At 40.0% G+C, this 72,089-nt stretch overlaps 2 protein-coding genes and 1 non-coding gene across 3 annotated transcripts; 2 read left to right on the forward strand and 1 right to left on the reverse strand.

Moving 5' to 3' along the window:
* The first annotated feature begins 5,767 nt into the window (after nucleotides 1-5,767).
* On the forward strand, nucleotides 5,768-52,108 carry Kiaa1210 (KIAA1210 ortholog). Its single transcript, XM_078033924.1, has 14 exons — nucleotides 5,768-5,817; nucleotides 6,678-6,793; nucleotides 7,799-7,869; nucleotides 13,996-14,164; nucleotides 21,442-21,568; nucleotides 21,881-22,026; nucleotides 22,372-22,402; nucleotides 26,445-26,600; nucleotides 34,674-34,868; nucleotides 37,648-37,756; nucleotides 39,888-44,192; nucleotides 45,161-45,324; nucleotides 48,239-48,344; nucleotides 49,812-52,108. The coding sequence occupies exons 1-14, from the start codon at nucleotides 5,770-5,772 to the stop codon at nucleotides 50,003-50,005; spliced, it is 5,937 nt and encodes a 1,978-aa protein (XP_077890050.1). The 5' UTR covers nucleotides 5,768-5,769; the 3' UTR covers nucleotides 50,006-52,108.
* On the forward strand, nucleotides 8,972-9,103 carry LOC120891098 (small nucleolar RNA SNORA61). Its single transcript, XR_005735527.1, has one exon. It is a non-coding gene; the product is annotated as a small nucleolar RNA SNORA61 (small nucleolar RNA).
* A 3,287-nt stretch (nucleotides 52,109-55,395) lies between the features above and the next one.
* On the reverse strand, nucleotides 55,396-59,229 carry Ct47c1 (cancer/testis antigen family 47 member C1). The gene is made up of 3 exons (XM_005319512.3): nucleotides 58,234-59,229; nucleotides 57,243-57,402; nucleotides 55,396-56,232 (listed from the first exon to the last, which is right to left on the reverse strand). Exons 1-3 carry the CDS (start codon nucleotides 58,946-58,948, stop codon nucleotides 56,220-56,222), a joined length of 888 nt encoding a protein of 295 aa, XP_005319569.3. The 5' UTR covers nucleotides 58,949-59,229; the 3' UTR covers nucleotides 55,396-56,219.
* Nucleotides 59,230-72,089: the final 12,860 nt, after the last annotated feature.

Raw genomic sequence — 72,089 nt, forward strand, 5'->3', positions numbered from 1 at the left:
CTTATTAAATACCCATTTGCTTGCACTATATAGAGGTCTAACTTTATTCTTAATTTTTTTAGTTGTATATGGACACAATATCTTTGTTTATTTGTTTTTATGTGGTGCAGAGGATCGAACTCAGTGCCTCGCACTTAGTAGGCGAGCCTACCACTGAGCTACAACCATAGCCCCTATAGATGGGAGCTCACCTCCTGAAATGAGACAAGACTATTTCTCTGAACTGATATATTCTCAGGACTAAGAGACTGATTCAATAAGATATGAGATACTGTGCTCCAATTTGCTGTTTTCTGCTTATTACAATCTATGTTTCTTCTGCCTTTGCCAACCTGTTATAAAATTCCTAACTCAAACATCTCCATAGCTATGGATCCTACTTTAACATATGAAAGTTTCAGAAAATAAAGTTTCAATGGAAAGGACTATGGGAGACCAGAATATGATCATCAAATATGAAGGCTTTGTGTGATGAAGATAATAAAAAGAAGCAGAGCCAGGATTGTGATGAATTCCTGTAATCCCAGCAGCCCTGGGAAGTTGAGGCAGTAGGATCACGAGTTCAAAGCCAGGTTCAGCAACTTAGTGAGGCCCTAAGCAACTCAGTGAGAACCTATCTCTAAATAAAATCCAAAAAAGGGCTGGGGATGTGGCTCAGTGGTTAAGCACCCCTGGGTTCAATTCCTAGTACCAAAACAAACACACAAAAGGCAGATCAGGAAAGTTCTCTGCCCTCTTTCTACTTGCCTAAAAGCAGGACTTAGATTTACAAAGAGAAATGGTATCCCATCTCTCCTTCAACCAGGAGAACATAGGTTAATCACCGAAGACAGCCTTAGACCCTCATCAACTTGAGATGAGACCAGATGAATTTATTCTAACAAGCTTTGCTAACTTTTATCTGCCATTTATTTGACCCACCCCCCTCAAGTTACTGCCCTAGAGACCTATACTCTTTGAGATCACTCACAACTGCTTTCAGGGACATAATCAAACAGAAACTGAAAGCTAACTACTTGGCCTTGAGCCTACTGAGAGGGCTGCTGTTCTTGGTCCCTGCTGAGAAAATGCCGATCATGACTACTCCCTCACAAAGCCTTGATTTTTGCATGGAAATAGTTGTATCTTGAATGGAACTTGATATGAAAACCCTACCCAACCAAATGAACTCTGTAAAACAGTGGGGTCACTGTTCACAATGGAGCCATCCTGGTTATTGGTGGGTTCCTGGAGTGGAACTTCTAGAGCTCATTGTGTGCTCTGAAGAACAGCTCTCCTTGTTATAGAGTCCAAAGGCTGCATTTCAAGGTCTGGCTGAACCTCTGGTGCCCTCCTGCCAACCTCATGCAAGGAAAAGAGGAAAGAGGTATGATCATAGACTCCTCTCCACTAGAGGTTAGCTGAGTCAACAATTAGTGGTTATATAAGCCCTCTTTTGGTATTTTCATTCCAGGAGGATCCCAGATTCCTCAATAAATTGGTGTCCTGACATCAGACCCTTCCTGTAGAGCTAGCTGAGTAGTTTCAAGGAAAAAGATAATTGTCTCCACTTATTATCAACTCCAGGGCTCTTCATCTGCTGCTTGGCAGATGCACCCCTTGTTAAAGGCATGGAGTATAATCATAGTTTGAAATGGATTTAAGACATTCTTTTGAGGGCAGGAAAATCTATCTCAGACAAGGTGAGCCTTTTCAGGGCTTTTCACATGTTCTAACTTGGTGGCAGGGTCTCATCTGTCCAGCTGACAACTCACCGAAAAGTATGGCAACATATATTCTTCATAAAGAAGTGTTTGTAGTAGCTCAGGAGGCTGAGGCAGGAGGATCCCTAATTCAAAGCCAGCCTAAGAAATTTAGAAAAAATCCCTAAGCATTTTAGAGGGACCCTGTTTCAACATAAAAACGGGGAGTTCGGAGGTGGCTTCTTGGTTAAGCGTTCCTGGGTTCAATCCCTGGTACCCTGCATCAAAAAAGAATTTTGTAATAGGGTAAAAATGACCCATCATGGAGTACACAGTTCCATATTGCAGCTTACATAACTCCAAAGCTACCCCACTTTTGGCTTCTTTCTTAATTACAGCTGGGACTTGTAGGACTCTCAGTTTTCTCTTGCTGTATAACAAGTGATAAAGGATTTAGTTTCTTGCAATAACACAAATTTATTATCTCAGCTTCCACCAGTCAAGAGTCTAGGTGTGATTTAACTGGGTCCTCTGCTCAGGGTCTCATCAGACTGCAGTCAGTATGTCAGCCAGGGCTGAAGTCTTATCTGAGGTTCAAGGTCATCTTCCAAACTAGTTATTGGCAGAATTCCTTCTTTTCAAAATTAGACCGAAGCACCAAGGTCCTTGGTTTCTTGGTGGCAGTTCAACTGATGGTTACTCTCAGATACTAGTGGCTGCCTGCCAGGTGGCTCTCCACAACCTGACAGTTTGTCCCTTCAAGGCCAACAAGACAGCTTGGGCTTCAGGGTTAAATCTCTTTGACCCATAGATCCCTTTTAAAGGGCTCACTTGATTAGGTTAGGTCCACCCACATTCATGCCTACTGGGGGTGAAAATCTTGGAGGCTAACCTAAAATTCCATATACCACCAACTGTATGAAAATCGTTTCATTCTATTAGATTGTTTAAAAAAAAAACACAAGGACAGCTGCTTTCTATTAGTACTCTCCATTCTAGGAAGGCAGCAGAGCTGTCAAGCACAGTCTTCTGAATCCTTTAACCTAAACCAGGTTGTGGTTAAACAATTTCAATAACCTTGGAAGACTTGGAAGACAGGCCGGTCCCCCCCCCCCCCGTTTTTAAAAACTTCTAGAGCTTTTGTCCAGTTTTCAAGTGAGACAGCTAAAAAGGAAAGAGCAACTTTGGAACCTGAGCATTTGGGGTTGGCCTAGATAAGCATTTAAATTTTTTTTTAGTTGTAGATGGACACAAAGCATTTATTTGGTGATTTATTTTTATGTAGTGCTGAAGGTTGATCCCAGTGTCTTACACATGCGAGGTAAGAGCTCTACCACTGAGCCACAACCCCAGCCCTAGAGAAGCATTATTTTAAAAATATTTTTTAGTTATTAATGGGCCTTTATTTTATAAATTTATTTATTTATATGCAGCGCTGAGGATTGAACCCAGTGCTTCACACATGCTAGGCAAGCGCTCTACCACTGAGCCACAACCTCAGGCTAAGAAGCAGTTTAATTGTGACTTGATATGCAATTTATGTCTCTGCTGGGACAGCCTTCCTGATTATCATTATTACATGACTGCTTATGCTCCTTGGAAGTGGCTCTGAAGGTCTCTCATCATGTACTGAAGGAAGAAAAAACTTGTATATCTTCTTTCCTTACTTGTCTAACCAGCTTTTTCATAGGATTTCATGCAAAGAAGCCTTTTACTTAAAGTGTGTCCCCATATGTTCAAACAAGGGGATCACTTTTTTCCCTGCCTCCTATTTGCTACACTAATACTCTTCCCTACTTGCTCCTGTATTCATCCTTTCACTAATACATGCAATGAGCACTTTCTATGTGCTTAGTATCATGCTAGGTACTGGAGATACTCAGATAAGCAAAATGTGGTCCCTGTCCTCAAGGTGACATCAGTTATGGCAAAAGTATGGGCAGAATGACAATTGTCAAGAATACAAGTAATGATAAATGTTGTCAAGGATGTGGGGAAAGGGGAAACTCATACATTTGCTGGTGGGACTGCAAATTGGTGCAACCACTATGGAAAGAAGTATGAAGATTCCTCAGAAAACTTGGAATGGAACCACCATTTAACCCAGCTATCCCACTGCTTGTTTATACTTGAAGGACTTAAAATCAGCAGTCTACAGTGACACACCCACATCCATGTTTATAGCAGTTCAATTTACAATAACTAAGCTATGGAACCAACCTAGGTACTCTTCAGCAGATGACTGGATAGAGAAAATGTGGATATATACACAATGGAATAATACTCAGCCTTAAAGAAGAATGAAATTATGGCATTTGCCAGTAAATAGATGGAACTGGAGACTATCATGCTAAGTGAAATAAGCCAATCCCAAAAGAACAAAAGCTGAATGTTCTCCCTGACACAACAAGGGAGGCTAGGGAGGGGAAGTATAGAAGTTCATTGGATTGACAAAGGAGAATGAAGGGAATGGAGGGGATGGGAATTCAAAAGACAGTAGAGAATCAGACATAACCTTCCTATGTTCATATGTGAATACATGACCAGTATAACTCCATGTCATATTCAACCACAAGAATAGAATCTTAATTAGGATGAGTTATACTCTGTGTATGTATAATATGTCAAAATACACTCTACTGTCATGTATATCTAAAAAGAATGAAAAGATTACACACAAAAAAAAGAAAAAAGAAAAAAAAAACCTCATAAGACAAGAAGCATAGTATCAACAATAAAAGAACCCACAAGAAAGGAAAAAAAAAAGCCTGGAGCAGAAGTGGCAACATTTGATCCGGGTCTTAAAGAATGTGTATGACTACAAGGATGTTGGATTAAAAGGATGGTGTTCCAGGCTAAGTGGACAGCCTGTATAGATCACGGAGAAAGAAGAACGTGCTATGTTTACGAATGACCGATGATTCTGATTTTGGGTGACCAGACCATGACAATGTGAGTGAAGGTGGGCTGCTAGGAGACCAGAGGGCTTCAGGGAACACCAGATTATAGCGGGCCTAAAGTTTTTGCTGGATATCATAAATAGAAATATAGATGAGTCAGGCCCAAGGCCATAATTAATGAGTACTGGTATAATTAAGGAGCAATTTTGTTTTAAATTCATGTTAGCCACAATGAGAATCATAAGAGAAATATAGGCCTTTATGAGGAAGTACTTGGGAAGTGTGTTAGCTTTGTGTTACTGTTACAATATACCGGAGAAAGATCAACTTAAGGGAGGAAAGATTTATTTTGGCTCACAGTTTCAGAGGTTTCAGTCTGTGGTCATTTGGTCTGGTTACTTTTAGGCCTGTGTTGAGGTAGCACATCATGGTTGAAGCATATACTAGAGGAAAGCTGCTGAATTCATGGTGAACAGGAAGCAAAGAGAAAATTCGCTTTTATAACAAAGCCCTTTCCCATCAAACCCACTGAGCTATGAATCCATCAATGGATCAGTCTACGATGAGATCAGAGCCTGAATGATACAATCACCTTCCAAAGACTCTACTGCTGGATATAACTGCATTGGGGACCAAACCTTAAGCACATATGACTTTGGAGGACTGTCTAGTTCCAAACCATATCAGGAAGCAAGGTTCTATTTAGTAAGGTCAGCCTGAGAACAAAAAGAAAGAACTTCTGTCAGGGATGGTGGCTGTTAAGTAGGAAGAGAAACCCCTTTCTCTTCTGTGAGTGTCCTGGCCTAGTCCAACTGAATGAAGATCCACACCCAGGGTTCATATGGCTGGGACTCTTGGGAATATGCTTTACGCATCAAGGATTAGAAGGACCCAAGAATGTTCTGCACAGGCAAATCACCCAGGGAAGGGTGAGGCCCACCTGGATGGAGAAGAGGGCAGGTTCTGCTAAATTGAGAGCAAGAGAGTTTCTCCACCAGAATGAGTCCTTCTCTGTCTCCACTAGCATGCCTCTATTTCTATTGCTGACTACAGAAGCAGCTCTTAGATTACTTCTCTTTCTTTTATTGAATTTATGCACTCATCCAACAAATATTTATAGAGTCTGCTATTCCCCTCACATTGTATGTCAAATCCTCCAGTAAATCCTGTGACTTCCATTCTAGGTGATGGAAGAATCAGTGGTGAATGGAATAGACAAAACTCCTGACTTCATGGTGTGTATATTCTAGTAATATAAACAGATGAGAAACTAGCAAATAAGTTATTATATGGGATATAATTACGCTGGGGTTGTAGCTCAAGTGGTAGAATGCTCACCTAGCATGTGTGAGGCACTGGGTTCAATCCTCAGCACCATATAAAAATAAAATAAAGATATTGTATCCACCTAAAACTAAAAAATAAATATTTAAAAAATGTGGGATATAATTTCAGGTAGTGAGAAGTGCTGTGAAGATATTGATAAAGGACAATGGGATGGAGAAATGGGGGTGCTCTAACTAGGATGATGATGGAAGTGCTCACCAAGGGGAGTAATACTGAATGTGTGAATGTTACATATACCTGTCTTGGGAAAGAGCCCTCCAGGCAAGGGAGCAGCTAATGTAAAGATCCTGATATTTATAACTCAAAGAACAAATTAAAAAAAACTAGATCCTGAGATTGAAAGAGTCTTGGTATATTGGAGCCCAGGGACAAGGTAGGAGAGTAGCAGGCTTGGTGGGTCAGTGGGGAAATGGACATAGAGCCAGATCACATAAGACCCATGGTAAGAGGCTGGGATTTTACTCTGAGCTTAATGACAAGTCACTGACTGGGAAAGGAAGAGTTTGAGTAAGGGGTTCATGCAAATGATGTGGCAGCTTAGTATGAAAAGAAGGATTTAGAATACATCATTAATGTAGAAATAACATATTGGTTATATTGGACTAAATAAAATATATTATTAAATGTGATCCCACCTGATTATTATTAACATTACTTTTAAAAATGTGGTCACTAGAAAATTTAAAATTACATATATGGCTTGTAATTATGCTAATGTTGACATTGCTATTTAATGTGACTGGTCTAGGAAATGATTGTAAATGACAGAGAAGGCCAAGGACAGAGCCTTGATGATACAACATTTCAAACTCAGGGAGAGGCTCAAGATTCAGAAAAGGAGACTGAGAAGGAACAACCAATAAGGTAAGCAGAAAATTGGGGGAGTATGATGTTCCAAAAGGCAAGTGATAAAATTATTCAAAAAAGGAGGAGTGCCCAAAAGAAAAGTCAGAAGCTTCCAGAAGGTGAGGCAACTGCTGAATTTAACAAGAGCAGTTTTAGTGGTGGGTTTTGGAAGCGGTTGGCTTTGGAAGCCTGGTTGGATGGAGAGTTATCAAGAGCATAGAAAGTAAGGACCTAATACAGTGAGTATGGATAACTCTTTTGTTGAGTTTTGCTTTAAAAAGAAGCAGACAGTTGTTGTGGTAATAGGAAGAGAGATTGAAATCACAGGGAGGTTGGTGTGTTTTGTTGGGGGGAGACAGTTCCATATGTCCCAGCTGAGGGGATGATGGTGGTGTTATCCTTAGGGCCTTTAGGATTTGGTTGGGGAAATAAGGCAAGCATGCCAGAAAGAATTTCAGACTATCTAAACTCTTAGTGCTCTAGGGGTTTGGATGCTGTCACAATGCCCTCTTTGTTTTGCCTTTTGTCTTCCAGAGTTTTCTCTTTAATGGTTATTTTCTTTTCTTCTAACACCAAACATGGTGGGTTAAGAGCAAGGTCAGCCTAGTATGACCTGGTGTTTGGGTTACAGGCTCCTTTTCTATGGGCTTCCATAAAACTCAGAGATAGTTTATTTTCCCAACATCTAAAAAGTCTTCTTTAGTGACAGGAAGTAGGGATGCTGCCATGTTTATTACAATGGCTAGGAAAATCGTAGGGATTTTTAATCTGTCACCCCCAAAAGCCCCATCACCCTAACCCTAAATAAGACATTTCCTATGTCTATGCATTTGTCAATTCTGGACATTTCATATTAACAGAATCATTGAGTTTTTAAGAGTCCAATTCTCCCTAATGGTGATTCTACTTGTACATTTTTTGAATAGTTTCAGAATCTAACTGAAGCATAAGGGCTAGGGTGAAACAACAGCAGATCCTGGATATCAAACAATGATCTTTCTCTTGCTCTGTATTTTCTTTTAGTGATCCTAGTATGGCTGAGTCACTAACTGATGTTCCTAGCTGTACAGAAATTGTGGAGACCAGTGATGAGGGTAAGTCACTCAATAAAATCATGATAACTAAAACTAGATTTACTGTGTTCAGCTCCTAGGAAAAAGAACCAAGTTGTAAGAAAATAAGTTCATATGAAATTTCTAATAACAATAGACTGACTTCATATATACTTTTCAGTTTTCTAACCTTTTCTCTGTCATCTCCAACTCTGATGGTCTGTCAGTGTGTCTGCAATCTTCTTTGGAAAAAAAAAGTCAGAATAGCCCATGACTTGACAGGTTCAACTGAGGTTTTATGGTAGATAGTAATCCATGTTTAACAAATGGAGGAATTTGGGATTTTAGGAGTAAAGGGGGATAGGAACAAAAGATCCCACCTCACACTTCTGTTAAATAAGATTCAATTTACAAAAAAATTCTCTTTTACAAAACTTAGCAGATATATATTCATTGTCTAAATTGTGGTTCCTTCTCTGAGTGACAGGTGTCATAAATGGAGTAGTAGAAAAGGATATAAAAGTGACAAATAGTGATAAGATTTTGCTATACACTCAATAGAGAAAGACACAAAGTGAGACATTGCTTTTAAAGTCAGAACTGAAAGTTAACAGTGGATTGGTTATTCTTCAGGTTGTTTTTTCTTTTTGCTGAGTTTTCTTTAGTTGTATATGGTGCAGAAGACTTTGTCAAGAAGGACAGAGAGATTGGAACCTCCTTGTGACTTCCTGGAGGTCTGACTTCACTTAATATGTGGGTCAAGGGATGCTGAGGATGGTCACCGATCCTTAAATGCAAGACTTATGTCTTCTTCATCTCTTTGATACTGCTGCTTAGTTTTAAGTCTCAGAGAGAGTGATCAGGCACTCCAAAATATTTAATAAGTGAATGGATGAGTAAATGAATGAAAGGTCTCCTGACCAAGGCAGACCCAACTACCAAGCCAATGGATCTATCGTTGAACTAGACAAATGCCTACAGAAAAAGGTGAGTGTACATTAAGGAAATGCCTTTTCTCTGTTCTCAAGATTCTTTCAAGATAAAAGATTTAGGTATATTTTTAGAACTAGTCAGTGCTGGCGAGAGAATAAGATGGCTACTAGGAGGTTAAAGGGGAGAAAGGTTAGTAAGACATGTTTTCTTTAACCTCTCATTCCCTTTCTCATCAGCTCTGAACACTGGTCTTGGTGTTGGCAAAAGAAGGACAAATTATACTGAAGTTGACCTCAAAGTTTTGCAGTTTGGTACATAGTATGTGAGCTAATTTCAAGCAGGGTAAAAGATGTTTTCTTTTCAGGTAGCAATGGTTGTTCCATTTTTAAAGCTAAATTCAACCTAGATGGGCTGCCTACATGTATGGTGGATAAGCAAATATATAACTAAAAAGCAACAATTTCTTCTTTGGATTTAGCTGTGATTTCTTTGGGTTATTTTCTGGCATGTAACATGCTGTAGGCTTTCACGGGTGATAATACTGAAAGCTATTTGCTGTTTGGGAATACACAGTCCTTGGGCTTGGACAGAGAAGTCAATGGCTTTGTTATAGAAGAAGTCCAGATAACTGTCAGCTCTCAGTTTTCAGTTCACTGACCATGACTGCTATTCTTTTTGGTGGCATAAGTTGCCCAGTATATAGGTGGTCTATGTAAACATTGCTGAATACAAATATGGGTTTTGATTCCTACCTGCTGTCTAGGCCTATCTATCCTTTGTACTTTTTTTTTTTTTTTAAAGAGAGAGTGAGAGAGAGGGGGGCACAGAGAGAGAGAGAGAGAATTTTAACATTTATTTATTTTTTCTTAATTCTCGGCGGACACAACATCATTGTTGGTATGTGGTGCTGCTGGGGATCGAACCCGGGCCGCACGCATGCTAGGCGAGCGCGCTACCGCTTGAGCCACATCCCCAGCCCCTATCCTTTGTACTTTTATTAATTTTTGAAAGGCAGACTTTACAGGGCTCAACTTCTGGTAGTATAAAGGCAACACTTTAAAAAGAAAGCTTGTAATGCTTAATTATGGGTGCTGGGGCTGGGGCTCAGCAGTAGAACGCTTGCCTTGCCCATGGTAAAGCACTGGGTTCGATCCTCAGCACCACATAAAAATAAATAAACAACAATAACAAAAAAGAAATGCATTTGAATATACGTCAACCATGTTGAATTCCATCAGGGTTTCAAAAGCAGCATAGTACTGGGTGTGGTGGCACACTCCTATAATCCCAGTTGTTCAGGAGGATGAGGCAGGAGGATTGCAAGTTTGAGGCCAGCCTTAGCAACTTAGTGAGGCTCTGAGCAACTAGAGAGACTATGTCTCAAAATAAAAAATAAAAAGGGCTGGGAATGTGGTTCAATGGTTAAGCACCCCTGGGTTCAATCTCCAGTACCCTGCTCCCCACCAAAAAAACAAAACCAAAAAACAAAAAACATAGCATGTGTATTGTTCCCAGATTTGCATCTCATTTCCAGAGCTGAGACCAGAGCTCATCTCCGTACCTGGAGACCTATTGAAGTCAGGATTACTGGGGTGTTTTAATCAAAAGCAAACTGAAGAGGCTGGGGATATAGGTTTGTGGTAGAGTGCTTGCCTAGCATGTGTGAGGCCCTGGGTGTGATCTCCAGTACTGGGAGAAAAGAAGTAAAAAAAAAAAAAACAACCAGAATGAAGATTTAGACTCCTGCAACTGACATATTATGCCTGGCCACGGCAACAGGTTATCCACTAAGGATGTGATCTCACTGCTGTGGATCAACAAGCTGCTAATCCACCATGTTTGGCAGTTACCTTCTCTCTGTGTTGCCCAACTCCATGTTTACAAAAGCTATGTGACTTCCATACTATATGGAATGGAAGCATTCTTTTCTTCTAGGGCCATGATTGAAAAGACACACCTTGCTTAAGCTGTTTTGAATCCTTGTGGGAAATAAGTTCTTTTTTCCTTATAAACAAAGAATGAAAATTTGGGAGAAAATTGGAATATATGTATGTTCAATTTTAGTACATGCTACAGCCACAAGTCACAAGTCATTTTCTTAATTCAGAAACATAAAAATCTTAGTGCATAGTTTTGTCTGTTTGTACAATGATCATGTTTGGTAAATTTGGTTTCACAGCCTGAAGAGGTAATTGGAAATGCTTTATTCAGCTATTCAGTGATTATAGATTGTGGAGCTACTGGCTATTGATTCTCCTTTCTTTGTCTTTGCTGATTTATGAGAAGCAGGTTTGCAACTCCAAATTCTCTAGCTTTGCCCGCCTCTCTTCCATTCTGGGGGTTTAAAGCAAGAGAGACAATAGTCACTGTGTTTCCAAACCCAGTGAATGTTCAGATCATTCTTTATACTATGTTCTGAGCATAAAGGTTCGGAGGCCTGGAGGATACCCACTTGTTAAGAATCAATAAATCTTGTTCCTTTGGTTTGGAAAATGGCAGTATCTCCCAAGGTTAAAATGTAGCATGCTGCTTTCTGTTTGTGAGAGACCTTCTGCCCAACTCATCCTCCTTGGGTGGGAATTACTTACCAGTGTGTCTGAGGTGGTTCAGGCTGGCTTGGGAGATGGGTCATAGTGGATGTGTATTTGCACCACATCAATAGGCAAATAATAGGTATCAAGGAATTTTCCCAGAGAGTTTGTTGTGAAGTATTTTCTAGCATCAAACTGTGAAATTGTCATTATATTAATGAGAATTTTACAAAAATCCTCACAATTCCATAGGTTTTAGAAACCATTTGGAAGTGAGGAGATTAAGACAGAAGGCCAAAGAGCAAAATAGAGATGATTTTGAACCAGACTACTCTATGCTGTATACCTCCTAGAACTTTCACATGAAATCCTCATGGTGGTTTGTGAGGTTAAAGGTCATTTTAAATATACCCAGATGTGGGGACAGTAACTAAGATATAGGGACCATATCTTATTCCTTTCTCATTGACACCCAGAGCAGAGTAAGTGTTTGACCTTAATAAATATTTTTGAATAGATGAATGAATTAGTGGACAGACTAGAGAGTATTCAGATGCAAAACTCATTGTGATAACAGTCAAGTTTTATTTGTCTAGAAAAAAGAGGCATGAATTGTACATATTGGTGGGAAACTAGATTTCCTTGAAGGTTAGGAAACTGACTTTTTCTTTCCCCTGGTACTGGGGATTGGACCCAGGGGTACTCTACCACTGAGCTACATCCCTAGTCCTTTTTATTTATTTATTTTTTTGAGATAGGATCTTGTTAAATTGCTGAGGCTGGCCACATACTTGAAATCCTCTGGCCTCAGCCTCCTGAGTCACTTGGATTACAAGTATGAGCCACCATGCCCAGTTTAGAAACCTTTCTAATAGGAGTAATTAATATATAAATAGGTCATAAAATTTCAGAGCTAGAGGGAACCCCAGGTAGCATTTCCAAAATTGCATTTTGCCAGATATTCTGCTTATGTGCATTTGGGAGACCATATTGTTGCCCAGTTTCTTCATTCAACATAGAATCGTTTTTTTAATTTTAATTTTAATTTTTTCTCCACTTTTATTGGTGCATTAATTTGTACACAATGGTGGGATTTGTTGTAATATATTAGTACATGCACACAACATAACAATATAATTTGGCCAATATCTCTCCCAAGTGCTTTCCTCCTTCCTCCCATCCTCCCATCCCCTGGTACCTTTCTTCTATTCAACTGACCTCCCTTTTCTACACATTAGCATTTTGAAGTTTCAGCAAAGTCTTATTGGAAAGCAATGAACTTTGTCTAATTCAACATTTCCCAGATTGCCTGGTTGGCAGATCCCCTTTTCACATAACAAAATTTTAGAGCATGCCTCTGAACACACTTCGGGAGATGCTGAGCCAGTGTGTTTTCCTGAGTCCCATAGGGATTGAGTGACTTACCCAGAGTAAAGTCACAGAGCCTACTGATATCAGATTCAAGCCTAGGATTCCAGATTTCAGATTCTTGGGTGGTACTTTCCATTATACCATCACACTTTTCAAAATGGCAGCTGTATTGAAAACTCCCTAGTACAGACCTCTCACCACCACTGCAGCACTGCTATGTTGGTGAGGCCTTCCAGAGACCAGACTGCTGAATATTGAAATGAGACACCTGAGTTGGTAAATCATTGCACTGAGAGAAATAACAGCTAATTCTTTCCCTCTGAAGAATGTAGGTTGAGTCCCCTCCCCTTCTTCTCTTCTGCTGATATAGATATGTACATGTGTTTATTAGGAAATTAAAGAAAGCCCAAACAGAGAGAGCCTTAGGGACTTTTAAAGCTCACATTTCTCACTGTTGCCCTGGTACTTATTATAGATGGAGCAAACATTCATTTATCTGCAAATGCAAAGGGCAACAATTGTGTAGATAAATCCAAACCAAGTAGCAATAGTTGAACAACATGCACAGCAGTACACACGCTCACACATACACATGCATACACACACACACACACACAGACGAACACACTTTGAAAAGCCCTTTGTTACCTGAGTTTGACATAGCTTTTGCACAGGCAGCTTCTTCACCTGGAAAACCCTTTCTTCTTTCCTATTCCCAGCCCTCTCTCTTGCTCAGAAACTCCTTCCTCAAGGAAGTGTTCATTCACCATACCAACCAATGGCACTCACACTTTAGGTCTGCATTTTTTCAGCACATAGTCTGGGTGGTATCAGCTCCTGCTTAGATTTTTAGGGTTTGAAATTGGTTTTCACATGTGTAAACTTGGCTCTTCCACTGGATTGCAGTCACTCCAGCTACCAGGGCGGTATCTGGGAGGTGCCAAGTGCTTCCACTGGCTCAATCATCACTTCACGCAAACGAAGTTCTTAGGAAAAGAAAGAGGCGTGTGTGCATTCACTACTGTGTGTGCTGTTCAACTATTGCTGATTGGTTTGGATTTATCAGTGTGCATATTAATTAATGGTTGAAATTGAGAAGCAAGTGAATACCTTGTTTGACTTCAACAGAGGCTGCATAAAGCTATGGTTTGGGTTGCTTCTTTTGCCAGCATCTCAAATACTTGGTTACTGAGTTTCCAAGAGAGGTAAAAACCAAAAGAGAGGTGCAGTGGGCCCTGGGGGTGAGATCCACAGTGTTTGTTTCAGTTTTGAAGGCTCTGTCTCCTTTCCTTCCTCTATCACACTCTGCCTTACTTTCATTTCTCATTTTCAGGAAAAAAGAAATCCAAATTTAAAGCCTTCAGGAGCTTTTTTGGCAAGAAAAAGAAAAAAGACCCTGATGACCTACAGGGAGGGAGACTCTTAAAGCCATGTTTGTCCAACAGCAATATTAACACCTCTTCTCTGAAGCAAGTTGATGGTGACCAACCTGGTGAACCTAGGTAAGCTCAGGTAGGGGTGGGCAAAGGGACTGGGTTGGGATAAGGGCAAACAGCTATGTCTAGACCCTCCTTTGGCAAATTACCAATGGATATTTGGTCTTAAGGACTCTTGGCCTCCACGGTGCTAGGGGTTGGGCTTGCAGCCATTGCCAAGGCAGCTATGTCCAGTGCCTCTTTTTTGTGCACACATGTATGTTTGTTGTCTGGGTCGTCTGGGTTAAGCATCCCAGTGGATTAGAACATAGTCAATGCATACTCCATTCCTCAGGAGCATTGGGTTAGAGGGTATAGACAGATCCAGAAACCCTTCCTGTACTAGCTAGAATAACTCGAGATGTGGGGCCTACAGCTAATGAGGAACTAGAGGCCTATTTTGTACCATAAGTATGGCCTACGTCATTCAGAAGGTTTAGTCTGGTTTGCGTGCCTGGACTGTAAGCTGAAAATCTAGTCAAAGGGAGCCAGATCTCAAAATGAATGATTAAAATCCCAGATATTAAAACCATGGAGTTGGAGGGGGTGGGACTTGAGCATAAAAATCCTTGCATTGCCATAAAAGTATATAAGCAAGCAAGCAAGCCCAATCCCATGCTCCCTCCACCCTAGTAGCCTAACTTGTCACAAAGGGTATATGTGGAAGACTTTAAGCTACCACTGCCATTTCTATTCAGTTTTTTAAAAAATCTGCAGTGCCCTAATTTTAACATCTTATTGTGCTTTTTTATCTGGGCATCTAGTGCCCCCAGCTGTCCCTGGATCCATTGAATCTTTTTCTATGAAGCTCTCTTGGGACTGTTCTCCTGGCCTTAAATGCAGAATTCCTGGACTTCTGACAGAACTTACCAGTGCTGCCATTCATGTTCTCAAGGCTCTGCTTGATGGCAGTGAGACAGCTAGCTACCATGTTATGCTGCTCTTAATCCCTCCTTCCAACACTTCTGTGACATAATGGCCTGATAACATATATGGCTTCATAAGAAAGACCTTAAAGAGTGCATTCAGAGTAAGGACTTTGTGGTAGCCTTGCCATGTAAGAGATGGTTTTGGATACAGAGGCTTCTTCCATATCTCATAAGTAATGACATTATAGACCATTGCTTTATAGACCATAACTATAAGTAAGACGTAACACTGGCCTTGCTAAATACCAGAGAGTGAGGAGGAAGGGGTGTCCAGGTTTACTTTCATTGTCTCTGAAAATTCATTGGACTGTCTCTACCAAAGTTCTACAATCTCCCCTTCTTGCAATTTCTGCTTCGAAATGATCCATTTACTCTGATGTATTCTCCATATTAAGAAGTGTATGTGGGCTGGGGTTGTGGCTCAGTTGTAGAGCACTTGCTTGGCACATGCGAGGCATGAAACTATTGTGAAAAAAATTCTTTAAGAACAAGAAGTGTGTGTGTATGAGAGTGGGAGAGAGAAAGGGAAAGAAATTGATATACTTTTGTAAGGAGCATAAATGAACAAAAAGAGGGCTGTTGATGTGGCTCAAGCAGTAACATGCTCACCTGGCATGCGCGGGGCACTGGGTTTGATCCTCAGCACCACATAAAAATAAAATAAGGAAGTTGTGTCCACCGAAAATTGAAAAATAAATATTAAAAGAATTATTATTCTCTCTCTCTCTCTCAAAAAAAGAAGAACATAACCTTGGGTTCTGAAGATCACCCCCAACCCCAATCTCTTGCCTAATGTGCTAGGGACGAAACCCTGAAGAATTTAGGGAGATTAGCTTCATTTTTCATCTACTGAAACAACCAATTATAACCAAACATATTGGCAGCTTTCTCCTGATCTGTACAATAGAACTAGTATCTGTTTCCAAGACTACATTAAGATGTATCTGATAGAATAGTCAAATCCCATTCTTCATTTGATATCTTAATGGGTGTTGTAATGTTCTTTATTGCTCTTAATTAAGGTTGAGATTTTGTTTGGAGTTGTAGTTTCTTCCTCTTCCCCCTCCTCCTCCTCCTCTTCCCCCTCCTCCTATTCCTCCTCCTCCTCCTCCTCTTCCTCTTCCTCTTCCTCCTCCATTTCCTCCTCCTTCTCCTCCACTTCCTCCTCCTCCTTCTCCACTTCCTCCTCTCCTCCTCCTCCTCCTCCTCCTCCTCCTCCTCCTCCTCCTCCTCCTCCTCTTCCTCCTTCTCCAGAGAGCAGATCAATGAATACCAGATATGTTGGGGGAAGGATTTTGGTTTCTTTTTTAGTTGTGGATGGACACAATACTTTTTAAAAATTTTTATGTGGTGCTGAGGATCAAACCCAGTGCCTCATTATGCTAGGCAAGGATTTTACCACTGAGCTATGACCCCAGCCCAGAATTTTGGTTTCTGACAAACTTGTCCACAGCTGATACTAATGTCATCTCTTGATCAGGAAGAGTTTGGCACTATAGGACCAGTTCCACAGCTTCACTCTGGCTGATGCACAGCATGGAAATGAGAGAGTTTTCTAAGCCCACTTGTAGCCTGAGATTTCCTTTGGGTTTTTCTGCACAAAACACAGAAGGCAAGGTAGTTACAGATGTTATACTGGTTCTCAGCCTGATTGGAGCCAGCAGGCCATAGAGCAGCACTGAATGAATGATATGTATGCATAATGAGTCTATGTGGGTATATACACGTGTGAAAACAATCTTCTGTCAGTGCTAGATCAGTTACATATGCCATTAAGTGTTAATCCAGAGAGTCACCTTACTTTTTTTCTGGACTGCTGTTTTAGTAAAGCAGAGTGTGTTTCCTTTATTATCAGGGCAATTTGGATAGCTGAGTTTTGTAGGGATTAAGCACACCTGTGTGCAGGCCCCACAACCAGATAGGCTTACAGGGACAGGGCTAATGCTAGCCCTATAATATCCAAATTGTTTCTCTAGTTACTATTTGTAGACAGATTTTTAAAAGTGCCAACCTACAATTATTGTTTTGTAATGAAGGTAATAAGCATAAAAATTACTCAAGTTTAAACAAATTTATTTTATCTAATTTTAAATCATTTCCATCCTTCCCTGAAGAAACCTTATACCATTAACCATCAGTCCCCATTCCCCTCTATCCCCATCCCTAAGGAACCAGGGATCTACTTTCTTCCTCTGTAAATTCACTACTTCTCAACATTTCATATAAGTGGAATAATACAAAGATCATCTTTATTTCACTTGGCATCTTTTCAAGGGTCGTCCATGTTGTAGCATGTAGCTTGCTTTCTTTTCCCTCCCCCTTCCTCTTTCCTTCCATCCTCTCTTGCCCCTTCCCTCCCTGCCTTGCCTTCCTTCCTTTTTTTTTTTTTTGAGAGAGGAGGGAGGGAGGGAGGGAGGGAGGGGGAGAGAGAGAGAGAGAGAGAGAGAGAGAGAGAGAGAGAGAGAGAATTTTATTTATTTTTTAGTTTTCGGCAAACACAACATCTTTGTTGGTATGTGGTGCTGAGGATCGAACCCGGGCCGCACACATGCCAGGCGAGCGCGCTACGGCTTGAGCCACATCCTCAGCCCCCCTGCCTTCCTTTCATGCTTAATGTCATCTTTGCTATGCATATATGCATCTTCCCCACCTAATAGGAATAGCTTCAATAATTTTGTATTTTTATTGAAATAGAATTCACATGCTATAAATCCTACCTTTTACGTGTGTAGCCATTATGATTCCCCAAGTTTAGAACATTTTATCACTCCCCAAAGAAACCCTGTACCCACTAGCAATAATTCTTCATGCCCACCTCCTCTTACCAACTACTAGTCTGCTTTCTGTTTCAATGGATTTGCCTATTGTGGACATTTCTCATAAAGGGTATGATACAATACCTGACCTGTTTTGACTGGCTTCTTTCACTCTTTTAATGTTTTCAAGATTCATCCATGTTTTGGCATGCCTCTGAACCTCATTCCTTTTCCTACCAAATAGTATACCATTCCATGAATATATCATATTTTATCTATTTATCAGTTGATGGATATTTGGGTTGTTTCCACCCTTTGGCTATTATGAATAATGTTGTTATAAATATTTATATTCAAGTTTTGGGGTAGATATATGTTTTTATTTCTCTTGGGTATATACTATGAGTGGAACTCCTGGGACAAATGATAGTTATATGCTTAACTTTTTGAGAGACCACCAGACTGTTTTCCAAAGTGGCTGTACCATTTTATACTCTCATTAGCAATATATGGGGGTTCAAAATTCTCCATGACCCTGCCATTAATAATTATCTGAAGCTTTGAGTTTATCTATTCTAGACATTTTAAAATAGTATCTCATTATGGTTTTGATTTGAATTTCCTTGCTTATTAATGTGGTTGAGGATCTTTTCATGTGTGTTAGCCAATTTGTGTGTTTTTTTTTTGAAAAATGCCTATTTAGATATTTTTCATTTTAATTGGTTATTTATATTTTTATTATTGAATTACTTATGAATTCAATAATAAATGTCCTTATTGGTAAGAGTTCTTATTAGTAAGAGTTTGTTATATATTCTGGATGCAAATCCCTTATCAGATATATAGTTTGCAATTATATTTTCCATTATGTAGGTTGTCTTTTTATTTTCATTTTTAATTTGTTCTAAATATTTATACATGACACTAGAATATACTTTGACACATCATACATAAATGGAGTACAACTTCTCATTCTTCTGGTTGTACATGATGTAGAGTCATACCAACTGTGTAGTCATATATGCACATAGGGTAATAATATCTGATTCATTCTACTATCCATCCAAAGTAGCTCTTTGCTAGTAACATTTGAAACACAAATGTTTTTAATTTTTAAAAATATCTTTATTTTTATTTATTTTGTATGTGGTGCTGAGGATCAAACCCCCGTGCCTCACATGTGCAAGGCATGCATTCTGCCACTGAGTCACAACCCCAACACTGTTTTTAATTTTGATGAAATATAGTTATCTATTTTTTGTTGTTGTTCCTTGAGCTTTGGTGTCATGTCTAAGAATGCATTGTGAAATTCAAGATCATGAAGATTTACTGTTAGGTTTTCCTCTAAGAGTTTTATAGTTCTAGCTATTATATTTAGATCATTGGCCCATTTTGAGGTGTGTGTGTGTGTGTGTGTGTGTGTGTGTGTGTGTGTGTGTTTGTGTGTGTGTGTTGCTGGGGATTGAACCCAGGGCCTCATGCATACTAGGCAAGTGCTCTACCACTCAGAAACATTCCCAGCCTGAATTCATTCTTATATATAGTATGAGATAGAGTGCAACTTCATTTTTTTTTTTTTGCATGTGGATATCAGGTTGCACCAGAACAATTTGTTGAAAAGACTATTCTTTTCCCATTGAATGGTCTTGGAATCCTTGTTGCAAACCAAATAAATATAGATTATGGGTTTATGTCTGGACTCTCCTCTCTATTCCATTGATCTAAATGTCTATCTTTATGCCAGTGCTATACCACCTTTCACCTGAAATTCCAAAAGGGATTTCATTGAATTTGTCAATCAATTTGTGGAGTATTGCTGTCTTGACAAGATTAAACCTTCCAATCCATGAACATGGGATGTCCTTCCATTTATTTAGGCTTTCTTTAAGTTATTTCAATAATGCTTTATAGTTTTCAGGGTACATTTTGTATGTCTTTTGTTAAATTTATTCCTAAGTGTTTTATTATTTATGATGCTGATATAAGTGGAAATATTTTCTTAATTTTATTTTCAGATTGTTCATTGCCAATACATAGAATACAACTTTGTATACTGATTTTATATCCTGCACCATTGCTAAATTAATTTATTAGTTCTAGTAGTTTTTAGTGAATTCCTTAAGAGTTTTTATTTACAAAATTGCATCATCTGTGAATAGAGATAATTTCACTCTTCCTTTATATTCTGAATGTTTTTTAAAATTTCATTTTCTTATTTAATATCCCTGGCCATGAATTCCAATACACTGTTGATGTAGCAAAGGCAGTTACCCTTGTGCTGTTCTTGATCTTAGGGAAAAAGCATCTAGTCTTTCACTACCAAGTATGATATTTGCTGTGGTTTTGTCATAAATGTCTTCTATCAAGTTGGCATGCGCTTATCAGAAAAGGGTGTCAGATTTTACAATGTTTTTTCTACATCTATTGAAACAATCATGTGGTTCTTGTTTTCATTCTATTTATGTAGTGTATCACATGCATTATATTTCAGGTCAAATAAACTTTGCATTCCTCACAAATCCTACTTTGTGGGGGCTGGGGATGTGGCTCAAGTGGTAGCACGCTCGTCTGGCATGCGTGCAGCCCGGGGTTCGATCCTCAGCACCACATACAAACAAAGATGTTGTGTCCACCAAAAACTAAAAAAAATAAAATAAAAAATATTAAAAAAAACCCAAATCCTACTTTGTCATGGCATGTAACTATTTTTACATATTACTGGATTTAATTTGCTGAAATTTTATTGAGTATTTTTAGATATCTATTCATTAGATATTTTGGTCTGTAGTTTTCTCTTTTTGTGATACCTTTGGATAAATTTTAAAGGTAAAATAAATTATTATCACAATCCAAAAGGAGTCTTTTAGGCATTTAGATTTCATTTGTTTCTAGATTTTCCTTGATTTCTCCTAACACATAATTGTGGTTGACCTGGCTCCATTCCTAATCAGAATGTATTTCCAATTGGGGGAAGCAAACTGGAGAGGGAAGGAATGGATGGTACATAAGATGAGTTTGAAAATAGGACAGATGTGTCACAGAACCCTTGTGTGAAAGAGGAAAAAATGATAAATGAAAACCTCTTACATCTGGGAAGATTTTTGCTATTGAAAAAAAAATCAAAACAAAAACACTAGAGAGCAATTGGGTGTGAAAGATCTTTAATAACCTTTTCAGTCCCTATAATTGTCACTATTATATTGTGTACTTTAGATGGGCGAATTGTGCAATATGTAATACATACCTCAATAAAAGTATCATATATATGACATGTTTATAATTTTTAAAATTAAAATTATATAAAAGTACATAAAATAGAAAATGACAATTCCCCTCCTGTCCCTAGTACCATTCCTCAGAGGAAATGTCCTCCCAGACTTTTTTCTTTGAACATAAACTATATATGTATGCAATATATGTGTATTTTTATTAAATACATAAAGAATTATATTCTTTATTTTTTTCACTTAATACCTTAAAAAGAGCTTTCTGTGTCACCATGTATGCATCCTCAACACTCTTTCTGAGGTATCTATGATAGGCCATATTGTGAGTATACATTTGTCTTCTGTTCCTGTGGCCCATTGCTTGCTTTACAAGACCTTTCCTTTCTGTTCAGGATCAAGAGCAACATGGGGAACAAAGCCCTATCCCATGATAGCATCTTTATGTTGGATCCTGAGATTGAAAGATCAACAGGCAAAATGCACCCCTCTTTGGAATCCCAGAGAGGCAGATCTCTGCAGGTAATCGTGGACTTGGGAATTAGTGCCTAATGGGCCTATTATTTTTCCATTCCCTACTCCTACTCTGCCCATTCCCTGCAAAAGGAGGGAGGAATTTACCTCTGCTTCTCAACTAATTCTACTCTACAGAACTGTTGTGAGTATTGAATGACTAAATGTGACATGCTTACCTATAGCCCAGCACATGATGTTGGCTAATATATGATATTTACTTCTCTTCACACATACACAAAGTTATGAAGTTTTAGAAGTTACAGTACACTGTTTATGTGCCAGCATACCAACCCCCAAGTTTTTCTCTTTCTTCCACAGAGAAGTCATGTTTCCAGAACTCTGCCTAGAATTGGGACTAGTAATGTACATGGAGCTTTATCTGGAGCTATGTTTGGAGTTGTCCCTCGATATGTACCCAGAAGTGGAGTCTGGGTTGCAGGTTCCAAGATCACTGAGGTAATAGGGTGAAATTGTTCTGTGCATGGGCAGATAAGTCTGACAGACAGATCTCTGCTTGATTTATCCCTTTGCTACTTACTATGGGCTAATTGCTTAACCTCTCTGAGGTTTCCTTTTCTAATCTACAACAAGTATAAGAGATTTCCTTTTCTAATCTGCAATGGGCATAATATATAATATCTATATCAAAGAATTACTTGGTTGGAGACTCAGAAAAGTTAAGGAAATCATTCAAGATTACCTACATAATAAGTTGTAGACTTGAAAATCTGACTAAGATGTGTTAACTGAGGTATTTTCTTTATCCCAGTTTCTAAGATGCCCAACCTCTTTGTATCTGCTTGTAAAAGGTACAGCTTTAGCCCCAATAAAATACAGGATGTATATAGAATGATCTCTTGCTTCTTGCTAATCTTAACCTGTTTTTTTTTGTGTGTGTGTGTGTGTGTGTGTGATGCTGGGGATTTAAACCAGGGCCTTGCGTATGTGAGTCAAGCACTCTACCAACTGAGCTACATCTCCAGCCCCCTAATCCTAATCATATAGTAGGCATCCATTGCTCAGTCAGATGCTTCTGGAGCTCTGATTCAGAAATGTCCCAGATGGAGCTGCTAAGGATTGCTGAGGCATTAACCCATAGCAGCTACATCTGCTTTTTCTCAGTTATGTGTGGGATTATGCCTAAAGATTTCCATGTTAAAAAAAAAAGATTCCTGGGGTTGGGGTTTTGGGTCAGTGATAGAGTGCTCACCTAGTATGCATGAGCCACTGGGTTTGATCCTCAGAACCACATAAATGTAAAATAAAGACATTGTGTCCACCTAAAACTAAAAAATAAATATTAAAAAAATTCCCATGTAACTGGGAAGGCCACACAAGAAGGACATCTTTTCTACTGGAGACCTGATTATTTTGCATTTGGCAAATAGTAAATTTGACTTATTTATGACATATCTGCCTGAGTCCCCATACAAATTGCCATAGTTTCTGTACAGTGCATGGAAGTTCTGCTAGTTTTTTTAGGCCTGGAGGGTGGAGAAGAAAACGCTGAAATAGTTACCAATAGTGATGAATTTATGGTTGTAAAGCCCCTAGGGTCAGCAGACTGTTGCCATCTTACATAACAGCAGGAAGTCACTTCCATGCACTTTGCAGTCTTCAACTTTAAATATCAATACCAGCTTTCACTTGCCTCCACAGCTACACTTCCTGCCTCCTCATGACCATGACCGAATGCCACAGGGTTATTTCTTACATTTGGAAAAGATAATACCTGTTTCCTGGACAACTCCCTTTCTTCCTCCTCCTCCTCCTCCTCCTCCTCCTCTTCCTCCTCCTCCTCCTCCTCCTCCTCCTCCTCCTTCTTCTTCTTCTTCTTCTCTCTCTCTCTCTCTCTCTCTCTCTCTCTCTCTCTCTCTCTCTCTCTCTCTCTCTCTCTCTCTCCCCCCCTCTCACTCTCTTTGGTACAGGAAATTGAACTCTGGGCACTCCACCACTGAGCCACATCCCCAGCCCTATTTTGTATTTTATTTAGAGACAGGGTCTCACTGAGTTGCTTAGGGCCTTGCTTTTTCTGAGGCTGGCTTTGAACTCATGATCCTCCTGCCTCAGCCTCTTGTGCTTCTGGGATTACAAGTATAAACCACTGCACCCAGTTTCCGCCTCCTTTCTTAATCCCAGAAACTGAGAGTCCCACACAACAGAGATATTCCATTTTTTTCAAAGAGTGATTTTTTTGTGTGTGTGAAAGTTAAGGAACAAAGATTCTAGGGGCATTGCTTCTCACCGTGAAGTGGGTGGGGGAAACTATAGTCACAGTAGCCCAAAGGCAGGTTTTCTTTAATGTTTGGTTTGGGCCAATGTTTAGGACCTTGGCCTGTTCCCTTAGGCTTTCCGCTGGTAAACAGGACTGAAGACAGCAGAGGATGTCAATAAATCCTGAGCCATCAACAATTATATTGACCTCTACATAGGAAACTTCCAGTTAAGTGCCAATGCGACAACTCTAAATGCAGGGTAGTTGATAGCATTAAGCCAAGGTTTCTGACACCCAGTGCTACATAGAAGCTGGGGCAAGTAGGGAATTGGCCAGTGGCTGAGTCCCTTGAAGGGGCCTTCCCCATAATGAATTATAGATGACATTTTGAGTAACTAGAGGCTTTTTTTTTTGGTACCAAGGATTGAGCCCAGGGGTACTTAAACATTGAGCCATATTTCTAGTCTTTTTTTCTAAAATTTTTAAAATTACCAGTGGACTTTTATTTTATTGTTTATGTAATGCTGAAAATTGAGCCCAGTGCCTCACACATGCTAGGCAAGCACTCTACCACTGAGCCACAACCCCAGGCTTTCCTAGCCATTTTCATATTTTATTTAGAGACAGGATCTCACTGATTTGCTTGGGACCTTGATAAATTGCTGAGGCTGGCTTTGAACTCACAATCCTCCTGCCTCAATCTCCTGAGCGGCTGGGATTACAGGTATGTGCCACCACACCTGATTGCAATTAGAGGCTTCTGAGAGAGGAAATTTAGGTTTGTAGTTGAGTCAGAAATACCAAGACTGAGACAATTTTATTCCCTGCCAGATATTTACCTGATGCCTTCTCTGAAGTGTTAGGAATATGGATTCATAGATTATTCTCTAAGGCATTTTCTGTTCTCTTTATTTGAGCACACATGGTTAAAAAGATGTGACAGCATATTAATAGTATCTTTCTGCTATGTAATCAAATTGAATTCAGTTATTTAAGAAACCAAGACTACAAAGCAGAGTTGCTTATTATTCTCAGGCCCAATTTGCCCTCTGTGGCTCTTCTTAAGGAGGCAGGCACACCATCTGTTCTGGTTGATTCTTTTTAACTTGGCCTTCTGTATAGGATCTCCCCTTCCCAGCTCTTATAGGTCACACACTAGTGTGCACAAAGACTAGAGTGGTTAAGAACGCAGGCTCTTAAGCTGGACAGACCTTTCAAATGTGTGCCCTGCCACTGAGAGAATTTGGGCCAATTACATCATCTCTCAATGTTTGTTATCTTCATATATAAAATGGAGACCAGACTAGCAAATACCTCAAATAATTGTGAAACTTTAAGACATACATATATGGAGAGCTTTCCCAGATAAGCACATTGTAACCGATTAGTAAAAGTTATTTGTCATTATTTATAATTATTATTATTGGTACTGGGTTTGGAGATGGTTGATTTGGCCTCTTCTCAAGAGCCCCCAATAGAACTTGGTAGTAATAAGGGTGCACTGGAGACCCTGATCTAAAGAAACTCAGAGGCAAAACTTTGGCAAGCCTCCCCTGTTGCCATTTTTCTTTAGCTACAGTGTCTGAAGGTTATGCATCCTGAGCCTGGCAGAGCCTACAACAGAAAAAAGCATGTTAACTTCATAAAAGAAAGAATCTTGCTTTGTTTGTTGTTGTAGGTCCAGCTCCTAGCATTGGGCGTAACACATTGTAGATGCTTAAACAGCACTTGTTTAAAATAAAATCATGGATTCTAAACCACATCAAGAGGACCCAGGAAAAAAAACAGTGCCTTGAAGTCAAGTGTCCCATCATCTTCAAACTGGGATTAACTAAGTTAGTCTGCCAAAACACAAAGAAAATTCAAATGACAAATTTTTATTCCCTTAGAAAACCAGAACTAGATCTGTAGATTTTCTTTCCTTTCTGTTTCTTTCATTCCTCTTTTTCTCCCTCTTCTCCCTCCCTCCCTCCTTCCCTCTCTCTCTCTCTCTCTCTCTCTCTCTCTCTCTCTCTCTCTCTCTCTCTCTCCCCACCCCCTCTCTCTCCTGAGGATTGATGAGGATTGAACCCAGGGCCTCACTCATACTAGGCAACTACTCTACTAATGAGTGACTCCTCTAGCCCTAGGTCTATAGATTTTCTTTTTTAAAAAAATCCCAGAAAACTCAATCTGGACAGAGATAAGATAAGGAACAAATAACCAAGATGTAGTCTAGACAATTCCTAGAATAACAAGAGCAAGGATAGTAGTTTGGATGCCAATCCCAGATCATAACCCAAAGAGTCACTTCCATAAGAATTGAGCTTCCAAAGGCATGGCTGAAGTTCAAACAAAGATCAGAATCAAGAAAGATTTGTAGTTCACATCAGTAATGCGATAACATCAGAATTCAGTTTTGATCAAACAAGCAATGTGAAGTTTCTGTTTGGGGTTTGTCAAATGTGTGCAGCAATCCAGAGGATAAACCAAGGCTCTTAGCCTTTGATTTAAGTTGGTCTTAGAAGTGAGGTCAGAGAGGTAGGAGATTGTTTCCTGGGTCTATCTATTTTTTCCATTTTTTTTTTTGGCTTCTTATTCCTTCAGCAATTAAGGAACAAGAAAATACCAATATCTTAGGGGAAAGTACACATTCCAACTTTTCCCTTCTATCCCCCCCTTTGTCAGATCCCACCACTGCGCCCGCGCCAGCCCAGCATCAGCCCACCTCTTATCCGTTCTGGCACAATTTCTAAGGACTTGGAAGAAATGTCTGGTGATGATGAGCTACCTATGAACCCACAAATGAAGGCTTCATCACACAAGATCTTGGCAGCAAAGAAGGTATTAGGCCCCTCCTGAAGGGGGCATTATGGGGTTGGTAACCCATCAGAGACATAATTTCTTCTTGTGTTCAATTTTTCCTGCTGTAGCTAAACACGAGGAGGGAAGTCAGAGTGATAGTTTGGAGATGGAGCTGTCATTCTGAACTTTTGATTTGCATGGTGGTTTACACTTTCCATCCAATTCTATAAACCAAATAATCACCACCATTTTAATTCATAAGCAACACAAGACAGTATGTCAGAAAAAATAGTTTATAGATGTTCTTGGTTATTTTATCAAAATAAAAATAGAGATGGTGGGGCTGGGGTTGTGGCTCAGTGGTAGAGCACTTACTTAGCATGTGTGAGGCCCTGGGTTCAATCCTCAGCACCACATATAAATAAATAAACAAACAAACAAACAAACAAACAAATAAATAAATAAATAAAATATTGTGTTCAACTACAACTAAAAAATAAAAAAATTCATACTTAAAAAAGTATATATGGTTAAGGGAAGCAAAGCCTATACACTTGCAACCCCTCGCCCCCCAAAAAAACCACACAAAACCTCAAAGGTTAGGGTATGTAGTATTGTTAGATAGACACATATCCATATGAAAAATCAACTGAAACATGAAATAGCATGGGTATATGCATTTCTTATGTTTAGGTTTGTCAACCAAATAATATCTATCAACAACTGGAAAATTAATAGATTCTGCCCATATCATTTCTTTCATTCTCAAATTAATGTGTATTTAATTTAATTGGTTGTGGAACTTGGAAGGGCTTTTGAAGTGATGTAGTGTTTAGAACACTTAAGTTTGTAAACAAACTACAAAGTAAACCAAAACATAATTTATAATAAAGATAATTGACCGATTGGAATAAAACTCATATCAAAGTTAAATGATCCTGTGAAGAGAAGCAGCCTTCAGTTATATATGTCAAAAACATAGATTAGGGGTTGGGGCTGTAGCTCAGTGGTAGAATGCTTGCCTAGTACGTGTAAGGCATTGGGTTCAATCCTTAGCATCACATTAAATAAATAAATAAATAAATAAATAAAAGGTATTGGACCAAAGTTAAAGCACAGACTGGTAGTCAGCAGATGAATACTCATTGATTTATGGAGTTAGCTTATGAATATACGAAGAGTGCCCCTATTGATGAGTTAAGATGGACAGTCTGAAATTCAAGTGGAAGGACTGAATTAGATAACATTTTTTTAAATCATGGGAAACATTTTTATTGTGTTAAAATTTACCATTTTAACCTTCTTTTTACCATTTTTATTAACACATATTAATTGTACAAATTAATGAGTTTCACTGTGACATTTCTATGCATGTATTATCGTGAATTGATCCTGTCCACCTTCCCTTCTCTGTTGTTCTACATCATTTCTACCCTTTCTCTCCCTTTTCCCATTCCCATCAGCCCCTTCTAGTTCCTAATAGTTTCTTTTCTACTTTCAGATCATCTTTTTGTTTCTACATATGAGAAAAAATATGCAATACTTGTCTTTCTGAGTCTGACTCATTTTGCTTAACATCATGTCTTCCAGTTCCACACATTTTCCTGCAAAAGACAAAATTTCATTCTTCTTTATGGTTGCATAATATGCTGTTGTGTATATGTACACCATATTTTCTTTATCCATTCATCTACGCTGATTCCTTATCTTGGCTATTATGAATAGTGCTGCAATAACATAATAAACTGGGTGTCTCTTTTGTGTGATGACTTCATTTTCCTCAGGTATATAACTAGGAGTGGTTGATCATATGAAAGTACTACTTTTAGTTTTTTGAGGAACCCCTATACTATTTTCAATAGTGGCTGTAATAATTTACATTCTCATCAACAGTGTATAAAGATTCCTTTTTCTAAGTTGCCAATATTGGTTCTGAAATTGCAATCCTCCTGCCTCACCCCCTGAACTGTGCTCCACCATGCCCAGATTGATGAACAACTTTAATGTATTTTTGATGACGTTTAGTTTTGTCCATTAGTTCTTTTGATATTCATTTTTTTTAGTGTCACATCTAATTATGTAATCTAAGATCATGAAGATTTACTCCTATGTAAATAAGAGTTTTATAGTTTTAGGTCTTATATAGGCCTTTGGTCCATTTTTACTTAATTTTTGTATGGTGTGAAATAAGGCACAGTTTTCCCAGCACCATTGTTAAAAAGATTCTTCTTTTCCCACTGAATTTCTTGCCACCTTTGTTGAAAATCGATTGCTTATAGATGAATGGGTTTATATCTGGATTCTCAGTGCTGTTTCTATTGTATTGGTAAATGTGTTAGTCAGCTTTTCATTGCTGTGACAAAATACCTGAGAAGAACAATTAAAGGGAGCAAAGATTGATTTTGGCTCACGGTTTTGGAGGTTTCAGTTCATGGTTGCTTGGCCCCTTCACTGTGGGCTTGTGCTAAGGCAGAACATCACAGTGAGGATGGTGTGGCAGAGCAAAGCTGCTCACCTATGGCAGCCAAGAAGCAGAGAGAGAAATATAAAAGATCCAGAAACAAAATACACCCTTTGAAGGCACACCCCAGTGACCTACCTCTTCCAACTAGACCCTAACTCCCAAAGTACCTACCACCTCCTGGTAGTGCTGACAGCTGGGTTCTGAGACTTCAACATATGACATATTGGGGGGTATTCCATAACTAAAGTATAACAGCTAATGACAATTATGTTATATTTCCCTAAGGTTGCTTCCTTCTTATTATGTCTCTTGAGTTACCTCTGATGGCTTCATCCAAAATATATTTTTATTTTTCTTTACAAAAAAAATCTCTGAAGATCAGGGCATCTTTTTTTTTTAATCTTCTCATGTATCAAAGGAGAGCAAAATGATCTCTCCCAAGTATCCCACAGAAAGTTGCAGTTTACAAAATGATTTTGCACATAGAGGTACATTTGATTCTTTCAATAGCTCTGTAAGGTGGATAGGAAAGATACTATTATACTCAATTTAGATTTTTTAAAACCCTGAAGTTCAGAGAGATGAAATGTCTTGGTCAAGACCACAGGTCCAATTGGTACCAGGGGAGGTGGGGAGAAAGAGTTGAGACTTGAACCCAGAATTCCTGCCCCAATCCCGAATGCTTTTCACTGAACCATGTGATTCCTACAAATTATGTAAATATGAACAACGAATGCTTATCAATAGAAATAGCACTCTTTTTTTTTAGTATTTATTTTTTAGTTTCGGTGGACACAACATCTTTGTTTGTATGTGGTGCTGAGGTTCAAACCGGACGCATGCCAGGCGACTGCGCTACCACTTGAGCCACATCCCCAGACCTAGAAATAGCACTGTTTATTAGCTAAAACAATGGAATGATTGACAGCTACTTAAACTGTAACATTTAATAACAGCTAACATTTATTGAGACTTTTTATATAAAAGGCACTGTGGTAAGTACTTTCCATGTATCATTTTATTTAATACTTGAAACAACACACCAAAGTATATATTACTATTATCCCCATTTTACAGACATAGAAACTGAGACTCAAAGAAGTTGGGGAACTTCTTCAGAGAGCCAATCTATGGTGTGGCTAGGACCTCAGACTCAATTCCAAAGTCCATGTACTTGTGTGTGTGTGTGTGTGTGTGTGTGTGTGTGCGTGCACGTGTGCGTGTGTGTGCAGTGCTAAGGATTGAACCCAGGGCCTCATGCATGCTAAGCACATGCTCTATCCCTGAGCTATGCCCCAAGTCCTCCAAACCCACATTCTTTTTTTCTATAAAAGTTAAGACATTGCAAATTTCAGAAGGGATGATGGGAGGGGGGCTGCAGGGAATATCTGAAATTCCACTCCTGGAACGTTCAAATTGACAAAAATGTTGGCCACAACAGCTTTTATGTGATGAGGTTTTTGAGGAAAGTAACAGCTGCAGAAGCACTCTCAGGAATGGCCACATAAGCCACTTTGATACACTTAGAGAATTAAAATCTCAACAGCCAATATGAGATCTCACGCCCTGTGCCAGTACTTCCTGGCACAGAAGCCTCCCCCCAAGAACAACTTTTCCCACCAAGAGATGCTTCTGCTGGAGATTTCCCGAGACTACATGCCTTTCCAGCTTTTGACTGAATGCAGCTTCCTGGCATTCCAGGCTGACATCTTCCCAGATAGTTTCAGAGTGTATCTGACCCCAGAGCAGCAGCATTTCCACCAACTATTTGATGAAACCTGGGCCTACATAGCCTCCGGGTGATGCTCACAAATAACATCTTCCTTTGTCCAATAAGACAACTGTCCTGCTCTGTCTCTTTCCTCAAGTGTTTCCTTATCAACAGGAAAGGAAGTGGGGAAACAGCATCATGCCATAGAAAAGGAAGATATTAAAAGGATGACCAAAGGGTAAATTGACTGAACTACTTTGTGCTGGGTCTAGATACTTGACAGAAGGAGAACATGAAGCCAAAATGTGTTTTAATTTTCCAAAGATCTGTCCTTACCCCAGCTAACAGCAAAGGAGTGTATGGCCACCTATCAATCAATGCCAAAGGATCTCTTCTTCTGGTCCAAGGTCCAACCATGTTTCCTGGGTTAGTAGGGCCAGGCCTGGCACTGATTGGGGCAGATGTTGAGGCAAAAGGAACTTATTAAATCCAGATGTTAATTAGAAGATGTCTGTGATAAACCCCTTCTAAAACACAGGAGAACTGAAAATTTCTCAGTCTTCCTTAATAATATGCACATTTGGTACAGAGAGGACATGTTGGCTGTCAGAGTTAGGGTTGCAGAGGTTGGGGAAGGAGAGGTAGAGAAAGGAGTTCCATTTCCCCTACTCAATTTTTAGTCTTTCCAGGAAAAGTTCAGTTTGCTTTCTCTGGTAACTATAAAATCCTGTGGTTGGCTCCTGTGTTCACTTTTCTAGGTTACTCCTAACCAGTAGGGCTGAGGGAGAAGAAAGAGCCTAATAAGGAGCTCTACTTCCCGGAGGAAATCCATGCATTTCTGGCTCCTATTCTAAGACATTTGGTGGGATTAGGAACTTCCTGTACTACTTCTTCTTCTTCTTTTTTTTTTAAAATGTTGTACAAGAAGTTTCTTAAATTTGTTCTTTTTAGATATATATGTCAGGAGAGTATATATTGATATATTAAACATGGAGTACGTCTTATTCTAATTAGGATCCCAGTCTTGTGGTTGAACACCATGTGGAGTTTCACTGGTCGTGTATTCATATATGAACATAAGAAAGTTATTTGTGATTCATTCTATTGTCTTTCCTATTTCATATCCCCCTCCCTTCCCTTCATTCTCCTCTGTCTAATCCACTGAACTTCTATTCTTCCCCCCCCTCATCACTTGTTGTATGTTAGCATCCACATATCAAAGAGAACATTCAACCTTTGTTGAAAGTCTCCAGATCCATCTATTTTCCTGCAAAAGTCATGAAGTCATTCTTTTTTATGGCTGAGTATATTCTATAAACCACATTTTCTTTATCCATTCATCTATTGAAGGACACCTAGGTTGGTTCCATAGGTTGGCTGTTGTAAATTGAGCTGCTATAAACATTGATGTGGTTTTGTCACTGTAGTATGCTGATTTTAAGTCCTACCAAGAAGTGGAGTAGCTGGGTCAAATAGTGGTTCCATTCCAAGTTTTCTGAGGAATCTCCATACTGCTTTTCATAGTGGTGGTACCATTTTGTAGTCCCACCAGCAATGTATGAGTGTACCCATTTCCCCACATCCTCACCAACATTTATTGTTATTTGTATTGTTGATTATTGCCATTCTGACTGGAGTGACATGAAATGTCAGTGTAGTTTTAATTTGCATTTTTCTAATTGCTAGAGATGGTGAACATTTTTTTTCACATATTTGTTGACTGGTTGTTTTAGTCAGCTTTTTCACTGTTGTGAATAAGACCTGACCAGAACAATGATAGAGGAGGAACAGTTTATTTGAGGGCTCATGGTTTCAGTGGTCTGTGTCCATAGATAGTCAGCTCCATTCCTTAGGGCTCAAGGTGAGCCTGAACATCACAGAGGAAGAGTGTGGCGGAGGAAAGCAGCTCACATGATGATCAGAAAGCAGAGAGAGGTCTCCACTTGCCAGATACAAATATATACCCCAAAGCCACACCTCCAAAGCCCACCTCCTCCAGAAACACTCTACCACTTCATTTACCACTCAGTTAATCCCTATCAGAGGATTAATTCACTGATTGGGTTAAGATTTTCACAACCCACTCACTTCTCCTCTGAACCTTCTTGTGTTTATCTCACATGTGAACTTTTGGGGAACACGTCACATTCAAACCATAACACCTATAGTATTTCTTCTGTGAAGTGTCTATTATTTGTTGTTGTTTTTGCTTTTGGTGTTAAGTTTTTTGAGTTCTTTATATATCCTGGAGATTAATGCTCTATCTGAAGTGCAGGTGGCAAAGATTTTCTCCCATTCTGTAGGGTCTTTCTTCATGTTGATTGTTTCCTTTACTGTGAAGAAGCTTTTTAGTTTGATGCCGTCTGTTTATTGATTCTTGATTTTACTTCTTGCACTTTAGGACTCTTGTTAAGAAAGTCAGATCCTGAGTTAATATGATGGAGATAACACAAGACAAATAGATAACATCAGGAAGTAGTGTCATATAAATTTATGGATGAGTTGCCTAAGGAAATTAAGAAAGGATTGAGACCATCCTTAATTTGTGTGATAGGTCCCATAAAACAACTGTAGTATTCCTTTCCATTTCTCTCAGAATCAGAAACAGATTGGTGAGCTCCATTTGTCATCATCCTGACCCATTAGCTGTCTGTTAAGTCCCAGACACTGGAATCTCAGGCCAAAAAAGAGCCGTTCTTGGAACTTAGATAGAAGCTTAGGTTATTGCTGGATCAGCATATACTGGTGGAAGGAAATTTAAAGGCATTTGAAAGCTGAAAATACCAAAGGGGTCCCTGTTTGCTGTGCAGAGGTAGTATGAAAGAATTTAGTGGGTAAACACAAATGGAAATTCTGCCTACCTGGGTATGATGGCACATGCCTGTATTCCCAGTGGCTCAGGAGGCTGAGGCAGGAGGATCACAAGTTCAAAGCCAGCCTCAGCAACTTAGTGAGGCCCTAAGCAACTTAGCAAGACCCTGTCTCTAAATAAAAAAATAAAATGGGCTGGGGATGTGGCTCAATGACTCAAGTGGTTAAGCGCCTCTGGGTTCAATCCCTGGTACCAAAAAAACAAAAAAATAAATTTCTGTTTACCTGCTAAATTATATCACTTGTTATTCTTGTCCAGGGTAGAGACAGCTTATCATGTGGTCTTCAAAGGGGTATCTGTAAACACAGAAATCTGAAGCTTATTAGGAATGGAAGGAGATCTGGGGGTCTCTTGGAGGCAGGGAAAATATTATCCAAAAGCCCAGAGGAGAGTATGTAAAGTTCCTACCAGGGAAACTATCTAGGTGTGCCAGAACCAAATAGTTTAGAGAGATGGAGACTAGCCATAATGTGACAAGGTTACAAGCTCCATCTCTACCTCATTAGAGGTGGGAGCCCTCAGTTCCTTAGGGTCCTCAGATCAACCTTGCTCCCATGAGCCATAATATAAATAAAGGTCTTACGGTCTCTATGAAAATATAACTTGCAGGCAGGCCCTCTTCCAAACTAATTTTCTTTGCACTACCCAGTCCGCCAATATAAGCTCCCAGAGCCCTGCTGGGTTTCACTGACAGGTTGTACCTCTCACCCCAGCCAAATGTCCTCCTGTCCCTAAGCAGGGAATATGAGACAAGAAAACATATAAACCCTCCAATCTTGTAAAATCCATTAAGTGCTTGTGTTCCTCTCCTGAGCGCAATGGGGCACCCCTGAATGCTTTCTAAGCAGGGGAACAACCCAAACTGCTTCCTGTTTCTTGCTTTCATCTATAAGGTGACCAGTGGAACTGTGGAACTTTATTGACCAGAAGTGGAAGAAAAAGGGAAAGTAGTTCAAGGAGAATTTCTTCAGCCAGGAATTGAGGAATTCTTCAGCCAGAATTTCCAACTTTGAGACGAGTGGCAACATATAAGTTGACTCATTTATTTTCTCCCACGCTTTCCAGAACTACTCTGAAGCAACAACTGGAACCGGTCTCTCACAGTCCTCAACTGCATGTGCTTCTTCCAATGTTACCCAGCAGCCTGTTGGCTTTAGCATCCCAGCCACCACCCAGGGCTGCCTGGATTCTTCAGCTGCTCGACACAAAATGGCTTTAAATCCCAGGAAACAAAAAAAGAAGAAGAGCCTTCAAGCGAGTGTAAGTCCTCCAAGAGACCTGGGAATAAACTCCTGCATAAGAAAAGATGAGTTCCATCTTTGCAGACTGCCCCCAGGAATGGTATGGTGTTGGGATGGCAAAGTCAAGAGTGCTGTCCTGGCCTTGACCCTCCAGAGGGATGAGCAAGCTTGTGCTGTTGGATGGTGGGTCCTGACCATTTGGATCTTATATAAGAGGGCCTGAAAAAGCAGAAGCAGGGATGTAAGCCCCAGAACCTGCTTATTGGCTTAGCATCTGGGAGGTCACTCAGTCTGCTTGGTAGAGGATATTCAACCCTAGCCCAGATCAGGATTTTTTTACTTATTAATCAAATGAGACCCATTTGAGAGTTAAAAATTATAGTGCTGTTCCACTTATATGGAAGTCAGGCTCGAGAAACTCCAAGTATGAAGAACAGTGCTGTTAACCCTGCTAAAGACCTCTGCAGAGTTATCACAGAGTTTGACCACACAACTTTCTAGCAACAGAGCTGTACTTAGGCAAACTAGTGTTAAAAACATGACTACACAAAAAAATAGACTTTGGGTATAGCTTAGTGGTGGAATGTTTGCCTAGCATGTATAAGGCCCTGGGTTCCGTTTCCAGCATCACAAAAACAAAACAGAACAACAACGACGACAATAAAATCATGGCTGCAGATCAGACTCAGATCTGAGAGCAAAGGGAAATGCCAGCTCATAGCAGAAACAGATGACAGAAATAATATGAGATCATTTAGTATAAGGGATCAAGAACCTTTCCTGCCGGGCGCAGTGGCGCACACCTGTAATCCCAGCGTCTCAGGAGACTGAAGCAGGAGGATTGCGAGTTCAAAGCCAGCCTTGCCAACAGGAGGCACTAAGCAACTCAGTGAGACCCTGACTCTAAATAAAATACAAAATAGGGCTGGGGATGTGGCTCAGTGGTCGAGTGCCCCTGAATTCAATCCCTGGTTACCCACCCCCTCCACACACACACAAAAAAAGAATCTTTCCTACTTCAATCTCCCTCTCAGGGATATACTCTATCATAGTCCAATGTAATAGATCATGTGTGTTATTTGTCTGGGTAATCAAGAAGAGTTATATTGTGTTCCTTGATCCCTGTTTAAGAAAATTGGGAATGTTTTGGAAAAAATTTCCTCCAAAATTAAGAATTTAAAGATGTTGGTGTTTAACAATGCTGGGTGGAAGATTCACTTTGATCAAATACCCAATTCTTCTGCGATTCTGGATTAAAAGTAAGAGGCTATAAAATCAGAACTGGAAGACTAAATGACTGTGTAGTACAAGAATTTCACAGGGAAAGACATTATAACACAAATAGTTCAGGTACTGGCCCAAAGATGGACACCCAGGTGATAATAGAGCCAGAGCCAGAATCCAATTTTCTGAATTCTAGCCCAGGATTTTTTTTTTTACCCCAAATGTTGCCTCTGCTTAGACATTTCAACTTTGCTTTAGAAAGTAAACAAAATATGACTTGAAAGAACAGTTGGAGGTGTGTGGGGTCAAGGGAGAACCTCTGATAGCAGTAGAGACAATCTCCTTGGTTTGGTGTCAAGCAAGGGATGACCAATTTTAAACCCTATGCTTATGTTATCCCCCTGGACACCTCACCACAGACTTGGCAGTCAGGGAATATTGGCTAAGGGAACCTTGGTGTTACCCTTCTGACATTCTTCATTCTGCATAGAAAAGGTCTGGGCATCACTCTCAGAGAAAGCTGGGACATCTGCCTCATCTCTGTGACTCTCTCCCTGACACATAAATGAATATAAAAAGTTCCAGGATCATTTATGATACAGGGGCTGCCACCTCTTTCTCTCTGCTCAGAAATAAGGGGTCCTAATTCTTAATTTATAGATGTGGACATGGAGATATATAGAACAATGTGCCCAGGGTCACACAGCAAGTAAATGATGGAGAAGAGATTTGAACCCAGGTCTGTCTGATCTCATTTACTCAACAATAAATTATTTTGAGCTCAGGAAATATGAATGAGAAGATAAAAAGTTGTATTTCTGCCTTAGTTGCTTGCCATAAATGGTTTATTCTAAGCAATATCTGAACACTGTTCTGTTTGATGCTATCCTGGCATTTCTAGAACCCTACTATAATTCTCTACAAACCTTGTTTATACTAAACTAATTGCAACCCATTCAGTGTAAGAACTTAATTCTTCATCTATTTCTGTCTTCCCTCTTAACAAACCCTGTTCTTCTTTCTTCTTTTGAGCTGGAAAGACATCATTCATGGTTTCATTAAATTTCCCAAAGAAGAGCCAAACAGGATTTGAATTTGGTTCATGGTCCAGTGAGCAAATCTGAAAATTCCAATGTTGTCAAAGGCGTGATTGTTGTAAGGTCCAACAACTCCATTTTCAGATTTATGTCCTTCCAATGTGGTACAGTAGATTCCTACAGCATGTCACTTAGAGTCTGGGAACCCCAGATTTGGATCACTCACTTTCAATAGGTAAAATCATCCCTAGGGAACTCTTGATGAGTGTCATTAGAACTAACTTCCATCGGGGCTGAGATTGTAGTTCAGTGTTGGAGCGCTTGCTTCCCACGTGTGAGGCACTGGGTTTGATCCTCAGCACCACACAAAATAAATAAGTAAAATAAAGTCATTAAATAAAGAAATAACTTCTTTCTTTACTGGTACTGTTATAAACCTAGCATCAATGACCTTTTTCCTGATTTTTTTTTTTTAGCAATCATACAAGGGTAGAGAGCATGTCAATCAGATTTGATATTTTTCTTTCCATGTTTTAGATGAAACCAAAGCAGGACGAGACAAGCCTTTCACTGATTTCTGAAGGAGAAAAGAGTACAAATAACCCAAAAGAAATTGATCAAAAGAAGCTGAATAAAGATGGTACAGGTTGGTTCATCTTCACCCTCACCCAGAAACATGTATCCTAGACTTCATTGCACAGTTCAGTGTGACATGAGTTATGAAGAAGAATTACCAGAGACTGTGCCCTTGGTCCTCAGAAAGCTTCCAGTTTAAAATGTGTTCTAATGTGGTCCAGTTTTCTCCATCTAAACTGTCAAATTAATACAGCTGCCACTTGTATGGGATTAGGTAAAGGATCATATCTGGGTTCTCGTTTTATCTAAATGAATTTCCAACCAGGGAAGTGCTTTGTGTGTAAATTTGTTTAATTTTCTCTGAGGTTAATGTATATGTGGAGCTCTTCAATGAGCCCAGATATCAGAGTAGAGTATAGTGAATACAGCTAGTGATTACCCTTCTGCTTTCCCCTTCAACAATAGAACCAGATAAAAATAACAGAATTGGTCAGGCACAGTGGTGCACGCCTGTAATCCCAGTGGCAGGAGGATTGCAGGTTCAAAGCCAGCCTCAACAACTTAATGAGGCCCTAAGCAACTCAGTGAAACCCTGTCTCTAAATAAAACACAAAAAAGGGCTCAGTGGTAGAGTGCTTGCCTAGCATGTGTGAGGCACTGGGTTCGATCCTCAGCACTACATAGAAATAAAATGAAGATATTATGTCCATCTACAAATAAAAAATAAAATATTTTTTTTAAAAAAGGGCTGGGGATGTGGCTCTGTGGTTAAGTGCCTGGGTTCAATCCCTGGTACAAAAAAAAGAAAGAAAGAAAAAGAAAAACAACAACAACAAAAAATCCCCAGAATTGGCCTGAAATAATTTTTTTTAGTTGCCTTTCCCTTTCAGTACAGAGAAAAGGTTTTGTGTTAATAGCAAAAGCAGTTCCCATATCCATGAACAAAGAGGGCTTGTACAGCTGCAGGCAGATGTCCTTGGCAGTCAAGACCTGTCAAATTCCCAACCAATAGATACCTCCAGAGTAAAACTCTCTGTGTGTTCATGGGTATGTGAATGTGGATATTGGCTCCAGCTAATGGCCAGCTAATTTCAAGCAATATTTGATAAAACAAAGTTCCTGTTCCACATATTATGTTGAACAGTTATTTAATGTTTTTGCTACAAAAAAATTCACACATGGGTTCAAAGACAGGATATCCTCAATCATATTTTCCCATGAAAACAAACAAAACCACAAGATCAATCCAGAAAGGAAGAAATGGATAGAGGGAGGAAGGGAGATCTGAGAGAAGGAAGTAATTTTTTTCAGATTTTTTACAAAAGGAGGACAGAACTGAGTCAATACCCCCGGGGACAGACATTTTGTTTGGTGTTCCATATGATAGAAGTGTTTTGGAGCACAACCTGCTATTTTCAATGCAGTATGTTGCATAAAAAACCACAAGATCGAACTAGGGAAGCAGTGGATTATGAGGAAGGATAAGCAACAAGGGGCCCTGCCACCAGGGGATCAAATCGAGTTTCTTAGAAAAAGGAATTCCTTAAGAAAGGAGAGGAGCAATTTGTATAACTGTTACCTTGTGTTTAACTTGAAGCCTGTGGACCAATTGAATTATTAAAATGTTGCAAGTATTGCTTTTCATGTATTCAAACATTTGCTGTGCATGTATATTACATAGAATTATTTTAACATAAGAAAGGAGAAAATAGAAGAAAACTAGGCAAAATTCTTACCTCTCAGATAATTTCTGATGATACCTTTCTAAAAAAATAAAGCATAAATGGACATAATTTGGAATTTCAAGCAGTTCAGATAAAGATTAGAAAATAAAAATACTAAAGAGAAAGTAAAATTTCCCTTTCCCCTACCCCCGTCAGTTTCTTCAAAGATAATCATTATTACAAGTTCAAAATTTGCCTCTTTTTATGTGCACCTAATGGTGGACCAGACTATTATTAAATGATGATGAGCTAAACCTGGAATCAGTCCATGCGATTGAAATTTCCCTTTGATTGAAACCATTTTCAACCACAGAAAGTTAATTGTGACCCATTTATTCTTTGTCTTTTGAACAGTGCTTCTTCATGCTAGCAAATTAAGTAGCAAATAGGTACCAACTGGGCTGGGACAGAGCATTTCCTGTTTTAGGAAGTCTAAAGCATACACATTTCTCCTTTCCTAATTTCTATTTGGTGCAGGTACCTTGAACCAGGACCCGAGCAACAAAACTGAGATTTATGATCAGAAGATAGCTGAACAGGCTTCAAACACAGATCCTACTGGGAGCATGGGCTACCCAATGTTGGCAGCATATGGAAGAAGACGTAGAAGGAAAGGTTCAAGTATTTCGGGAACAAATGAGTATGGGCGCAGAGGAAGATGCCTTCTACCATCTTGTCAACTGCATATCCTGGGTGATAGATATGATTATTCACATTTGGAGAAGACTGCTAGTGATTGCCCTTTCCGGCACTTAACCTTCGAGAAGCAAACCATGGAGCAGTTCACAACTCCACAGGCAGAAAGTACTACTTCTCAGGAGTTGCTTTCAGATAAAGGTGACTTGGTAAAGAAGAACGTTGGCCTAGAAGTTAAAGCCAAAAAAGCATCAGCACCACAACCCATACCTAAAGACATGGTAGAATCCATGGTGAGTGGTCCACCACTCTACCATGAAAATGGGGCCTGTGGAGCCAAGAAGCAAGATGGCAGAGCTTCTCTTTTACCAATGGTAGGAAGACTTTCTAAAGCCCAAGAAGAGGACATTCTTTCAGTGGCAGTAGAGGCTCAGGTGCTTAGGGATCCTTCACATGTCCAGTCAGGGGAAGAAGAAGCTTCCAGCCATGGTTTGCAAAATTCCCAGTCCAAAATGGAGTTAGCCCAGGGTGTTCCAACTATCTGCAAAGAAAAGTCTCCTGGAAATGTTCTCCAGGGCTTTACAGTCATTATTCCAGGTGTGGCAAGTACAGTAGCAGAGGGAAGCCTTTCTACAGAGAGGCTATCTCCCAGAAGCCTTTCCCAGTCTTTGGAGAAGCCTGAAGATGAAGAAGTGTCCTCAGATTCAAATAGTGCTTCAGAGGAGGGGAGTGTTCAGGATCAGCGGGCTCCTGAACATTCCTTCCAGTCCCCACAGAAGCTTGAAGGTGGACAAGAAGGCTTCCCAGAATCTGAAAGTTTTGTTGAAATGAGCGGTTTGGAACAGAATCAGGGTCCTGAATATTCTCACAAGTTCTTGGGAAAGCCTCAACCTGAAGATGCCTCCTCAGAATCAGATAGTATTCTTGAGGAGGGGAGAGGTCCTGAGGAAATGGCCGCCATTCGCTTCTCCCGATCCTTGCGGAAGCTTGAAGCAGTCTTCTCAGAATCAAAAAGATTCGCTGCCGCCTCCAGGTCTCAGGAGAAGCTGGTTTTACAGGAACCTGAAGATACAGAATTCTCCACAGAATCAAATAGTTATGCCGAAAAATGCAACAGTGCTGATGATTGGAGCAGCTTGGAGGAAGATGTATCTCTCAGAAACTCTGACCAGGCCTTGGGGAAGCCTCAAGACCAAAGAGAAGTGTCCTCAGTTTCAAAGAACACTCCTAAAGAGTGGAGAGTTTCGGTCAAACAGATGCCCCCCAGGCACCCTCCTCAGATAGTTCAGCAACAAGTGTTCTCAAGTTCAGTGAGCCTTTCTGCAGGATATAGCAGTTCTTTGGAGCCAGTATCTCCCAGCTGTCCTTTCCAGCCATGGGTGAGCCCTAAATTTGGGCCAAAAGGTCCCACAGGTCCAGAGAACAGTGCAGTTGAGTGGGGCATTTTTATGGATCCACTGCCTCCCAGAATGGCTTCTAAGCGACTAAAGAGGTCTCTAGTTGAGCAAAAACTCTCCTTACATTCAGATATTACAACTAGGGAAGAAGTTATTTCTATGGAGGTGCTGCCCAGGTGTTCTTCCCAACCCTCAGTGAGACCAAAAGTTGAGAAACAATTATCTTTGGGTGCAGACAGTGCTGCAGTTGTGGGAGAGGTTTCTATGGAGACACTGCCTCCAAAACTTCATTCTCAGTCCATGAGGAGACCCCTAATCCAACAACAGGTCTCTGCAAGTCCGAGGAGTACTGCTGTGGAGGGGAGCATTTCTGTGGATCTAAGGCCTCCCACTCACCCTTTCCAGACATGGCTGAACCCTCCAGTGGGGCAGCAAACTTCCTCATTTCCAGAGAGTAAAGCTGTTGAAGGGCCTACTATACTTCTTTCCAAGCCCTTGATAAACCCTAAAGTTCAACAAAACATGTTCTCGGGTTCAGAAGGTATTACTTCTGTGGAACCACTGTACCCCAAGTATTCTCCCCAGTCCATAACAAATCCTCAAGTCCAGCCAATATTCTCAGAAGACACTGCTGTTGAAAAGGGCATATTCATGGACCTGCCCCCTGGAAAACATTTGATGAGGCCTCATTTCCACCCACAGATGACTGTAGACTCAGTGAACATTTCTTCACAATGGGCCAATCCTGAGGAGCCAGTGTCTGCCAGACGCCCCTTCCAACCATGGATGAACCCTACATTTCAGGAAAATGTCTCTGCAGGTGCAGAGAACCCTCAGGTTGAAGGGAACGTTTCTACAGAGTCAGTGTCTCCCAGACACCCTTTGCAGTCTTGGCTGTTCTCTGCATTTAAGCCAGCCTCTGCAAATTCAGAGAGCTCTGGTACCCAGTGGGGCATCCCTAAAGTTCCACCAATTCCCAAAATATCTCCTCAGCCCCCGATGAGACCAGTAATGAAGCAACCAGTCTCTATGGGTTCAGCAAGTGCTTCTGCACAATGGAGTGGTTCTCTGGAGCCAATGCCAAGAAACCCTTTCCAGTCATGGGTGAGCTCTAAACTTGAGCAACAAACCTCTGCAGGTCCAGAGAGCTCTGCAGCTGAAGGGAGCAGTTCAATGGAATTGAGACCTCCTGGACATCACTTACAATCCCAGAAGAGACCAGCAGTCAAACAAGAAATCTCCTCAGGTTCAGTGAGCACTTCTATAGAACGGAGCTGTCCAATACCTCCCAGATATACTTACCCGCCATGGGGGAACCCTCAAATTGAGCAACAAGCCTCTACAAGTCCAGAAAGTGTTACCATTGAGGGAGGCAGTACTAGAGACATGCTGCTTTCCAACCCTCATTCCCGTTCTGTTATGAAGCACATAGCCCAGAAAGGGTCCCCAAGTTTTGAGAGTGCTACTGTTGAGGAAGGTAATTCTGGGAGGGCATTGCCTCCTGAGTATCCGACCCAGTTCTCAGTGAGGTCTAAAGTTCAGGAAATGTCCTCACGTCTAGAGAATCCTGCTGGTGAAGAAGATTTTTCTAAGAAACCACTGCTTCCCAGTCCTTCCCAGTCATTTGTGAAGTTTATGGCACAGCAGATCTTCTCAGAGAGTGCTTCTATTCACGGGGGCATGTATGCAGATCCTCTCTCGCTAAGTCATCCTTTCAAATCTTTGCTGAGGCCTAAAATGGAACACCACGTTTTCTCAGATTGGGAGAATGCTGACTCTGAGGGAGGCACTTCTTTGAAGAAGCTGCCTATGAAGCACCCTTTACAGTCAGTGGGGAGGCCTGAAGGCCCACAAGATGGTCTCTCATATTCAGAGAATGTCCCTAGCAAGTGGAGCAGTTCTAAAGGGCAGGTACCTACCAGACAGTTTTCCCAGGTCCTGGGGAAGTTTGAGTACCAGCAGGAAATCTCCTCAGTTTCTGATGACTCCCCAGAAGAGTGGAGGATCTCTGAAGAGCATATGCCTTCCAGACATCCTTCCCAAACTTTGGATGGATCTGAGCAGCCATCAATTTTATCACCAGGCTCAGGGAATGTTCCTGTAGATTGGAGGAGTCCTGCAGAGGCCTCCTTTCCTGTTAATCCTTTCCAGACATATGGAAATCCTGGATACCAGCAACAGACCCACTCAAGTTCCACAAATGTTGCTGGTGAGGGAACCATTTTTGGGAACAATCCAGGCAATTGGTCCTTATCAAAATGCCCTGTTTCTCCAAAGAAAACCAAGAAATTCAGCCAAGTTTCAGAAGACTTCATTAAGAGCATCCCAGTCTCTGCTAACAAACCTGGGAAGTTCAACATTACTCTTCCTGGGAAAACACCCATTTCTGGGAGTGCTTACATTAAGGAGGAAATTCTTCAGAGTGGTACTGGACATAATGATGGCCATACCAGCATACCCAGCAGTGAAGCTGAGGTGGAAAACCTTTTTGGAGTCCGACTGAGAAGAATCCCTTCTCCACAGAAATTTAAGAATGAGAAACGAGATAATTTGGCACAATTTTCTTCAGTGCCCTTGGGCCCAATTGCACACTCTGTGGGCAAGGAACAGCGCATGAGAAGAAGCAATCCCCAAGTGTTCCTGAGTACCCCAGAAGACCTCAGTGATATAGCTAACTTTGCGGAGAAGCAACAGAACAGGAATAAATTGGAAAGCATGCTCAAGAGGTCACCAGTTTACATACCCCCAGGTAAGACTTTTATCTCTCCAGATGGCAAGTAGGTACCATGTGGAGGAAAGAATGGGAAAGCAAAGCCTTGAATGAGTCTGAAGTCTGTTCTAGCCTTGCCTATTAGGTTATTGTTTTGCTAGGGCTGTGTTGTGGATATAGGAGCAGGGGAATGCCTCAGTCTAGATGAATAGACTTGGAGGTAGTTCATTTTGACTCTTCCCCTTCCCAAGGAGGCACTGGTCTGGATATCTACCCACATTTATAATAGACACATGATCACCTCCTCACTCCCTCTCCCTACCCTCTGTACACCATACTTTTGGATGGACTTATAACTTTTCTCAAAATACTTTTACATGTATTATACCCCTCCAAACCACCATGTACATTGTTCAGAGCCAATTCAAGAATAGCATGATGTTCAGACTCTCAGCCTGAAATTGTAGTTTACTGTAAATATTTGTATTTACACAGCTTCTTCCTTTACCTGAAATGTCTAAGAATCCAGAGCTAGGTGATCTTGTGAGCACAAGTCTCTCCCAAAACCTTTCTACCATTATTCCAACCCACACATAGTTTGGTATATACATACCTATGTAACCACACACTTGCATGAGGGATTATCAAGCAGGAAATTCAAAGATTTTCTTTGGAGTTGGAGGGATGATATCAATGACCCAAGCCTATGGCCTCTTAGGAATTTTCCCAGCCCACCTGACAACCATTGTCCTGCCCCAATTTGGGGATGAGAAGAGAAATGGACAAAAGAAGGAAAGGATCCAGTAAGGGGACAGTATGCTCACTTTTAAGAACAGCTTCTTAACTACCCAAGGGACTCCTGCCTTGCCGGGTTATATGGAGGGCACAAAAGAAAGGAATCCTTTTCTACTGATATCTGTTTAATTTCATTTGGTAATTAACACGAATCCCACTTGGAACATTATTGTGCCTTGCTTCAGTTCTAATACCTTTCATTTCTTTCTCAGGAAAGCCTTCTTGTCACCAGTCAGACTGTGCCATTGCAGAGGCAGTTTGGATAACCATGACAAAGCAGAGACAGAGAGGCTCCCAGGCCTATGTTCCTAAAAAAGAGCTAAAACCCACAAGTAGAACTGGAGCCAAGGATGAGACCAAGGATCCTAAATATGGGGTAGGATGTGAAGCAGCTCAGAAAACACTCCAAAAGGGTTTCTGGAGTCATTGATTACGTTTGCACTGAGAACTTTGTCAGATATTCAGGCCCCCTCGCTTTGGGAGCATTTATCAAGACAGGAGGACTCGTCAAGAGCTTTGTAATGTTGTGAACAACCAATAAAAAAAAATAAAATTAAAAAAAAAGAAAAAAGAAAAAAAAAGACAGGAGGACTCTGCAGGGGAAAATACTTGTACAAATGTGACCTACTTGATGCTCTTAAAGGGTTTGCCAAAAGTAATGAATAAATCAAATCCTGTCCTAAATATTCTAGAGCAGGATTCCATGAAATTGGTTGAGAAATAAGTGTAAATAGATAAAACAACAACGAAAAAAAAAAAAAACCCATGAAGGTAACCACTGGGGTAAAAGTTGAGTGTCTATCTTTACACATATTTTATGCTTATAAATACATATGTGTATTTTTATAAATAGGAATCAAACTATAAATACACTAGTCCCCCTTAACTGGGGGGGACTACTGTATTTATAGTTATACAGGGATACAAGATCCTTGGTAGATACCTGAAACCATATATAGTACTGATCCCTATAATTTAGTGCCTTTTTCATCTTAACTAAGCACTGTTCATGCACTGTGGCCCTAATATTTGAAGTTTGAGGAGCAACATCAAAAATAGCATGTATTTATTATTTCTTCTTCACAATTTCACAGATAGAAGTCAAATCCTTACCATAGATCTAAGCAACCTCAGTGCATGATTTTTTATTTCCTTATTAAGTCAAGAATTTTTGCTTGTTCACTTAAAGAAAGCACTTTTCAATTTCTCCTTGGTATATCTGAATTGCCAGAATCATTACTCTTTGCAAGTTGGGGCCATTATTAGGTAAAATAAGGATTTCTTGAACACAAGCACTGTGATATCCTGACAGTTCATCTGATAATTAAGATGACTGCTGAGGGGCTGGGGTTGTGGCTCAGTGGTAGAGCACTTGCCTAGCACATGTGAGGCACTGGGTTTGATCCTCAGCACCACATATAAATAAATAAATAAAATAAAGGTATTGTATCCATCTACAACTAAAAAATAAGTTTAAAAAACTGGGTACTGAGTGACTAACAGTCAGATAACATATACAGTGTAGAAGAGCCAGGTAAAGGGATAGTATACATCCCAGTAGGAGTGAGATGACCTGAATCTTTATCATGTTACTGAAAAAAAGCAAGCAATTTTAAATTTGTAAATTTCTGAAAATTTCCATTTAATATTTTTGGACTGCAGTTGACCACAGGTAACTATAACTATAGAAAGTGAAGCCATGGATAAAGGGGGATTACTTTACTATTTTTTTTTATAAAATATTTTTTTTAGTTGTAGATAGACACAATATCTTTATATTATTTATTTATTTTTATATGTTGCTGAGGACTGAACCCAGTGCCTCATGCATGCAAACCAAGCACTCTACCACTGAACTACAACCCCAGCCTAATGTCTACTTTTTTTGAGCATTTCATTTCTGGTCACCTTTCCATATCAGTAGATAACAATTCACCTTAATGTGTTCAACATTTGGATTTCTAGGTGTTAATTTGGTTTTGTGTGGTACTTATCTGAAGTTCAAAAAAATATTATGCAATGAACTAGGTTAATGGTACTACATGTGGATCAAGGATGATAGAATGATGCCTTCCTCCCTTATAAAAATTGTTCAAAGCTGTCTCAAGAAATCATAACAAATTAACATATCAAAATATATCTAAAGTCCTATGTATTTTTTTTTCTGGGAAATTGAACCCAGAGGCACTTTACCACTGAGCTACATTCCCAGCCCTTTTTATTTTCAGTTTAAAAATTTCAGACTGGCTCTCACTAAGCCACTGAGGCTGGCCTTAAATTTTCGATTCTCTTGCCTCAGCCTCCAGAGTCACTGATATTATAGGTGTGCACCATAGCATCCAGCAATTCCTATGCATTTAAGGGCTTACTAAAGTTGTTGAAGGATCATGTGAAAAACTAATTTTTTGCTTAAAGATATTTTCTTATCATTTGTGTTTATATGGGAGGAGTACCATACAAAAGTTAAGTCCACCTTGGTGAAAGGTTTTGTCAGGGGGAAATATCCTAGTTTGTATAAAGTCATTAAAGTGTGTCAATTGTGGAGAGGTTAATTTGAAAATTTAGAAAAGACTTACACCAACACTTTTTAATGCAAGAATGTTCTAGTCATGTCAGAAAGTTTTGCAAAGTAGAAATCCTATGGAACTCACTTCAATGAATTAATGAATTGATCAGATTCATTGTAGCCATCACATTCTGCTAGCTTGCTGTTAAGTGCTGGAGAAAAGGTTGTTCTCAAGCTAAATAATTATCATGTTATTCTGTTTACACTATTTGTATAGTCAGACAACCTTTCTTCCAGGTCTGAAAGGTGGTAAACATGAGCCAGCTTAGGTTTTGTCAACATACATTCTAAACCAAAGGTTCAGTGCTATTTCTTTTCTTATATGTCTATATAGATATATTATATGGTCGATCTCTCTCTTCACCCCCCTGGGGGGTACTTGTAGTGCCCAGGATAGAACTTGCCCTATATGGCTACGTTCAGTGGTGCACTCCTGTAATCCCACCAACTTGGGAGGCTGAGGCAGGAGGATTGCAAGTTCAAAGCCAGCCTCAACAATTTAGCAGGACCCTAAGCAACTTAGTGAGATCCTGTCTCTAAATAAAACATAAAAAGGGCTGAGGATGTGGCTCAGTGGTCAAGGTTAAGCATCCCTTGGTTTAATCCCTGGTTCCCCTACCTCCCCAAAAATACATTGCCCCATATGATTTTCTGAATAAGCAATTTGCTGAGGGGGGTGTTGGTCAGGATTTACAAGCTTTCTGTTTTCATTTTTATATTAAAGGGAGCTGGCTCTGCAAATGAAAGCCAAGTAAAAAAGATTTTGACTTCTACTGTCCATATACAGGAGAAGATGCCACCAACGAAGCCACCTAAGCCTGCCAAATCAGGTAAAAGCATATCCCTTGATCTCACAAAAACCTGCTCTGGAAGAATGTTGTGAAATTTCTGCAATTGCAAGCTCAGTTAACATGTCTTTTATTCCCCAAATCACTGTCATGACTCTTCTATATGAATATAACAGATATTCGCTTACTTTAGGAAAATTCATTTCTTATGACTAACATTAAGTCCAGTGTATAACTTTCAGAAGCTCCTCCAGCCTTTCATCTCACTGAGGAAGCTGTGGAGGCACAAAACTGTTGTCACTCACTAAAACATTCTTGCGGCTAAGTTATGCAAGAGAAAAATACCAAGTCATTTTCCAGCTCATGGCACAGTGATGTTTTTCCACTGCTATATCCCCCATGAAATTGTTGAAAATAATCCACTATGAAGGCCTAATGGTATGGAACCATTTTTAACTGTTTAATCCTCTGTATTCTGAGCAGGGATGTGAGAAGTGGGGAAATTTTAACTACTGAAAGACCACTGTGATGTGATAAAATAATGTGATCTCATCAGTAAGAGTTGTGTGCCAGAAGGATTTTCCCAGCACGAGTAGGATGAGGGGAGGATGGATTTAAATGATGCCATCTTTGCCTTCTCCCTTAATCCCCTTCATGAAGAAATTAGACTAGGAATTCAGGAACTCATTATTTTAGCCATGAAATAGCAACAGTTGACCTGTTCATTGCTTCATGGGCACTACACTGCTGTCAAGTCATTCTCAACTCTCCCTGAGCATTAGAATCACCTGGTGAGTTTTTTTTTTAAAAAAAATTAGATGGCCCTGGCTTATCTAATGAGGTTGGTTCAGACAATACATGGGCACTGGTATTTTTTAAAAAAGCCATAGGAGATTCTAATGTGCATTCAAGATTGAGAAATACTGGTTGAGTCTAAGTCACTGAGTCAATCAGTCATAGAGCAGGATGAGGGAGGATGTGGAACTGGAAAATAGGAAGGTAGTGTGCTTGGCCAGGATGGGGTGGTTGCTACAATATTGTTTAATATTGACTTTTATTGGATGGAGCTATTGAGTCACCAGTGATTTAATTTCATACTACATTGTGGATTGGCAAAAAAACAAAACAACAACAACAAAAAACCCACTACCTGATTTGAAATTTTAAAAGAATCGATCAGATATGTTTACCTTCTGATCTCAGTTCAAAAGTGTAAGACAAGCCAATAATAACTACCCAAAGATTGGCAGTACAACATAGTAATTACTTCTCAAGACTTCCCATGGCCAAGCCCTTATGGCCACATGCCGATTTTACTCCTTTGACATTCCAAAGTCATGGCACTGACTTTTAGAAGCTTGACATCGAAGGGGGCAAGAGGTGGAAAGTACTGAGAGAAAGGGACTCAGGGGAAATCTGAAAATATGAAACATTTTATTTCATGTTATAAAAATACATCAACATCTCTGGGACTTCTTACTGGTTGTGATTTATTTGCTGTGGTTCCAGTTGCTTTTGAAGATCAGAAGACACTTCGCATGTCTGCGATAGATAAAGAAACTAAACGATCTTCAAGTCTTCCAGCTGGGCCCGAACAGCCACTGGAGCCTGTTGTGCCTGTGGAGCCAGATGAGCCTGTTTGGTTCTCTATGGCCAAGAAGAAAGCCAAAGCATGGAGCCACATAGCAGAGATCATGCAATAAATAGCTCCTGGGTGGAGCATCAGCATTTTAAATGATAATTGCCAAATAGCTGTAGTAATTCTGTGTAGTGATTTCTTTACTATGACAATTTTTTATTAAGCAAAAGAGCCTTAGAAATGGGAATTAAAACTTTTAACTCTTTGAATGAAATAAATGCCATTAATGCCTAACTTTCAGTACAGTCACTGCCAGCATCTAGAAACCCAGCATTTCCTCTATAAAACTATGGAAAAATCTTTGCACTGCTGTAGAATTGTGAAATATTTAACTTTGGAGAATATGCCTTCAAAGGAAGAAAATATAAACACTTTGTTAGAGCAATTAAAAGATGGTTGTTTTCCTCAACCAAATAAAGTAATCCTAATGGAAATAAATATTGAGATGATTTGGCCCAGGGATTGGTTTTTAGGTTTTATGAGCCTACATAAATGCTGAATTACTTGGTTGGTGGAAGTGAAAATTTTGCATCTCCAAGAAAAATTTTGCAAAGGCCAGTCTTCTAATCAACCCATTACCCCTTGAAACACCTTCTACATGACCCTGGGGGCCTCCAGTGCTTTCAACTTGGGTGACAGTAACACAGAGCACAGGCCCCATCTCAATATGTGGCAGCCCTGGCAGATGTGTACCCATCTCTATGAGCACAATGCTTCTTGGAAGTTATCCTACTTCTCTAGATGGTTAGTTCATCGGTTTTTGGCTTCTGGGACCTTCTCCAGTTGCCCAGAAATGTCAATGTTCCTCCTATTATAATATCCTAGTGCTTAAGCACCAAGTCCTTGTCAAAATTCAATGTTCTACAGATGCCAAAAGCTGCTATTTCCGTGGTGAGCTCACCACCTCACTACCTTGATGCATGTCTGTGGCCACTAGAGGGCTCCTGTCTCCTCTGACTCCAGTCTTATAATGGAGAACTCCATGTAGCCTAATCCCTTCCCCTTAGCAGTCTGCTTCATGAGGATTTAGCCCAAAGCAACACTGCTATGACAAAGCCACAGAGAAATGAACTTTCTGCTTCTAGGAAACCACAAATGATGAAACCAGCCTCTCCCCACCCTCCATTCCTAGAGACAGGCACCTCCCAAGTTACTATGTCAGAAAGCCCCAACCTCCCCAGTGACCTGCAAGAGAAAATGCAAAAAGACAAGAGTGGGAGAGGAAGAAGCAGGAGGAGAGGGTTGGTCACAGTGAGGGGAGGGGGAAATAGCCTAGTACATTTCACTACTCCCTTCCCATCCTGGTGGCATGGTCTTCACTAAACTCCCAGGCTCAGGAGTAAAGATGTGGGCACCTTGACCCCCAATTGGCTTCTCAGTTGGCTCACTTTCCAAGGTGCAGGCCACCCTAGAGCCTCATCCAGGTGAACCAGAAGTCACTTAAGTCTTTTCCATGTCCTTTCCCTTTGTTTCACCCCCAAGCCTATCAAACATTTGGTGGGGTACTCCCTTAGATACCTGTGAAGTAAACATAACTCATTTTCCTAGAGACTCAGAAACAACTTCTCAGGATAGCAATCACCATACCATCCTCTGTCACCGGGGCTACTTTGCTTGAACAGAAATATAGGCCTAGAAATTTAACTGTGCCTTTACATTCTGAGTGGGGTGCTTCTTCGTGCAAAACTGTCCAGAGAGGCAATGAGATGCCAGAGCTAATTTAGATACTTGGTGCTGGTTTTTGCTGATGGTGGTATAATGTGACACTGTGCAAATACATGCTAGATTTTGCATTTTCTCTATAAAATATCTTTTTTTTTCCTGATATTGTAGTTTAGCCTTTTTGGCTATACTAGATTTTCAGTTGACTTGATTTATTCCCTTTGTATCCCCATAGTGAACACTTTATTAAAGTAGAAGCCCTTTTTCCAGCTAATCTTGGAAGAGTAGCTGTTATATCTTCCTTCCCACTTTTCTGAGAGTGGACTTCTATTAGGTTACTCTCACTCTGAGAACTTTCCATTAACAATTTCTTTTCCACTGTTAACAAAGCTCTGTTTTAAAATGAAGAGTTTAAGAATTACTAATGCCCAAAGCACATTTTGGCAAGATTTCAGCTTCTTTTAGCTTTCCTGATTTTTGATATGTGCAAACCAAATAAATTCAACAAAACCTATTTGGTAGTCTGTCTCAGTCTGTTGGTGACTTCGGGAGGGAAGTAAAATAGAATCCTGGCAACTCAGACCTGAAGTTTGTCAGAGGACTAAAGTGTCCTTAAGACCTTGTGCTACACATAAAGGGTCTCTACATAGTTGTGCCTCACCAAGCCAGTGGCTCCAGATGGGCACTTGTATTGGGAGGGACTTCTATTGAAGAAGTTTTTTGTATGAATAGCTGGGGAGCAAAGAGAGAGATGGGTGGAGGGGTGCAGCTAGATGAGTGGAAGGGACATGATTGTTGGTGGTTGTCCTTCAGCCTAGCTCAGGGACTAGTTCTAACTTTTACAGCAAGATGGGTTCCTGGAATCAGCATTTTTGGAAACATGGGGCTACTAAGGCAATAAGGTGTGGCATGGAATGAGGGAAGGAAAAGGGTTTTAGATTAGATATTTAGCCTAACCAACTAGATATTTAACTGGATTTAGATAAGTTGGGGATCCATGTTTAAAAAAAACTAATACTACAAATGTACATTTAAAAAAACTAATACTACAAATAACAAGTGTGCCTTAATAATGACCTGAAGACTTAGGTTGGATTTTTGAATTTTCAGACTCCCCAAAGGCCCGCCTCCTTGCCATGGTTCTCTTTCCCATCCCTGCTCCTCTGACCTTGGTTCTGGCCTGTCTCCAAGACCAGGCTCCATGCTCTGTTCCAGGCATACAGTCACCCCTTAGGTCTGGGAGCAGATACCCTGATAGGATAGTCAACCTCCCAAGGACAGTTCCAGGAAGAGCATGCAGAACCTGACAGCAGACTTGAAATTATTCAGAGGTCCCAGCTACCTGAAACATGGCCTAGTAAAGGAAGTAACCCTTGTTCTCAACTGTCTCCTGGATCTATATGTAGGGTCGTGGCTGCTAGAGGGTCAAAGTAGGGCCTCTAAAGTATGGAACTCAGTACATACATCCTTCCTGTCTAAGTCTAAGAGAAATACCATATTAACAACTTATGAAACATAAATACCAGTTTGAAGACCCTCAAATAACACTATATGGAAAACAATCTATTGGCCTGCCCTTTCAATTTAAGTAATGATGGTTAGAGGCCCTGTGCCTCTGTCTCATTGTGTAATTCTAGCCATAAGGAATACTACATGATAGTACACTTTAAAATATCAGCACTGGTAACAATAAAAAGGGGTTTTGAATGTGCTAAGTTTAGTTTATTAATAGACTTTAACTGAACAAATACTATGTGGAAAACTCAGTGTCTAGGGCTTTGGGAGAGGAAAATAAATAAAACCCTTTAAAGTCCCGATCATTCAGAAGTTTCCAGTGTAGGGGGTGGGGTGGTAAGGGGAGTAGATACACCCATGTTTAAATATTGCACAAGTACTAGTAAGCAAATTATTATAGCAGCAGTATTCACTATAGCCAAAAGATGGAAAAAAACCTAAATGTCCATCAATACAAGGATAGATTAACAAAGTGCAGTATACATACAATGGAATATAATTCAGCCATAAAAAGAATGAAATAATGATATATACTATAAGGTAGATGAACCTTGTAATCATTATGCTAAGTGAATAAGTCAGATGCAAATGCTATTTATATGAAATGTCCAGAATAGGCAAATTCATACAGCAGGAAAAAAATTCGTGGTTGCCAGAGGCTGGGGTCTGGCAGAAAATGAAGAGTGACTTCTTAATAGGTACATGCTTTGGGGGTGGTGAAAATATTTTGGAATTAAATAGAGGTGGTAATATGATATGTCAAGAGCTTTGTAATGTTGTGAACAACCAATAAAAAAAATAGAGGTGGTAATTACATAGAATTGTGAAGACACTAATCATCACTGAAATGTTTACTTTAAAATGGTTAATTTTGTTATGTGTATTTTACTTCAGTTAAAAATAATGCTAGTATAAGTTATAATTTAAGACATGCTCCTACAGTATGAGCAAAGGTATCAGTGCTAGCAAGAGAGTACCTGAGGTGACACTAAATACAGAAATGAAGCTAGCTAATCTCAAACTCCTGTGCCCTCTCCTTCTTTCTGATCTCCTACTCTGATCAAATATGACTTCACCTATTTCCCCACTTCAGCAGAGTCTAGAGATTAATCCCATTCCCACTTTCCTCTTTTTATTTATTTTGTTTTGTATTAATTTATATTTCAGATCTATACAAGGTATAGAGAATATACCTTTGTAGGGGCATGGCTGGTAGAGAGGCAAAATAGGGAGCTCATCCCAAACATCCTTCTTGCATGAATCTATCACCCATAAGCATGTATCTACCATTCAAGTTAAGTAATGGAACACTACCAGTACAGTTGATATGCACTGTAAAGCCCTCCCCAGTAAAATCTGTCTTCTTTTCTTTTCCCTGGAGGTAACCCTATCCTAAATGAGGTATTTATCTTTCCCAACAATGCTGTCTTCTTATGCATGCTTTCTACTCCAGATATTTGTATTCACTATCAATATATGGTAATTATTTTGCATGGTTTTTAGATTTGGCATGTTTGGTATCATGTTATATCCCTCTTGAACCAGATTCTTTCCTTTTGTGTTTTTTGCTGCTATTACCCAATCTTTGCCCCTCTATGTCTCCTCCCAGCCCAGCCCTTGCCATCCCATTAAGTTTACCTACAACAGTTCCAAGCCAGTGATTAAGGCTGGTCCTATCTTAGGTGAGTCTCGTCTGCTTCCCCTGTTGCTCTAAACCAGTGGTTCTCAAATCATAGTATATATCAGAATCTCCTGGAGAACTGATTAAAACACAGAGGTGGTCCCCTCCCCTAGAGTTGCTGATTCACAGGTTACACATGTGACCTGAGATTGCTGCTAGTCCAGAGACTGACTACACCTAGCCACCACTCCAAATCAAAGTCTGGACCCAACATCAACAGCAACACGTGGCCTCCAGGCAACTTCAGCCATCCATGAAGTTTCCTTCAAAACCATGCTCTAGAGCAGCTCTGTCCAAAAGACATATAACTCGATCTATGTTCTAGTAGCTGCATTAAAAAAATTTAAAAGAAACTGATGAAAATAATTTTAATATCATATTTTGTTTAACTAAATATATCATCATATCAATATATCATTAGTTATTACTGAGATATTTTACATTGTTTTCACACAGTACATCTTTATTTGAGGACTTGAAAGAAGTATATTTTATTAAGATTAAGAAAATGAATTGGAATTGAGAGATAGATGAAATCAACAATATGGGCAAAAATCTTGAATAAATTATTTTCTTTGTATGCTCTTTTACACCTTTTTGTTTGCTACTATTCTATAGTAGGAGAACTAACATTTGAGGGAATTTTAGCCATCACAACCTTGTTTCCAAGGCTCAAATGAATTTAGAACATTAGTACCCACTTATGAGTTCCCATTACTCCATGATCACCTGGATCCATGAACTACTAAAACACTTTGGACAAACTCTGAAGAGTCAAGTGATCTTTCTTTTTTATTGTTTCTTCTTAGTTATACAAGACAATGCATTTTGATAAAATTATACAAGTATGGAGTGTATCTTATATCTAATTAAGACCCCATCTTTGTGGGTGTATACAATGGTGACACAGTACATCTTAAATAGGATTTAATCACATTTTACATGCTCAAGGGCCACACATGGCTAAGTGACTAATATAACGACAAACATAGTTTTAACTAAAGGTTTGACCTCAATCTCTTTCCTCATAAAAAATTTTTAAACTTGACATTGTAATTGTTTAGGCTGCTATAAAAGACTTTATAAATAAAGTTTACCAAGTGGTAGAACGTGATCCATTTCAAATGAAGATAAAGAGGTAAAACAGAGATTTGAGTGTTATCTTTTCAAAAATATACTTATATTTCAGGTTAGTCATTGAAAACAAACTATTTGTTCACTTGAACAAATGCCATTAAAACATAATAAATAAGTAGATTAGTGTAATAAATAAATAGAAAAGTTGGGTATCATTGAATGTCACTTTTGGGGTGATGAACTGAGGAATGAAACCAATATTGATAAAATTGCCTTGGGCTTCTGAAAAGCAAACACATAAAAAGAGTGAAGATCAGATTCTTTCTTCTTTCTTCATCCTTTTCTATTCTTTCCAACTATGAATAAAATGAAAGAAGAACAATTATACAACATAAATTGCTTTCTATATCTAAGAAAATAGGCTCTACATTTGCCTGCCGCATTTGTGCTGTATCTCAGCAAGTACAGAAGAACAACATATTTTCCTCTAGTAGCTCGAACCCTTGGGTATGAAGGTGTTCATGCAAGTGAGGGCTTCAATTATGTGATGACACCAACCTTGTCTCCCTCTTGCTGAACACCAGACATTCTTGGTGTGTGTATGTGTGTGTGTGTGTGTGTTGTTTGTTTTACTTGAAGTCCATTCTATCATTTAAATAAATCTCTCAAGCTTTAAAATCCTGTGCTGTTTCCACAAATGGTACACCCTTACCCTCCCAGATCCTTAGTTTTCACATCTACCATATGAGAAATGAGCTATTGTGAAATACACAGCTGTGAAATGCAAAAAAGAAAAAAAACCATTGATGATTTAAATATGCTCAAAGACAAGACATAGCTTAAGACTTAATTAACATCTCAGTGATAAATAATCATACTATGACCAAGGTTCTTCCTTTTGACTAATATAAAATACAAAACTTAACAACTAAACAAATATTTAGGTATTAAGCATTAAATGTGGTCCTACTTGAAGTTCCTAACTTTTGCTATTTGTTAGTAGTCACATTCTATAAGATGTTGCCTCCTAGTTAGTACAGGAGAATTCAATTCAATGGCCAAGTAATGAAGACCTCACTAGTACCTGGCCCAGCCCACACTGTAGCAGTTGCCAGAGGATGAAACACCTCACAACAACAGATGAGTAGCTATGAAGTATATATCACAATATGGTATATTTTATATTACTAGGTACATGAGTATTCTAGTAACATTCTAAGTATGCTAAATCAAATGTAATGTGATCTTAAATAAACTTTTTCTCAATTTCCCAGAATCAAAAAAAAAATCAACCCAAAACATAAAACTGTCAGTATCAGATAAAGGCCAGAACTGTTGAGTGATACCCAAAGCTGTACACAGATACCTGGGTTTTCTGGGGCTGCCATCCAGTGGATCTGGGTCCTTTTCAGGTTCTTCTTGTTTTTCATTTTCCATCTTTTTTTCTTCCTCTTCTTCTTTCTCTTCTTCACCTCCAAAGTCTACATCATCTTCACTCCAGTTACCATACTGATATTTAGTTATTTCTTTGGTGAAGAATAATACAAACAGTGAGATCAGATGGAAAAACTAGCCCAATTCATACCCAGCAGCAGCACCAATCATCTCCCCTCAGGAGAAGCAAGAAGAAGTAGCTAAGAAAACATGGCCAGGCACCTTCCTGCTGGTTGACATCACCCTTCCATGGCCCTCATATTTTTGCTGCTTGATCATTTCCACAGTGACATGTTCCCCTCTTCCCAGGAAATCTCCCACCTAATGCTGCTGATTACTTCTCCTTCAGGGAAGAAAGGGTCAGAGTGATTGGGTCAGTTTGCATTTTCAATGTTTTGGGCAGAACTTTGTTGGGAAAATACTTGTTTGCCTCAAAGACAAATTCTGCAGTGAAGCCAATTGTTTCCTTAACCCCAGAACCTGTCTTTTTTACCAAGTGCTCCCAAATCATTTTTAGGCTCAACTTTCTAAGACCCTTTTCACTTTCAAAAGCTGTGAACCAAAGAGGAGGTGCACCCTTTGCTATTTCTTTTCCTCCAGGGTTCTTTCCATTTCCTCCCGAGCTCCCTCCTGAACACCTGACATTCATCTGTCCGCTGGCAAATTGCATCGACAGTCCCAACTCTTATTAAATACAGGTTGGTAAAGGACAGCATATTTTTTTTCAAAACTGCAAAGGTTGCTTTGAATTGGGCTTGTGCCCTGGCACATTCAGCCTTAATTTGGAGGGGGTCAGGACCCAGCACTTCCCTAACCCAAGGCCCCGGGATCTCGCCACTTCCCTCAGCCAGCACACCATCCCCACTTGCTGCCACTGGCCACAAGAAAGTACCCATGTAGCTGCCCCTACACCCATTCCTCACCCCTTATTTCTGTGACCTGATCTATCATCTCCTCTGCCTGCTCCTCCTCTGCCACTTCCTCTGTCCGCTCCACGGAAACATGGGCTGCTTCTGCGTTGTCTGTTGGTTCCTGGAACTCTAGGACTGAGGTGGCCACCTCAGGCAGGCCTAGACCCAAGCGAAGGCCCTCGTCTTGGACCTCCCGAGATTGGGCCCTCATTCTCGGCCTCTGGGGTATGTGTAGCACCGGGAGCTCGCTTGAGCCATCTGCCATTGGCGAGCGGGATCGCACCACTACAGGGCCACGGTAGGGGCGGATCAGGATGTGGTCGTTGTAGTAGATGCGGTGCAGAAGGGAGTGGACCAGATCCAGGAACATGAACCGGAAGCCAACCATGGGGAACTGACGGGCGTCCACGAGGATGTCCTGGCTCTCTGCCAGGTCCCCTCCCTCATCTTCTGCCGGCCCAATGTCCGAGTCTTCCTCAGCGTTGCCGCCCTCCCGGGCTCTGGCCGGGACTAGGCCCTGAGCTCCCTCTTCCTCCTCTAGGCCTCCCTCAGGCTCCAGGATCTCCATCCCCCCAGAACCCGCCACCTCGGCTTCCATGGTCTCAGGTGCCATGTTGCCCTCATCTGGGCCCAAGTCGAGGTCTATCCCTTCACCCACTCCAGCAGCCCCCATCCACTCTCCCACTGGGCCCTCTTGGGTTGGGTCTCGATCCCCTGTGGCAGACATGACACCAGTGGGTACCTCAACTGGGCTGCAATCGGACTGGGGCAATGAGGACAGTGAAGATGGTGGAGGCCTAGCTGGCTGCCGTTGAGGGAAGGCCGTTGGTAGTGGAGTCTGAGGGGAGGGGAACGTGGAGGAGCCTCCCACTGAGGGGACAATCTACGGTGGTGCCTAAGGAGGCCCCACTACACGAAGGGCAGGGGGTCAATCTCAGGCTCCAGGAGTTGTCATCTAAGTCTGTGCCTCCGAAGACCCCCACTAGGAATGAAAACTTCCGAGAGACAGGAGATAGGGCAGGGTCAAAAGGGTCAATAAAGGACTGCATCCCTTCATAACAAGCTCTAAACTCATTTGATGAAAAGTGAAGATTGACATACCCTACATCCAATGAATGATCAAGGCTCTTAGGTTCTAGGACTATTCAGTATTACCTACCTTTTCTTTGAAGTCTTAGTAATGAAGTCAACCCTTTAAATCCACGCCAGTCCTGTCTATTTTGATTTGATGATTATTGGTGAAAGTATAATGGTCTTACTTGAAGGCACCTTGAGCTGGGAAAACTTATTCTATAAAGGGCACACAGTTAACATTAGTTTCTGCAGGCCCTACAGGCAGAATCAAGGTTATTATGAAAGTACTTGTATAACAGGAGAAAGAAACAAATTTCCACAAATATTTTATTGTTGAAACGAAAAACATAATGATAATTGCATATATTTTAAATATGATATGGGTTCATTAAGATGAGAATGAAACTCTTTGGGGAGGATGACATTTGCTTAATTAAGATTCAGTATCAATGTTCTCTGTCATCAAAATTGATTGTAAATGTTGATCTGTTTTTTTTTCTAATGAGATTTTACATTGTTCATCTTTGAAAATATCTTCACATAGCTATATACTGGAAAGCACTAATACAAATTGAAGAGATAAGTACTTTCAAACACTGGTATCAACTTGCCAGCATCTGATTTTAATTGAACATATTCATCTCTTGGAAGACATTTTACAAAGTTCAATTAGATTCTTCTCTTCACATGTGCTATTGAGCATGTATTATACTGCAGAGTAATCACTTCCAATTGACAGTTAGGTGGAAGTTATTCAAATGTACAGTTAAGTATGTTTGAAATATGGAAATTTTATTTGTATTTGTATAGAAGTCTGGGAAAAATACTGAAACTTTAAACTTGGATAAAATATCCACTGCACATTCATGTGAGAAGTACATAAAGTAACCTGACATTACTTTGATTCAACCAACATTAATTGCCATAGAGATGACTTTAACCAGTATAAATCTCATATATAAGCACTGCTTGTCTTGTGATTTTTAGGTTGAATTTATTAAGAAGCAGTAACAGGCATACAACAAATATAAATTTCCAAAGCCATTCAGTATTCAATAATAATAACTGAGAGGTATTTTTCTTGATCAAAAATAATTCAATATCAGCCCTGAGCTAAAAAACATCACATACAAAAATTTCCATTACCACTGTTTACCCATAGAATTGCTGTGATTAAGTTCATAGAACAGTAATGGTTAAGTTCATGAAAGTAAATGAAGTTCCACAGCAGCACTACTAGCTAAATAGCACACGAGGGATTACAAGGTTTTCTGCAATGTAACTGAAGACAAATAATACAATGAATAGACCATAGGAGTTAAATACATTCTATTTTCAAAATTTTTGTATGTTTGTTCACTAACCCTTTTTCTGCTCCACACATAATTTTTGATCACCATCAGTTGTAACACATTTTAGCAGATTCTACTTCAAGTTATTCTAAATTCATGAGGTTTTTTCAATTTTTTTCAAAAATATTTCCTCTATATTTGTTTCATGCAGGCTACTCATAAATACTAATTCTTAAGTCACTTTGAGCATCAATGACTGCTCAAATAAATAGCAAACTAGCAATAAATACAACATCTGTCAACTCATAAAACTTCATGTTGAACGTTTCAGACCTTAGTCATTCACTCATTCACTGACATTTATTGGGCATCTACCCTGTTCTGAGAGTTGTGCTTGTGGCTAGGGACTCACAGATGTCTAAGCACCCTTGGCTTGCTCTATTGTATTATCTATAGGGAAGACAGATATTGGATAATGATAGCACAGGTGTCAAGTGAAAAAAATGGGCATGAGTGAAAAGTGCTAAGGGAGCACAAGAGGAAGAGGGAGAAGGGAAATGAATTGATCCTGGAAGTGTGTTCATGATGAAGTATTTCAGCAGTGCTCTGAAACTAAGAGTTTAACTGGTAGTGAAAGGACATCATTAGGAGAACAGAATATATAGTAAAAGAGGTAGGGATGTGTGTGTGCATTCATATGTGTGTTTGTGTGTGTGTGTGTGTGTGTGTGTGTGACCATCTTTTGTGTCAACTTGACTGGGTCATGGGATATTCAGATGGCTGGTTAAAAATTATTTCTTGGTGTGTTTGTGAGGATGTTTCCAGAAATCAATAGAGTAGGTAAAGTTGATTGCTCTCCTCAATGTGGGTAGGCATCATCCTATCCATCAAGGGCCTGAATACAACAAGAAGGTAGATAATGGAGAATTTATTCTCTCTGTGTGACTACTTTAACTGGAACACTGAAATTTTGCTCTTTGCACTACTTGTTCTCAGGCCTTTAGACTCAGACTGGATCTACACCATTGGCTTTTTTGTTCTCAGGCCTTTAAACTACACCACTGACCTTCCTTCCTGGGTCTTCAGCTTGCAGAAAGAAGATCATGGGACTTGTCCACCTCCATAACTTCACAATCCATTACCATATTTATGCATATCTTATTATAGAATACATATTATATATAATATACAAACCTTATCATATATATATATATATATATATATATATATATATTCTTCTGTTTTGCTGGAGAGCTCTGATAAATACAGTACTTGGATATGTGTGCCCATGCATGTCACCTACCTGTCAGAGGCATGAAATTATTTCTGTAGGGGAGAGTGGCAAATGGACCTGGAAAGCAGCTGGGGGCCATAATTACTATCATTGATAATTAATCATTACTACAAATAATCTTTACTATATGGACTTTCTGTATTCCATACAAGCACATACTCCTCTGTGTGCTTTCATTTCTTCCCCACTCCCCTGGTGAGTGCCTTCCCATACTCTTTAGCTCCTATCTAAACTAATTAACTATTCACTTAACCATACATTTATTCACTTATCAAATTTATTTGTGTATTCCATGCATCAATGAAATGCCCCCTTAGAACTTTGATTTGTTTGTTGCTTGCTTGAAGAAATCTAAATATAACAGAACTGTTCATGGTCTACATCCTTGTGCTTTATACCTTGTTATTCCTGTGCCCCTTGGGAGAGGGGATTGTTTAGGATCTCTGGAAACTAAGTCTTGCTGGCTGCATAGAATGTCAGTGTTCTGAAATGTTTGCCAAAAGTCTAGTTTATACTCAATCATTTCCTCTCCAGTTTCCTCCTGCACTGATTAGTGGGACTAAACACTGAATTGATTTTGCTGTCAATATTAAAGTCTCTGGCAATGAAGGACACACCTGGATTCTCTTCTTTGTGTTAGTAGGTAGGACTGGACACTGGGATTGTCACATAACAAGGTATTGTGAAGAAGTATAGAAGATCCCAAAACAGATGGTTCCTTCACTGTGGGATCAAACTATTTCCCCATATGGTTGAAGGTGGTCCCAAGACCCTGGAAAGGGAAAAGTTTGGCACTAGCTAACAAAGGAGAAAGAGAAAACTGAGTAGGTGTACCTTCAGGAAGCTTCATGAAACTCCCTGAAGTGAAACAGGGAAAATGGCCTCTCAGCTCCCACATGTGTGTTCTCTTTATGACAGGTATGTAACCTAGATACATGGGATGGATTCCATAGCCTCAGTCATCTACCTGAGATAGTCTGGGGATGAAAACCCATCCAGGTGGTCATACTCCCAATTTCTGGTGTGTAGTTGGTGCTTTTCTTCCATGTCCATCCATCTCACCCATTTGATCTCCTCAAGATCACCTACATGATTATTTCCAAGCTGGGTAATTGGCACAAGACAAGATTTCAGATTTTCTTGGGGAAAGTTTCTCTCTTTTCTAACCCTACTCTTCTGTCAGTCAACATAAGTGGCCAAGTCTTTTCCATTAATAAATCCATCATCCAGATCAGAATGGGAGAGGGGTGTGGCTTCGAACCACACAACCTGAAGTGGGTTCTATTTAATGTTGGGGATGTTAGGGAACACCCCTGGAAGACCAATTCAAATCTTTCCTGTACAGTCTGGCTCAAAACTTGCCACCTCTGAGCAGCCTTCTATTCTGTGTCTGCTTCCCCTTACCCAGACTATCCTGAATTATGTGTGGCCATGGTTTAACTCCTCTAGAAAAGCACAGCCCCTTTAGGGTGAAAGTCAAGACCTTCCTCAAGTTTGTAACACCCATGGCACCTGTCATGGGGCTCTGCGCAAGGGAGGTGTTTGGACAATATTCATGAAATGAATCAAGGGGCTTTGGAATCATCATCATCATTAGTGCCGTTTCTCTTCCACCTGCCCAGTACCTGACTGTCTACCAAGGGCCTTCCTATCACCCTTCCTTTCTTCCTTTGTATCCTCTCAGTGGCTTCACATGAGATTTCTGCCCTTATGGCCAGGTGTTATACTGCTATGATGCTGATGATAATGGAAGATTTCTCCTCTCAAGTGAGACCTACTCCCTCTTTCCCCCACAGGAAGTGACTTGAACATTTGATGGCCTCCTAGTCACTGTGCCACAGCTAGAACATGCTCTGGGTGCTCACCAAAGAGAAGCCCCTATGCAGGAGTGCCATCTCCCTACAGGTGTGGTCAAGAGATAGGACTTTCAATATTATGAAGATGTTGGAGGTGGATCATGAGCCCAGGAAAGTGGGTGTTCTCTAGAAGATGGAAAGGGGAAGGAATGAGATTCTCCCCAGATCCTCTAGAAAGAAACACAGCTTTGCTGACACCTTGATTTTAGCCCAGTCAGTCCTGTTTTGGACTCTGACCCCCAGAATGTAATATTATAAACTGGTGGTATTTTCAGCCACTTAGTATGTGATAATTTGTTATAGCAGCAACAGGAAACTATACACACTCACTGTTAAAGTCACTTGGTTCCTTTTCTTCTCTTAGCTCATATTTACTAGGGAAAGAAAAACAATCTCAGTTTAACACATGGTATTCCTTTACTTGACCCTAACTAAACTACTTAAAAATATTAAAAATTGGCTGACTTGGTTTACTAAAAATTTGTGATGATGATAATGATCACACTTAAGATTCCCTGACAACCTCACTACACCTTCCATCCATCCCAGATCTGACAGTTTCACTACTGAACACCCAAGCCCCTGTTTCCTAGCTACTTACTTTCTAATGATTTGTCATCTACCCTACCTTAGCTACTTACTCCGACAGCCATGCTAAGGATCCCCAATATTTTTTGTAATGAAAATCTACATCACATACAAAATCTTAGTCTCAAGTATTCCTCACTCTGACCACACGTCTTATTTTTCCACTTTGATCCCTGTTATGATTTGGATTTGAGGTGTTCCCCAAAAGTTCCTGTGTTAATGCAGGAATATTCAGAGGTGAAATGATTAGATGTAAGAATTGTAACCTAATGGAGCCATTAAATGGTTTAACAATAGATTAATAGTGAATCAATTAATAATTAATCAAAACAGTCAATGATTTAAATGGGCTAATTGGATTATAACTGTAGGCAGGTAGACTGTGGCTTGAGGAAGTTGGGTCACTGGGTGCATACCTTTGGGGATTATATTTTTTTTAAATTTTATTTATTTATTTATTTTTAGTTGTCAATGTACCTTTTATTTTATTTATATGTGGTGCTGAGAATCGAACTCAGTGCCTCACTCTCATGAGAGGCAAAGGGTGCAACTCATGCAGTCGAGGGTAGAAATAAAGAATGTCCACACATTTATGCCCTTTCCAATGTTTTATTCACTCAAATCACTCAATACAATTCACTCAATATGTTCTTAATCAAGAAATGATAACCTTGCTAATTCACAATAGGGCTGGAGCACTAGGGAAAAATAGTGTTACCTTAGATTAGGTAGAGGGAAGTGATGGGAGGGGAGAGGAAGGGATGTGGGAATAGGAAACATCGTAGAATGAAACAGTTATTATGTATATTATGTGATTACATGACCAATATGATTCTGCAACATGTACACTCGGAAAAATGAGAAATTATATCCCATCTATGTATGATATATTAAAGTGCATAAATTGCATTCTACTGTCATGTATAACTAATTAAAACAAATTTAAAATTTAAAAAAATGGCAATTCTTAATGCTGAGCACTGCAATAGGCATATATCAATTCAAAGCAAACAATTCTAAGTTAATTCTAAGCACTGAAAACATACTTAATCACGACAGACTTATTACAGACATTCCCTCTGCATGCTAAGCTTAAGTGCCAGGTGTAAAATCTGAAGTCTTAGGTTTTGAGTCTAGCAGATGCATATTCACCCAGACTACAGCCATTAGGTCAACAATCGGTGGAGGTCACTTCTGGAGTAGAGTTGGTGGCTGGTCAAGGAGATGGTAGTAAGGAGAAGTTGCCATTCTCACCAGGGTCAAGAGGCTGCTGTAGAGTTTGAGAGTGGTGAGGACAATGCAGAGGATCAGGCAGATGATAAGAGTTGGGATATCAGTCCAGGTCCTCATCAGGCTCTCCAGCAAGTGTGCATCTGTATCGGCTGGCTGAATGTCTGTCCTTTTACTCTATAATTTGTACCAATTTTGGGAGCTTCTTTTTTTAAAAAAAATCACAAGGACACAAGAGAGAGCTTGAAGAGCTTTCCGTTGGCTAGATCAGATCTGAGAATTCTTTTTTTTTTTAAAGAGAGAGAGAGAGAGAGAATTTTAATTTTTTTTTTTTTTTTTTTTTTAGTTTTCAGCAGACACAACATCTTTGTTTGTATGTGGTGCTGAGGATCAAACTTGAACCTGGCCGCACATGCCAGGAGAGCGCGCTACCACTTGAGCCACATTCCCAGCATCAATTTTGGGAGCTTCTGCTTGTCCTTTGGATCCCTATCAGCTGCTACTGGGTTTCTTAGTGACGTTTTACATTTCAGAGCCAAGCCACTCAATACAATTGGCAGCTTCCACCCTAATTTTACACTCTCTTATCAGGATGGTGGTAAGAGACATGTTTATATTTATTCCAAATGACTTTCACTCTGACTGTTATCAGGGTGGTGGTAACTGACATGTTTGTTATCAGGCTATGCCTGATGGCATATTGGAGGGCTCTGTAGGCTTGTGCCTGGTGAGACTGCAGGTTTTGAAAATGGAGTTGCTTAGGCTAAGGCCTAAGGCCATCCTCACACTCACACATGCTAGGTAAGTGCTGTACTACTGAGGTACAACCCCAGCCCAGGGATTATATCTTATCCCCTGGCTCCTCCTTCTCTTCTCTGCTTCCCAACCACCATGAGCTGAGTAGCTTTCTTCCACCACACACTTCCTCCATGATGCTCTGCCTCATGTTTGGCCCAAGTCACAACAATCAAAAGCTAACTAACACAGAAGTTAGTACCAGGAATGGGGTCATTTTTATGACTAACCTGACCACATGGTTTAAAAGACTTTGGAACTTGTGGTGGGAGATCAGAAATCAATAGGAATATGAATAGTGAAGCTTGTGCTCATGAGGTTTCAGAAGGGAGTAAGGACTTTATTGGAAATTAGACTAAAGACCATTCATGTTATATCCTAGCAAAGAACTTGTCTACATTTTGCCTATATCCTGAGACTTTCTGTGAGGCTGACTTTAAATATATTGGATTAATTAGTATGCTGGAGGAAATATCAAGGCAGCACAAAATTCACGTGGTGGCATGGGTGTTGCTGGCAGCTTTTAACTGTGTTTACTGTGAGAATCAGGAGCAAAAATCTAAGAGGAATGATTTGAAAAACTTGCAATTTAGCCAGCAAATATAAATTGGGGCCAAGAAAGGAATGGTGTTGAAGAGATCACCACCTCTAAATAGAAGCTAAATACTTTACACAGAGACACTAGGAAAGATGCGTTGAGGACATCTGAGAAACCAGTGACACTACACTCAGACTATAGGCTCAAGAATGTAAAGGGGAAACTTCTTTGAGAAGAGACCTTGAGAGCACACTGCTCACATACAGGTAACTAAGGAATCATTGCCCCAGGACTTATTTCATTGTGCTCAGCTGTTCAAACACAGAGGCTGCTGCAGTCATCGTCCAAGAGGGCCTGATTACTGCTCAAGCTGGCAGCAGTTCTTGATATTGTCCACATGAAGCTGGTTCTGCACGAACACAGGATGCTAGAGATAGGGTGGGTCATGGAGGCTTCCACTGAGATGACAAAGGAAGGCCTTGGAGGTCTGACAAAATGTAGCTGGGTCAGAATCCCTGTGGACAACCCCTGAGAGAGTGATGTATGAAGATTTGAGAAGGAAATCAGAACTGCAGTAGAGATCCTGTCCCTGGATTAAAAGACGCCAGTAAGGTGGAACATCTTCTGATGAAAGTTGCTGTCTGTGGTTGTAGACAACCTAAAAGAGAGGACATGAGTGCTGCAACTTGCAGGCCGTAGGGATGGAGCTGCCTTAGTCCTTTGGATCTCACACTTCACCAGTATGTGCCCTGAATGTTGGATGTGGAGTTACAGGACCTAATGTGTGCCCAGCTGGATTTCAGACTTGCTTTGGTCCCATCATTTCTTTCTATACCTCTATACCTTTCTATACATTTACATTTTTAATGTAAATGTCATTTTTTTTAAAAAAATTTATTTTTTAGTTTTAGGTGAACACAATATCTTTATTTTATTTTTATGTGGTGCTGAGGATTGAACCCAGTGCCTTGGGCATGCCAGGGGAGCATGCTACCACTTGAGCCACATCCCCAAGTCAGAGATACTACTCTGTGTCATTATATATTGGATGTAATGTAACTTGCTTTTGATCTTTACAGTGGCTCACAACCAAGAGTTTGTCTTGAGTCTCAGAGACTTTGGACTTGGACTTTGGGAAATGCTGGAACTATGGAGACTCTTGGAAATGGACTAAATGCATTTTACATTATGAGATGGGCATGAGATTTTGGAGACCAAAAGCTTATTACCATGATCCCCAATGACAACCATGTGTTCAAAACCGTGGGTTTACTTTTCTAAGATCCTCATCATTCTTGGTCCTTCAATGGCAACTGACTATATTACTCTTCTTTTTTTTTTAAGAGAGAGTGAGAGAGAGGGGGACAGAGAGAGAGAGAATTTTAACATTTATTTATTTTTTCTTAGTTCTCGGCAGACACAACATCTTTGTTGGTATGTGGTGCTGAGGATCGAACCCGAGCCGCATGCATGCTAGGTGAGCACACTACCGCTTGAGCCACATCCCCAGCCCTATATTACTCTTCTTGAAAACAATCTCCTTTCAGGATTTCTGTGGCAGTACAGTTCCCTGTTTATTTGTCTCTTTGGCCATTCTCTACCCGATTCCCCCAAATTAGAGTTTCTCTAGGTCCTGTTCTAAAATCTCACTTGTCTGAATTCCCATTTCCTCAGTGATCTGATCCTTTTGTTATGGACTAAAATATGGATACTTTTGTTATGGATAACCCAGTGATGATAATTTCCAAGTTGCTATCTCTGACTCAAACTCCTCCTCTGAGTTTATGACAAATTCTGTTTGGCATCTCCACCTGACTACCTCACAGATATTTCCAACTCAAAGTAGCTAAAATGTAGTTCTTGATTTTCTCCTCTTCCGCACTTATTCCTCTTCCTGTCATCTTCATTTTGGGAAAAAACACCTCTACCTGTCCAATTTCTCTATTCAGAAATCTGGTGTCTTTCTTTAATTCCTCTCTACATGCATTCTGTCAATGTGCCTCCTAAATAGCTCTCAAATCTATGCCTTTCTCACCTCTTCAGCTACTACCATCCTAATACACAAAATTAGCATCTCTGACTTGACCACTCAGTTTCCTTATAAATGGTATTTACTCCAATAGATTATCTTCACAGCTTTCAGAGTTATATTTTCTTAAAATATAACTCAGATTCGTTCAGTCCTGCTTAAAAACCTTCACTGGCTTCTCATGAATTAAAAAAAAAAAGTAAAGTCCTTATTCTACCCTATAGGACTCGGTGAGATCTAGTCTCTTCCTGCCATTGGCCTCAGAGTTTATAGAACACATGAAGTTTTTTTCCATGCATACGCAGTTCTCTCTTCTGGAACCACTGCTTACCCTTTGCCCCTCTATAAGATAGTGCATGTTTCTCTACACAATATAACCAGCTGATGTTTAGGGTGAATGGAATTCTAGTTCACAGTCTGTTTGCCAAGCTGTACTTCTTGGTGTGGGGCTATAATTGCTTGCAGAAAGAGCTTCTATCTCTTGACCCCAAAGTGCCAAAGAGCATTTAGCACATGTCAGCAGGGCTGTGTGTCTAGAAAGGAGTAGATTTTATTTTAGAACAAAGGCACTCAGTGGGCTGGCAGAGGCCCTGCTGCAACTTTTGCTATATCTGACTGCTTTTCATTCTTCAAATCTTACCTTCTCAAAGAGGCCTTCTCTGACTTCAATTATTTTCTAATTCAGTGCCATGTCTACCCCCTTCATAGAATTTATTGCCATTTTTTAAGTACATACTTTGTGATCTGTCTTCTTTTTTAAAATATGTTTTTAGTTGCCAATGGAATTTTTTAGTTCATTTATATGTGGTGCTGAGAATCGAACCCAGTGCCTCACACACGCTAGGCAAGCACTCTACTACTGAGCCACAACCCCAGCCCATGATCTGCCTTTTTCACTATAAGCCCCATGAGAGAGGATACCAAACTTGTTCATCCTTTGCAACGCCCTATACCAGTACCTAATAGACCAAAACCCACAGAGAAGCAGTAGTTGATGGAAAAAGAATGAACCTTCTGAGGAGTGCATGCATAAAGCAAAGATGGAGTCTAAGTTACTGTCTTGCCTAGGTGCATCTGATTAGTATGAGAAAAAGTCTCCATATCATAAGGAAAGCACAAGTCTGTACACTGATTCTCAAATAGGGCATCATACCAGAACCCAGTGGGGATTGTTGAAAAATAACAATCACGTCTCCCCTGCATTTTCAAGGTTCTGATTCAGTGGATCTTGGTGGCTGCAGTAAATATTCTCAGTGCACTAAGAAAAGATAGTCACTAGGTGGAGCAGTGTGACTGTATCAGAACAGAGGTCTGGCTGCTCCAAGAGAACTTTCCTATGTACATATTTGAATACACCAGAGTGAATTTTACCTTTGTGTACATCCATAAGAAATTAATTTAAAAAATAACTGATGTTGGCATCCTGTGAAATTATGTTCAACAGAACTCAAAGACCCAGTCTAGTGTTGAAACTACTGCCCCAGAAAAATGTTAGAAAGATCTTTTTTATTTAATTGTAGATGGACACAATACCTTTACTTTTATTTATTTTTATGTGGTGCTGAGGATCGAACCCAATGCCTCATACATGCTAGGCGAGCACTCCGAGCCCCAGCCCCAGCCCCTGTCAGAAAGATCAATAGAGAGAAAAGAGCAGTGGGAGGGAAAGGGGAGGAAAAGGAGAGGTGCTGGGGTCTGAATTAGAATAAGATATATTCCATGCTTGTAAAATTATGTCAAAATGAATTCTACTGTTATATATAGATGAAAAGAACCAATAAAAATAAGAGGACTGGGTGGTGGGGAGCTACTCTGAATTCAGATGTTCTCACTCCAGGACCGTGGCCCAGGCAATTCCTCCGGGAAAGTTCTAGTCTTGATTTCTTTTCCTTGACCTCTAGGTTCACAAAAAAAGGGCATCCATCTAAAAGCTTCTTATCCTAATCCACCTCCACCAAACCCACACCATCCTCTTTACCTCTTGCCCAACATTTCCTATACTTTCTTTCTCTTACCTTTAAGCTCTCTATTCTGTTGTCCTTTTTTTCTGAGAATCATTTTTTTTCTATTTTCCTTACATGTAAAATGAGGATAATTTCTCCTTAGATCCTCTCCTTGTGAGGATCTAAGGAGAAATTGCATAGCAAATTGTATTGATCTAACTTGGCATGTATCTCCTTAGATCCTCATTATAATACTACTCTAATCCATTCAATAATGGTAGGTACTCTATTCAAGATGTGATCACATTTAGCCAGGTGGCACATGCCTGTAATCCCAGTGGCTTGGGAAGCTGAGGCAGGAGGATCATGAGTTCAAAGCCAGCCTCAGTAGCTTAGTGAGGCCCCAAGCAACTTAGCAGGACCATGTCTGTAAATAAAATATATTTTTAAAAAGGCTGGGATGTGGCTTAGTGGTTGAGTGCTCCTTGTTCAATCCCTGGTACAAGAAAGAGAGAGAGAGGGAGAGAGGGAGAAAGGGAGGGGGAAAGGGAGAGAGAGGGAGAGAGAGAGAGAGAGAGAGAGAGAGAGAGAGAGAGAGAGAGAGAGAGAGAGAGAGAGAGAGAAGAAAATACAGATTTTATGATCCTTATTTTCAAGAGCATGTATTACGTAAAGAAAATTATGCTGAAATAGTACTTGGAGAGAAAATTCATGTACACAACCACCTTGCCTTATGTTTTTTTATCATTCACCATCTTCTGAGTGGAATGGAGGGAGAAAGCATAGAAGAAGTAGCAGAAAGGGCTAGGAAAAAATTTCCAGGGCCTTAATTAGTCTGAAATCTGAATAGATCTCAAAGAAATGAGAACAAAAATCAGGTTTCTCTTTAAAATATATATATATATATATAGAGAGAGAGAGAGAGAGAGAGACAGAGACAGAGACAGAGAGACAGAGAGAAGTGGGTTAGCAGAAGGGTTCCTGACTCTGGTTGCAGGACTATTAGGAGAGACTTGGAAAGAGTTATTATAAATGACTCTAATCAAAGGAAATGTAGAGGCATTTCCCTGTGTTCTTTGATGATTCTAGCTCAGGAAGCCCAGTGCAGTTATCAGAGAACCTCATTTACTGTACAGCTCAGAGGCCCATGCTCCAGGCTGGTTTGCCTTCAAATGACCACATGGCACTGCTGGGCTACAGATTGCCTCATCAGGCCACTGACCCAGGCT

The sequence above is a fragment of the Ictidomys tridecemlineatus genome, chromosome X, assembly GCF_052094955.1.
Source record: "Ictidomys tridecemlineatus isolate mIctTri1 chromosome X, mIctTri1.hap1, whole genome shotgun sequence".
Classification (NCBI taxonomy): Eukaryota; Metazoa; Chordata; class Mammalia; order Rodentia; family Sciuridae; genus Ictidomys; species Ictidomys tridecemlineatus.

Coding starts and splice junctions, on each gene's coding strand:
- Kiaa1210 (XM_078033924.1), top strand. CDS start 5,770: ATGGAAGAATCAGTGGTGAATGGAATAGACAAAACTCCTGACTTCATG. Junction 5,818..6,677: donor ACAAAACTCCTGACTTCATG/GTGTGTATATTC, acceptor TGACTGGTCTAG/GAAATGATTGTAAATGACAG. Junction 37,757..39,887: donor GCTGAATAAAGATGGTACAG/GTTGGTTCATCT, acceptor TATTTGGTGCAG/GTACCTTGAACCAGGACCCG.
- Ct47c1 (XM_005319512.3), bottom strand. CDS start 58,948: ATGTCTGCCACAGGGGATCGAGACCCAACCCAAGAGGGCCCAGTGGGA. Junction 57,403..58,233: donor TCAGGTCACAGAAATAAGGG/GTGAGGAATGGG, acceptor TCTTCACCAAAG/AAATAACTAAATATCAGTAT.